The 72,089-nt window shown below is 35.3% G+C and overlaps 4 protein-coding genes, 1 long non-coding RNA gene and 1 pseudogene across 7 annotated transcripts; 3 read left to right on the forward strand and 3 right to left on the reverse strand.

Moving 5' to 3' along the window:
• The first annotated feature begins 7,583 nt into the window (after nucleotides 1–7,583).
• Nucleotides 7,584–8,539, forward strand: LOC105955857 (uncharacterized). Its single transcript, XM_012979657.2, has one exon. It carries the CDS (start codon nucleotides 7,689–7,691, stop codon nucleotides 8,382–8,384), a length of 696 nt encoding a protein of 231 aa, XP_012835111.1. The 5' UTR covers nucleotides 7,584–7,688; the 3' UTR covers nucleotides 8,385–8,539.
• An 18,698-nt stretch (nucleotides 8,540–27,237) lies between these two features.
• LOC105955868 (receptor-like cytosolic serine/threonine-protein kinase RBK1) lies at nucleotides 27,238–32,365 on the forward strand. The gene is made up of 8 exons (XM_012979666.2): nucleotides 27,238–27,760; nucleotides 28,291–28,842; nucleotides 29,539–29,796; nucleotides 30,527–30,681; nucleotides 30,770–30,849; nucleotides 30,938–31,073; nucleotides 31,532–31,681; nucleotides 31,822–32,365. The coding sequence occupies exons 1-8, from the start codon at nucleotides 27,754–27,756 to the stop codon at nucleotides 31,978–31,980; spliced, it is 1,497 nt and encodes a 498-aa protein (XP_012835120.1). The 5' UTR covers nucleotides 27,238–27,753; the 3' UTR covers nucleotides 31,981–32,365.
• Nucleotides 32,366–34,548: 2,183 nt separating this feature from the next.
• On the reverse strand, nucleotides 34,549–36,617 carry LOC105955845 (uncharacterized). Of its 2 annotated transcripts, XM_088825377.1 has the most exons (4): nucleotides 36,547–36,617; nucleotides 35,420–35,966; nucleotides 35,010–35,319; nucleotides 34,549–34,935 (listed from the first exon to the last, which is right to left on the reverse strand). In XM_088825377.1, exons 2-4 carry the CDS (start codon nucleotides 35,906–35,908, stop codon nucleotides 34,706–34,708), a joined length of 1,029 nt encoding a protein of 342 aa, XP_088681503.1. In that variant the 5' UTR covers nucleotides 35,909–35,966; nucleotides 36,547–36,617; the 3' UTR covers nucleotides 34,549–34,705. The 2 variants fall into 2 exon arrangements, with proteins under 2 accessions (XP_088681503.1, XP_088681504.1); XM_088825378.1 differs by lacking the exon at nucleotides 36,547–36,617 and having other exon boundaries at nucleotides 35,420–36,011.
• An 82-nt stretch (nucleotides 36,618–36,699) lies between these two features.
• On the reverse strand, nucleotides 36,700–37,854 carry LOC148767110 (uncharacterized). The gene is made up of 4 exons (XR_016034517.1): nucleotides 37,817–37,854; nucleotides 37,703–37,737; nucleotides 36,881–36,946; nucleotides 36,700–36,800 (listed from the first exon to the last, which is right to left on the reverse strand). It is a non-coding gene; the product is annotated as an uncharacterized LOC148767110 (long non-coding RNA).
• Nucleotides 37,855–38,886: 1,032 nt separating this feature from the next.
• On the forward strand, nucleotides 38,887–39,936 carry LOC105955858 (hypothetical protein). The gene has a single exon (XM_088825624.1). The coding sequence runs from the start codon at nucleotides 39,100–39,102 to the stop codon at nucleotides 39,733–39,735; it is 636 nt and encodes a 211-aa protein (XP_088681750.1). The 5' UTR covers nucleotides 38,887–39,099; the 3' UTR covers nucleotides 39,736–39,936.
• Nucleotides 39,937–48,168: 8,232 nt separating this feature from the next.
• LOC105955859 (AP2-like ethylene-responsive transcription factor AIL6) lies at nucleotides 48,169–50,567 on the reverse strand (annotated as a pseudogene). Its single transcript, XR_016034577.1, has 6 exons — nucleotides 50,505–50,567; nucleotides 49,407–49,523; nucleotides 49,240–49,313; nucleotides 49,069–49,119; nucleotides 48,882–48,958; nucleotides 48,169–48,509 (listed from the first exon to the last, which is right to left on the reverse strand). The product of XR_016034577.1 is annotated as an AP2-like ethylene-responsive transcription factor AIL6 (transcript).
• Nucleotides 50,568–72,089: the final 21,522 nt, after the last annotated feature.

Here is a 72,089-nt window from a genome sequence, read left to right on the forward strand (position 1 = left end):
TGTCTCATGTGTGTAAGTTTTAGTTGTGACTTCAGAGCAAAATCTATAAGATATAAATATGGTTTGTTAGTATTTCTTCGGTAGAGAAGGATCATATAATATTACCGTATTAATTAATTTTATTTTATTGTTTTGGCCAGCAATATTGCTGTCTTTGACCGCAATATTACTGTTTACGATCATAATATTACTTGTATTAATTAATTTTATCGTCTTGGCTACGATATTGCTGTCTTTGACCGTAATATTACTGTCTACGATCATAATATTACTTTCTCATGCAATGCTTAATATTACTGTTTGAGACAGTAATATTAGTAAAATTGCTGTTCGGGAAAGTTATATTACTATTTGGGTCAGTATATTACGAATATTACTGTTTTGGCATTCATTATTACTATCTCAGACAATAAATTTGTTGTTAACACAAAAAGTTAAAAAAAAAAAAAAGTCAACCCTGGAGACCGGCGACTGCGGAAATAAATTTTAGAAAAAAAAAAGTTAGAAAAAAAGTCATGCCGGAGAACTGCGCGGCAACGCCGAAATCTGGCCGAAAAAAATAATTATTTTCTGAAAAAAAATTATGAAAATAGTTATTTTCTAAAAAAAAAAAAAAAAAGAATATTTAAAAAAAAATTATGAAAATAGGGGTTGATATATTTGATGAAGTTAGAGTATAATGGATGAAATTGATGAAATTATATTATGGAGAGTATTTTTAGACAAAAGACATGTGATGGGTTCATTTGGAAAACTGCTTTTTATACATACGTGCATTTAAGTCGCTTATCATGTGCCTATTTGCTATTTGCCTTTTTTTACACATAAATTACCCATTCTTTCTATACCCAAATTTTATTTTATAAAACAATTTTTTTTCTTTTTTTATTAATTTATTTTTAAACTTTCTCTTTTCATTCAATTATTTATATGTCATTTTCTATTTATGGAATATCATAAATAGGCCACTGAGTGAGAGATTGGGACATTTGACAATAGAATATTGAAGGGAGATGAACCTGTTAAGCTGGACAAGTTTGATGGTTGGTGTAGTGTGTATCTCGAGTCTTTCTACAAAGCTCATTTCTAAGTTTCAATTTGCACGTGCATGCACAAACACTCGGTATTTTGACCCATTTAACCATTTAAGACAAATTTTCACGTGAATTTTGACAGATTCTGACACTCGGTATTTTGACCCATTTAACCATTTAAGACAAATTTTCACGTGAATTTTGACAAATTCTGGTGCAAGCGCGATGCACGTGACTTGGTACGGTTTTTTTTTTTTTTTTTTTGTCTTTTCATCTGAAGATATCATATGAAGTGAAATTAAAAGTTCTATGAACTTAATCAAACTTAATTTAAAACTAGCCCAAATTCAAAATTAATAGATAAAAAACTTGAAAGCTTCCATTTAGGCCTTTTCACTTGAAAATATCGTATGTTTTTTTTTTTTTTTCGTTTTTTCATCTTATATTATTTGTTGCCACATGAACCAAAAAGTTTAAACTTTAAACTGTTTATAGTGAGATGAACCATACTTATATGTCCAGCATGGCCCCTCAAGTACAAGATAGTGATTTATATTTGAAGTCTTGCACTTAGATTTTTATTAAATGAGTTGTGGTGCGGTTCAAACACTTAATCTTAGGTGAGATTTGATTCTGATATCATATTGAATGACCACCTCAATCAAAATTTAAGTTGTTAGTGCGGTGAATCATTCAGTATTTTTATGTCCAACATTATTAGATAAATTTCTACCGTCACTAAATTTCTACGTTCGTTGGACCAAAGAAGTTCTTACTCGAACAAGAAAACTAGACCAATAGACAAAAGTATACCACTAATAGATAAATACTTCTAGATATACATATATAGGAACTTGTCACTAAATTCTAAAAAATTATAAAAATTCCGGATAACTGATTATAAATCTCTGCAGTTGCCTTCTAGAATTTTCACGAAATGATCTATAGTATCACTCTTAGCCGTAGGACTAATCAAATCATATAAAAAATAGGGATGTAAAGTAATATAAATAGCCTTGGCATTTTTTTTAAACTAACAAAGCTAAGCAAACTTTTAAACAATTAAAGTTTACAAAAAGTCTATAAAATAGGATTATTTTTCGAACTATATATGCTTGGGGCTGCAAAATTTTAGCACCCGTCCTGTCGATCTCACTTGTGTTTTGGAGATATTGTAAAGAACTTGTCAATTTCAGTTAAAAATCACCACAAAATATTAGCCGCAACTCTTGCTCAAATATATTTCATTTGCGCGTTTGCTTTTAACTACAAGGCTTCGTAAACAACATGTTAAAAATCTAATCGAATTTCTTCCACGCGAAATCTAATCCTCCGTAATAAATACACTTTTCTATATCACTCATCAAAACCCTTATGTTTCCATAATTTCTTTCGATAATCAAAACCCTAATCCCATACACGATCAGTGCACCGTCCATCTGAAAGCGGTCTGTCTTCACCATAATGAATTGCACAAGTCAGCTTCTCACTGAGAGGGCAATAGTTGGAGGTGCATAATTTAGTATACGTCTATCAATTAAATTAGTAGTTTGTTCTATTTATACATTTGGGATTAAATCATTTCCAAATTTCCAATATACAACAAATATTGGGCCATAATTGTAAATCGGGCCCAATAACTTTTGTTTCTTACCTATTTTTGACCCCAATTCCAAATATTTTTTAGAAAATTAGAAAATGTTTGGATGAAATTATATTTTTAGTTTTATATAGATGTAAAACTGAGAATATTTGGTTGTAGTAAATTTTTATTAGCAAAAGTAGAATATATGAATGTATATGATGATGATAATGATGGTTATATTATAGTATATTATAGTATATTATTATTATTATTATTATTATTATTATTATTATTATTATTATTAGTATTATTATTATTATTATTATTATTATTATTATTATTATTATTATTATTATTATTATTATTATTATTATTATTATTATTATTATTATTATTATTATTATTATTATTATTATTATTATTATTATTATTATTATTATTATTATTATTATTATTATTATTATTATTATTATTATTATTATTATTATTATTATTATTATTATTATTATTATTATTATTATTATTATTATTATTATTATTATTATTATTATTATTATTATTATTATTATTATTATTATTATTATTATTATTATTATTATTATTATTATTATTATTATTATTATTATTATTATTATTATTATTATTATTATTATTATTATTATTATTATTATTATTATTATTATTATTATTATTATTATTATTATTATTATTATTATTATTATTATTATTATTATTATTATTATTATTATTATTATTATTATTATTATTATTATTATTATTATTATTATTATTATTATTATTATTATTATTATTATTATTATTATTATTATTATTATTATTATTATTATTATTATTATTATTATTATTATTATTATTATTATTATTATTATTATTATTATTATTATTATTATTATTATTATTATTATTATTATTATTATTATTATTATTATTATTATTATTATTATTATTATTATTATTATTATTATTATTATTATTATTATTATTATTATTATTATTATTATTATTATTATTATTATTATTATTATTATTATTATTATTATTATTAATTCATTATTATTATTATTATTATTATTAATAATAATATTATTATTACTACTACTACTACTACTATTTTATTTTTTAATTCTTTTAATTTTCTTCTTATCAAATTTCTTGAAATATTTTTTTTTCCTTTATGATAAATCTTAACTTAGTTGCAAATAAAATTAAATTATACATCAATTCAGATTAATATTAAAATTAAAAATAAAGTTAGAAATCAAATTCAATATGTTTAAATTATCAGATAAAATTTAATTATGTGCTAATTCCACAAGGTGATTCCATTTTATTTAAAATAATAGTTGGAAAATGACAAAAAAAAAAAAAAATCAATATAAGCATGACCAATAACAATAGTTAAATCAAATTTAATTGAAGAAAAGAATATAAAATTAAAATTAAGGGTAAATTACAAACACCCCCTGAGGTATGGCCAAATTACAGAAACACCCCTCTTGTTTGGATAATTACAACCACCCCCTCAACTCATCAAATTTAGTGGAATCTTCGAGATTATATGAAATATTATCACTTTTGTACCCGTTTTATCCCATTCAAACTCTACATTATGAAACAAGATGACCATAATATGTGATTTTTAGCTTGTATATATCAGTTTGTGGTGCATCGGAAACTGTAATTTTTACACTAAAAGAGTACGAACTAGAGCACATTTCACGGAATCTAGATGACTATGTTGAATTTGGCACCATAAAGGTGGAGGTCTAAGAAAAAATCATAGTTGAGGGGCGTAGATGTAATTATCCAAACAAGAGGGGGGTTTTTGTACTTTGACCATACCTCGGGGGGGTGTTTGTAATTTACCCTAAAATTAAAGAAATTAAAGAACACCGTAAAATCAAACGCACTCCTATTCTCCCTCCCCACTAGGCCACTACTCTAACGTTCAACGTAGAGTATTAATCAATTCCTATTTTAAAGGAGGGTTACCATAATTATAGCATAAATAATAATTAACACGTGTCTTTTAACAAATCAAATCCGATTTCTTCATTATAACGGATCATCCGTTTATAATCACACTCAGAAAATATGGAGAAAAAAAAAAAAACCAAAATTGAATACACGATGTGTATGAACTGCAACACACGATTTGTAATCTCTCAACAACTTCTCTCCTCAAACCTATATTTGCGTTGACCTCTGCAACAATAAAACAAAAACGGGATCTTCTTCTTTAACCTCTGCAACAATAAAACAATAAACTAATATTATTGCTGTGAGGTTTTTTATTATTTTTCTTTCAGAATAAAAGAAACGTGGGTTGTGCCGTGTTTTTGGCCACGTTTCATAAACAAAACGAGACTCCTTTTTCGATATCTACAGCCTTATATCTCATTCCAAGTTTCCTGTGTTTTTTGTTTGAATTTTTATTTTTTATTTTTTATCAACTGCTCAAGTTTATATGTTGGTTTTGAATTGTATCCATATAATCAGTGGCGTATCTAGTAGTGGGCAAGGGTGTGCAGCTGCACACCCTTGGTTTTCAGAAAAAAATATTTTTGTATACATATGATATATACCATTAACTGTGAAAATCTTACAAGATTGTTTTGGCAGTTCAAGTGGCAAGGTGTGTTTACTACATATTACTTGGTGCAGGGATAGATTTCTTTTTTTCTTTTTAATTTCCAAGAAATGCACATTTTTGTACCCTATAACTCTAATTTCTTTAATATTTTCATCAAAATTTTCTCTAAATATTTCTAAATTTTCCTAAAATTTGCAAATATTTTTTTTTTAATTTTAAATTTTTACATATTTCTATTGTTTTGAGCTTATACTATTAAAAAAAAAAAGTTCGGGGGCGCTGCCCTTGAACCCCCGGAATTTTTCCGTCCATCATATTTATTAAATATTATTTAATTTTTGTTATTATACTCACTTTCGAACACCCTTAGCGGAAATCCTGGATTCGCCACTGCATATAATGATTTCTCAAGGATTTAGTTTATGTTGGTTCATATCACTTAACTATTGTCTCTAATTTATATTTTGCTACCGTTGGCTTCTCTTTGTATAGTCTTCACTGTGATTTTTATTCTATTCCGTTCCACGCACATTTGTTCATGTTGAGAGTTATCGTGTGTATTCTGATATGGCTATGTTGACATTCATGCAGAATGGCTCCAAATGTTACGAATATAGTTGATACTTCATATTTGTATCATTAATTATAGTTTTATGTATTTTTTCAGGGTGGGATAGATAATACACGTTTCCATTAAAAACAATCATTATTCCACCACGCTTTAACCTGAAGCTTTTTGCCGATCAGAAGACCTATGAAAAGAATTGATGTTCTAACAAGACTTCAAGCCACGAAAGCTCATCAATTGGCAATGGAATCATCCACAATTATGTGGCCTGCAATTATTTATTTAGATTTATTTTACATCATATGTCTAAATTTCACATCACATAATAGTTGCTAACGATTTTGATTTTTTTGTACAACTCAGGCATAGTTTTTTTTCACAGTGACTCACCGTATGTCAGCCATAAGAAGAAGAACAAGGAGGAAGAAGAAGAACAAGGAGGAAGAAGAAGAAGAAGAATGAAAGGAAAGAAAGGCAGGAAGATGCATAAGAGAAAGACAAAGACGAGGAGGAGGACCAAGAGGAGGAGAAAGAAGACGATGATGACTAAGAGGAGGAGAAAGAAGAGGAAGAGAAAGAGGATGAAGACAAAGAAGCGGAAGATGGAGAAGAACAAGATGTGGAAGAATAGGAGGAAGAAGAGGAGGAGAAGAAGATGGAAGAAACATGAAGAAGAAGCGGGAAGAAGAGGCACGAAGAAGAAGAAGTAAAATAAAAAAACAAAAAAAAAATAAGAAGAAGAGGAAGAAGAAGAAGAAGAAAAAACTGGAGGAGGATGATGATGAGAAGAAGAAGAAGAAGAAGAAGAAGAAGAAGAAGAAGGAGGAGGAGCAGAAGAAGGAGAAGAAGGATGAGAAGGTGGAGGAGGTGGAGGAAGAGGAGTAAGAGGAGAAGGATGAGCAGGAGGAGGAGGAAGAGAAGTAGAAGAAGGGAGGAGAAGGATAATGAGGAGTAGGATGAGGAGCAGGAGAACCAGAAGGATAACCAGAAACAAAAGAAGGAGAAATATGAGGAGGAGAATGAGGAAAAGAAGAAGGAGAAAAATAAGAAGAATGAGGAGAAGGAGAAGGAGAAGCAGAAGGAGAGAAGGAGAAGAAGTAATGAGAAGAAGAAGAAGAAGAATAAGGAGAAGAAAGAGGAAAATGAGGAGAAGAAGAAGGAGAAAGAGAAGTAGAATGAGGAGGAGAAGAAGGAGAAGAAAGAGGAAAATGAGGAGAAGAAGAAGGAGAAGGAGAAGGAGAAGGAGAAGTACAAGGAGGAGGAGGAGGAGGAGGAGGAGGAGGAGAAAGAGAAGAAAAAGAAGGAGGGGGAGGAGAAACATGAGTGGGTGGGAGGTTTGTGAAGAAGAAACATAAATGTGTGAGGGGTTTGTGTGTGTGCTATTAAATAAAGAAAAATGAAGTTTTTTATATGTTTGTGTGATATCGATTTTCATTAAAAGTATAAATGTCATTACCTATTTATTATTTAGGCGGTATTTAAATGAGAAACATTTGATATTTGAAATAGCCATCCCCTTTGATAAATTTGTATTAATTATTATCTAACATATATTTTTATATATTGACACTTGGTATATATATATTTATTGCAGGATGAAAAATATATGCTACAATAAAATAAGGTAATAGCAAAGTAATTTGAATTTCACAAATATATTTTAATATTATTAGATACATTTTTTATTACAATTTGTTCTATCATGTTTTTAAATAATTATTTTTTTCCTTTGTGGAATTCGAACCCGTGCAACGCACGGGCACGACTACTAGTTGAGTATAAAAACTGGTAACGGTTTTAAAAACAAAACCTAACGTGACCTAATTCTCTCTCCCGCTCCCCACATTCCAGCCAAAGGCGTTTTTCAGTTTCTTCCGCGGAGCCAACATGGAAAGTTCTTCCGCCGCCACCACCACCACCGCCGCCGCCATGGAGGTCGATGCCACCGCGAATCCTTTGCGTCAGCCTTCAGTTCAATTCGCCCATAAACCAAACTTCTGCCCACTAAAACCGCACGAAATCTCCGGCGGCCAGATCCAATTCCGCAAAGTCTCCGTACCGCCGCACCGCTACACGCCGCTGAAGAAAGCCTGGCTAGAAATCTACACGCCGATCTACGAGGAGATGAAGATCGACATAAGGATGAACCTCAAAGCCCGGCGGGTCGAGCTGAAGACCCGGCCCGACACGCCGGAGGTCGGCAACCTCCAGAAGTGCGCCGACTTCGCCCACGCGTTCATGCTCGGCTTCGACGTGATCGACACCGTCGCCATGCTCAGAATGGACGAGCTCTACGTTGAATCCTTCGAGATTAAGGATGTCAAAACCCTAAAAGGGGAGCACTTGTCACGTGCCATTGGACGATTGAGCGGGAAAGGCGGAAGGACCAAATTCGCAATTGAAAACTCTACGAGGACCAGGATTGTAATTGATGACACGAATATTCATATACTCGGTTCGTTTGCGAATATTAAGGCTGCGAGGGATTCGCTCTGCAGCTTGATTTTGGGTTCCCCTGCTACTAAAGTTTACTCCAAGCTTAGAGCTGTCAGTGCTCGCCTTGAGGAAAGTTATGAATTTTGAAATTTTTAGTTTTTTAATTTTAATTTTCTGTTTTGAATTAATCAGTTTTTGCTATTTGTGATGTATAGTATAATGGGTATTCTGAGTTATCTGTTTGTTGTGGATGCTAAAATTTTGACCCGTTTAGTAATTCGAATTTTGATGCGTATTGGGAATTTATCGGTAGGTGTGTTCGTTTTCGTGCAATTTGTGAGCCCGGCTTTGCGTCTGTTAGTTTTATTTTGAATGTAATTATGAGTCTAATGGCTAATGTGTCTTTTAGTTTTTATCGGAATTGTTATGCTGTTTCTTTTTTTCGTTCGATTTCGCTGTTTGTGTCTATTAGTTCAACGAGTAATGACTAATTTGATGTTCGTTTTGTCGAGGTAAAATTGCTTTGATTTGTACTATGCCATTAGTTCTTGATAACTAAATGAATTGGACAAATAGAAGGGTATTAATTTAGGGTATTTCTTTGCAGTTTACTGAAAGATATCATATGAGGTGAAATTGAGAGTTCCAAGTACTCAAGGAAACTTAATTTAAAACTTGTCAAAATTCGAAATTAATAGAAAAATACTTGGGTTCTTCTACCATGGAGTTTCTCCCCCATCAATATATTGTGTGTAATGTAGAATAAATTGTTGCATATATCAATAATTTATTACAGTACTTAGAAGAAAAAAATGTAATTCCCTTATCGGTCTCCAAGATCGGCCTTGCAGATGTGGTTGCTTAGGGCACCAACCTAAAAGGACCCCTCAATATATTTTGATTTGTTCGACCCTACACCCAGTGAAAAACACTGGGTGGGTCTTCTGCTAGGGGTTTTAGAAAAATAAAAAAAAAGAACACATGGCAGCAGAAGACTCACCCGGTGTTATTCACCGGGTGTAGGGTTGAAGGAACCATATATTTTATAGTTTATACATATTTTCATACAATTCTAATAATTAAAATAACATTATTAATTTCAGAAATTCATCATAATCCAACTTCAATTTTGAGATACAAGAAGTCAGTTTTCAAAATTTCTTTTAATATACACACCAAATAGAATTGTCGTATATTGTAATTTCATTGAGGATTAAATCACATTTAATTATCTTTTAATAGTGTAATTGTTTATATTATTTGTTGCCACATGAACAAAAAAGTTTAAATGGATAGTTAGACGAATCATTTAATATTTATATGTCCAACATGGGCCCACAAGTAAAAGCTAGCGATTTATATTTGAAGCCTTGGACTTGGAATTTTTTTATACGAGTTGTGGTACGATTCGAAGACAGGATGTTACGTTGTATCTGTCTCTGATACTATATTGAATGACAATATCAACCAAAATTGAAGTTGTTGCGAGGCGAATCATTCAATATTATTGTCCAACACTATTAGATAAATTTCTATCGTCATCGATTTTTTTTTACAAAGCCCATTTTTTTATATGAATATTGTGTTTTGAAATACCGTTTTATTTTAATAAATTTAATAAAACGATGGTAAAAATAAAATATTTTGGATCAATGTTTACGTTCATTGCACCAAAGAAGTTCTTACTCGAACAAGAAAACTAGACCAATAGACAAAAGTATACCACTAATAGATACATACTTCTAGAAATACATGTATAGGAACTTACTTGTCACTAAATTGTAAAACAAGTAAAAATTTCGGATAAGTTGTCACTAAATTGCCTTCTAGAATTTTCACGAAATGATCTATAGTATCACTCTCAGCCGTAGGACCAATCAAATCATATAAAAAATAGGTATGTAAAGTAATATAAATAGGCTTAGGATTTTTTTTTTTAACTAACCAAGCTAAGCAAACTTGTAAACATTTAAAGTTTTCGAAGAGTCTATAAAATAGGATTATAGACTATTCAATTCCAATTTCCTTCGAAAAGCGGTATCTCGGATCGAATATCCGAGAGAACAAGGAGACACTCACATTTGGAGTGTCCGGTTATGATTGAAATCGCAGTTTTCGAATCTGATTGGATTTCGACTTAATTCAATTCCAATTTCCTTGCGAGCTCGAGTCCATCTCGAATGGCCACCATCTCTATCATCAAAACTGAGATCACATAATTGTTTGAATGCTCCATCTGAAAGTGTTTTGCCTTCGCGGTGACAAATTGCCCACGACAATTTCTAACCACTAAACCTTATCCGACGGTAACATTGGATGCTCGAAAAGAGCCGTCGCAGCTAACAACGTTGTATCCTGAAAAGTCTGAATATTTCCATTGTAAAAGCTTTGATTGCCGTCGTTGGTTGTCGTCCAAGAATATCCTCTTATAATCACAAATTGGCGATGCGTTCGCCATATCTCAAGAACTAAAAAATCTTGAAGAAGGTGCAAGTATTGAATGTATAGGAAGAAAATTGAATAGATTCGGTGAGTTCAACTATGGAGTTGGTCTACACATAGGGTTGATCTTAAGCTTTAAACCGTTTGTTTGTGGGACAAGTATGTTCTCTAGATATAATTGTATAAGGAAAGTTTGTGGGACAAGTATGTTCAACTACGTAATTCCATGTATACATTTTGCATGTAACAAGTATTTTGGAGTACGTAATTTCTATATATATACAAGTCTAGATTCAATTCTTGAATTTTTATTTCTTGTTTGGTGCAATTTATCTGTTCATTTTAATGATTTTGTTAACGAAGTGTGGTGTAATTTAGGTTTTATTTATTATTATTAGGGATTTTAATGAATAAGTTGCTGACGAACCATCTTCATTATCTCTTTCGTCAATAAGCCTATTCCTTTAATATGTATTATAAATAAAGAAAACACTAATGTATATGATAAAATTACTCCCAACCCTTTAAATTCATTTTCTAATTGTAACCCCAATTTAACTTCTATTTAATCATTTTTTACCATAAAAATTCCATTTTAACTTTTTCTTTTTTTGAATTTTTTTTCGCCGCTGGTTTCTCGCGTGGACTTTTTTATTTTTTGTTTTTTCCGTCGCCGGTCTCCGACGTCTTTTTCATTTTTTATTTTTTTCCCTAAAAAATTTTTTTTTTTAAGTCCGCCGGTGAACGTTGACCGTAGTTGTACTGTCACTAACAGTAATTATACTGTCGTTGACAGTACAATTGTTGCAACCATAACAATATTATTATTTTTTGGCATTTTTTTAATTTTGTTTGATTTGTTGATAAGTCAACGTAATTATATTACTGTCATAGACGGTAAAATTACTGTAACCACAATAAAATTACTGTCAACCACATCATTTTTTTTTTTGGCATTTTTGTCTTCGTTTGATTTGTTGACTGATTAATGTAATAATATTACTGTCTACTATTGTAATATTACTATAAACACAATAATATTACTGTGGTGGACGGTAATATTACTGTGGATGACAGTAATATTAATGTCAACCACATCAATATTTATTCTTTTGGTTTTTTATGATGTTTGTCTTTGTTGAACGGTTAACATATTAATATTACTCTAATACCCTGTTAATATTTCTTTTTGTTGTGTTAATATTACTGTGCTAGCGAGTAATATAACAATATTACTATGTTAACTGTAGTATAATTAATATTACTCTGTTAAACAGTAGTATAGTTAATATGACGATCAACCACAACAATATTACTGTTTAAACGGGCAAAAAGACAACGTCAGAAACTGGCGGAAAAAAAAATAAAAAAAAGTCAACACCGGCAACGGGCGAAATTGTACTCAAAATTGAGTTTTAAGTCAAAATTGAATAATTTGTAAAATTTGGGATCAAATTAAGGTTAAATTAAATTAAATGATGAAAGCATATTAAAATAGAGTAAAAAGCAGTTTACCCCCTAAATTAAAGCCCATTTTGCACTTTGCCCCCCAAACAAAAAAAATTTGCACGTTTTTACCTGAACTCGTTAATTCGTTGCACGATGCCACCTGAACTCAATTTTCCGGCAATTTTGACCGGAAAGTTAAAACATGTGGCTTGCACGTGACATTTGCAGGGGTATATTCGTCCATTCACTTACATGCTATATATTAAATATAAATTAATCTTTAAAAAACAAAAAAAAAAAAAAGGGAAAAACAAAACAAAATTACCAAAACCACAATCAGACGTCACATTCGAGGATATGACCTCAAGCTTCAAAGTCTCACCGGAATCTCGCCTGCGACAAGCAACGAAAGACGCTGGTGGAATCGCCGGCCTCAACGTCCTCCGTATCATCAACGAACCCACCGCCGCCGAACATCCTCGGCCTGGACAAGAAAAGCTCCGGATCCGGCGAGCAGAACATCCTCGTCTTCGATTTAGGCGGCGGCACTTTCGACGTTTCATTACTCACCATAGAAGAAGGCATATAATTCGAAGTGAAAGCCACCGCCGGCGACACTCACCTCGGCGGCGAAGACTTTGACAACCGCCTGGTCAACCACTTCGTCTCCGAATTCCGGCGAAAGAACAAAAGGGACATAAGCGGGAACGCCAGAGCTCTAAGGAGACTCAGAACCGCCTGCGAAAGAGCGAAAAGAACCCTCTCCTCCACCACGCAAACGACAGTCGAAGTCGATTCGTTATTCGAAGGGATTGATTTCTAAGCCACCATTACTAGAGCGAGATTCGAAGAACTATGTATGGACATGTTCGTGAGGTGTATGGAGCCCGTCGAAAAGTGCTTATGGGATAAGAAAATCCATAAATCTACGGTGCACGAGGTGGTTCTCGTCGGCGGCTCCACCCGAATCCCGAAAGTCCAGCAGCTGCTGCAAGACTGCTTCAATGGTGGTGCCATGGTGGTCTACGGGATGAGTGGATGACAACTCATTTTTGTTCTTTTTCCTTTTTATTTATTTATTATTATTATTATTTTGTTTTAAATATTAAAATATATAATGTAAGGGAAGTGACCAATTTGCCCCTGCAAATCTCATGTGCAATATACGTGTAGTCATATTTCCGTCAAAATTGCCGGAATATTCCTTTTAGGAGGCACCGTGCAATGAATTAACGAGTTTAGGTAAGAACGTGCAAATTTTTTTTGTTTGGGAGGCAAAGTGCAAAACGGGCTTTAATTTAGGGGGTAAACTGCTTTTTACTCATTAAAATATGAATGGATATTTTAGTTATTTACACTCATCTGAATAATGTCTGAACTTTTTTGTAAAATAATTTTTTGTATGAACCCCTTTATGAAAAAGTCTCCATGGGCTTATTTATAGTGTGCCTTATTTATTATTTTTAAGTTTCTAAAAGTTAGTTATTTCTTTTTTGGTGGAATTTACGTTTGGGGTTCTTTGAATATTATAACCTATTATTAATTTTTTAGAATTTACTCAAAAAAATACATAACTGATAAGTGTTCATTTTGCATGATTTTCACTTATCAATTCTTCGAGTTTTGGTCTCGTTTGTCCGAGTTTTCGGCTTTATTTGTATATATTATGTTGTTTTTGTTTTATTTATATTTTAGGTAAAGAGAAGCTATTTTTGCCGATTCGAAACGATTTTGGAAGCGAAGCCGAGAACCAAACCAAACACGTGCAAAAGTGCATTCTCGCGGATTGTGGCAGTGTTTGGTATTTCAAGCATAACTTTTGCATACGACCTCCGATTGGGCTGATTCAAGTGGATTTAGAAAGCTAACTTCAAGGGCTACAACTTTTGTGAAATGCACAATTGTCGAATTCGGGCTGAAAAAGGGTGAAAAAAGTGTTTGAAGTTGACGCAGAGGCCAGATCGCGATCCATAATCACCGGATCGCGATCTGGTGGCAAATTCCAGTAGCAGCGAAAAGTTGGGGCAGATCGCGATCCGCACTTCCTGGATCGCGATCTGGGAAGGCGGTGGGCAGTTTTCGAGGTTGCCAGATCGCGATCCAAGAGGCCCAGATCGCGATCTGGGCACAGAAATCGAGACTAGATATTTTTCTTTGATTTTTCACTATAAATATAAGGTCTCTTTTTCATTTTTAACACTCTCGATCAAAAACTTGATACGCGTAAAACCTACGTATGAAAAACCGCAAGTGTACAGTATCGCGTTTTGTAGAATAGTGAATTCCAGATATCGATCCACAGGGAATTAAGTTCCTAAATCTACCAAGTACCGTAATTATACTATCCTAAACTCTATCTAGACGAAGGAAATAATGGGGGATGAAATGAAGCAAAAAGGAAACAAAAATAAAAACAACGGTCCGCCAGTATAATCGAGGAATTCCGACGTGTGATGGCTTCTAGGGTAAAATCCACCAGTGTACTATCGATAAAGATCTACAAATCCGAATCTAATGTCAATTCTATGTTCGCTAACCCAGACACTAAAATACCCTAACCCCCGTCTCCAGTGTAGTTAGAGTCTACCCACAGGTCCGACGTCTCCGTTCAGAACCTGATATTAAGAGAGCATTTAGGTCAAGTCCTTAAGGGCTACCCGAGGTGCATCACGTCTCCGTTTCCACAACCCGAGCTATGTTTTCCTAAAATCAAACGAGAAATCCTCTCTCGAGTTCATTCCCATTTAGAATCAATTCAACTGTTGGCCAAACAATCGAAAGCATTTAATACAGGAAAACATAAACAGAATCAAAGAACGACAAATAGATCACAGATCTGGAAATCAAAATCAATATATACAAGGTTTCATTTCCCTAGAAGAAAATGCTCAGTTCATTACAAACATAGCATTAAAATGAAGAACACGAGAAGTTATAAACTAAACGTAAAGAAAAGCTTATGAAAAACCCGAGTCGAAACCCTCGTCGAAGCTTCCCGCGAAGAACTGGCGAGAACCGAAGAGAAAACCGAAGAAGAAGTCGAGAGATAATCGAGAGATTATCGAGAGTGTTAAAAATGAAAAAGAGACCTTATATTTATAGTGAAAAATCAAAGAAAAATATCTAGTCTCGATTTCTGTGCCCAGATCGCGATCTGGGCCTCTTGGATCGCGATCTGGCAACCTCGAAAACTGCCCACCGCCTTCCCAGATCGCGATCCAGGAAGTGCGGATCGCGATCTGCCCCAACTTTTCGCTGCTACTGGAATTTGCCACCAGATCGCGATCCGGTGATTATGGATCGCGATCTGGCCTCTGCGTCAACTTCAAACACTTTTTTCACCCTTTTTCAGCCCGAATTCGACAATTGTGCATTTCACAAAAGTTGTAGCCCTTGAAGTTAGCTTTCTAAATCCACTTGAATCAGCCCAATCGGAGGTCGTATGCAAAAGTTATGCTTGAAATACCAAACACTGCCACAATCCGCGAGAATGCACTTTTGCACGTGTTTGGTTTGGTTCTCGGCTTCGCTTCCAAAATCGTTTCGAATCGGCAAAAATAGCTTCTCTTTACCTAAAATATAAATAAAACAAAAACAACATAATATATACAAATAAAGCCGAAAACTCGGACAAACGAGACCAAAACTCGAAGAATTGATAAGTGAAAATCATGCAAAATGAACACTTATCACACCCTCAAACTTAGATCTTTACTCGTCCCGAGTAAATCAAAACAAAACTACGACACCAAAACAAAAACGACAAACGAAAGAAAAAACTAAACCTAGGCCACTAACGTAGGGAATCACGATTGCATTTAGCGTATGCAACAAACCGTTGAACCCCTGGGTACCCCCAAAGGACGAGTTGTGTCTCGTGAGGGTTTTCAGACAACACACCCACAAAGTTGCCGGATTGGTCAAAGCATTGCAATTAATTCCAAAGATGAAACGAGCTAGATAACCTAAAATCTTAGAATGGCATACGGCTCAAGGTATTCGACTTTCTTACCGACGCAATTAGTTGTTTCTACACCAAAATGAAAGATAGACTCAAGAATCCGTAATTTAAACAATAAACACAATTATCGAGGGTTTTGAGTAGAAATGTGGGTGAAAAGTAAGTTTTGATTCAGAAATTCAAAAACTCGAGTTGGGCATAAGTAGGTCTATTTATTCGAATAAAATAAATGACAACTACAATATTTTTGGTGATTTTCATCACAACTTTTTCCTTTTTTCATTTTTTTTTTGAAACGGGCATAATCGTGACTCGTGCAAGGCTCGACACCACTGTGTTATCTCCCTGACCCATTTATCGAACTTTAGTCCAAGAAACCCCCAAGCTCGACAGCTCGAGAGACTTAGGCGACGAGGTGCACCCAACGGGTTAAGCTCGAGTCAGAAAGGCGGGGAAATCAGAGCGTGAATCACAACAATACCACAAATTATTATTTTTCTCTTTTTTTTTTTTTTAACATCGAACATAAAATAAAAACGTAAAGACCATTGATAGAACTTTTAGCCAACAACTGGAAATCGTGAAAACATAATTCAATTCTAACTCGCCCCCCAAACCTCAGACTATTATACCCCTCAGAAAAGTGCGCTCCAGCTTAATCGGAAAGGATTCGAAAGGCTATCCACACAAGTTGCAAAAACGCAGTCGGAAGATACATCTATAATTAGCCGGTTATCCATAATTTCAATTTTAAAATCAACTAGCCCATCTACTAATTCATTAATTGCTTTGCTTCAATAGAATCCGGAAATGCAACTTACACTCGATCCTAAATGAGATGCATGTGACAAACATAACACAATTACGGAAATTGAAATACATAAATGAAACTAAATTATATGATATGCATGAAAAAGACCAAATCAATATAAGCTAAACTCACCCCCAAACTTAAATCATGCATTGCCCTCAATGCGAAAAATAAAAGAAAGGAGAAAGAAATACGCCCTGAACAGTCGTGCCGCAGATTGATCAGTGTTCTACGGTTGCGAAAGTGTTATTTGGTTGCACGGGGTGCCATGAATTTTGGCACCGAGGGCGAATTGCCGAAATTGTCTAGACTTCCCGACTTCTTACTCTTCTTTCCTTGGGGACGAGATACCGGCAAAAATCAAGAAAAATGGGTGAAATTTAGCTTTAAAATAAAAAAAAAATGCAAAAACGACAAAAATAAAGAAAATAAATGACGATAAATAAATAATGGGTTGCCTCCCATTCAGCGCCTGTTTTACTGTCGACGGCTCGACACAATTTGGACGGATTATGTCCAATCCAAAGCCTTGTAGATTGCGCATCCATCCATCAGTCTTGAAACATACTTTGCAATCATATCATGGACTAGATTGCAATCTTGTAATGACCATCCCAACCCATGGTACTTTTCGTTTGCTGTGGAAATCAGTCGGTAGGAGACTAGGATGGGTTGCTTGCCTACCGATCTCTCAAACTCGTATACAAGATATTCGAGCTTTGGAGTAAGCTCTACCTCAAATTTGATACCCATCTCCTCTCCCACACTCAAATCCGGAGTTACGATGTGGAAAGGATTTTGTTCGTCAAGTTCCTCTACCATCATCTTCATCCCACTCTCATCACACGCTAAAGTATCTACAGAACTGGGATGAATAATTCCCTCAAGGTGCTCAACCTCATCGTTTATACGAAAATCTGTAAATACCTCGTTGTCTTCATAAAGGATGGTCGGATGTGGTTTGTGAATGTGACATCTCTTGAAATTTTCGAAAATATTTGCCAAAAAGTGGAGTTCTTCTTGTAGATAGCAGAAGTGCTCATTTGTTTGTGCAATTCCATTTTCTGGGTTCAACCTTCGATGTCTTTCAATATCCTCCAACTCATGTTGAATGTAATCAGCTCTGGATTGAATCTTGCAAAGAGAGAGATCATAAATCGAGGCCATCGATGTATATAAATCTGCAAAAACAAATGAAAAAAATTAAAAGAAAAAAAAAAAAAGAAAAAATGTCTAAAGTAAAGTAAGGATAGTTGGTAACGATATTAGTAAATTCAAGATTAACTAATTCCCCGGCAACGGCGCCAAAAACTTGATACGCGTAAAACCTACGTATGAAAAACCGCAAGTGTACAGTATCGCGTTTTGTAGAATAGTGAATTCCAGATATCGATCCACAGGGAATTAAGTTCCTAAATCTACCAAGTACCGTAATTATACTATCCTAAACTCTATCTAATTATTTTTCTCTTTTTTTTTTTTTTTTTTTTTTTTTTTTTTTTTTTTTTTTTTTTTATACGTAAAACCTACGTATAAATAACCGCAAGTGTACAGTATCGCGTTTTGTAGAATAGTGAATTCCAGATATCGATCCACAGTATAATCGAGGAATTCCGACGTGTGATGGCTTCTAGGGTAAAATCCACCAGTGTACTATCGATAAAGATCTACAAATCCGAATCTAATGTCAATTCTATGTTCGCTAACCCAGACACTAAAATACCCTAACCCCCGTCTCCAGTGTAGTTAGAGTCTACCCACAGGTCCGACGTCTCCGTTCAGAACCTGATATTAAGAGAGCATTTAGGTCAAGTCCTTAAGGGCTACCCGAGGTGCATCACGTCTCCGTTTCCACAACCCGAGCTATGTTTTCCTAAAATCAATAACCTATTATTATTATTATAGCCGCGACTAGTCGCAATATTAATTTCAATTAGTGTACTACAAAATTAAAAAGAAAATCCTAAAAGATTCTATTTTATTAAGATGAAATTACAAATATACTCATAAGTTAAATTTTCTTTTATTTGTTCGTACAAGACCAAATAACAAATAATAAATAAAAATGAAAAATAAAATTAACCCCCCCCCAAGAGCCCTTCCCCGTCGCCCACCTGCGTCGTCGGAACAATGCCGTTCAAGCACCGCCGTCGCGCCCGTGTCGCCTGACCGCCGCCGATCACAATACAACCATGAGTAGGGCTGAAAGTCGGAAGGATCGGATCGGAATTAGCCTTTTCGGAATATTTCCAAAAAATTTTGGAAGTACAAAATCAATTCCAATTCCAATTCCAAAATTTTCGGAATCTAAAAATTCATTCCAATTCCAAAAGGCCCGGAAATTTCGGAATTTCGGAAATTTTTCGGAAATGACATAAGTATTAAAATTTCAAAACTTCGCTGAAAATTTCATAATTTGTTAAAAATAAAAACATCCACGTCGATAAAAATAACTACTAAATTTCAATTCAAAAAATAAATAAAAATAAACCACATCATAATATCCAATAAAACTTCTAGCAAAAATTAAATAAACTCTTTGGCTATGCACAAGAAATAATAAACGTAAAACTAGAGTTTTACATAAAATAAACTAGGGCTTTTTTAGGTGACATGGCCTATAAAGAATAAATACAACTAAATAATGTAAAATAAGTATATATATATATATATATATATATATATATATATATATATTACTCAAAGATGTTTTTTTTGGAAAAAAAATCGGTTTTTTTTCGGAAAAAAATCGGAATTTTTTCGGAATTAATTTCGGAAATAATCGGATCGGAAATCGGAAATTCCAATTTTTTTTTATATAATTCCAATTCCAATCCAAAAAAATCGGAAATCGGAATTTCGGAAATCGGAATGAAAAAAGTTGTTCCAAAATCGGAACTTTTCGGATCGGAACCGGCGGAAATCGGAATTTCCGTTCCAACTTGCACCCCTAACCATGAGCGACCCAAACCCGCCCAACAAAGACCTAATTAAGCCTAATCAATTGCTAATTCCTTATTTTGTTCAACCTTCCCAAAAAAGAGAGGGAACAAAAATTAAATTTGAAACTCGTTATAATTGACACTATGATGTCAAAATACTGTGCTTCAAATCGACATCTTAAGCGTTGAAAAAAATACTAGAAATCGACATCAAGGATATGTTGAATTTTGCTGACACAATTCGACATTACAATGTCGAATTTGTAGCACCAAATTTGACATATCCAAATGTCGAATTTTGTGCTACAATATCGACATCTCCGTATCGATTTTCACCAATAAAATTTGACCTGTACATGTCGACTGCGTATGCACAAGGTTTTTTTTATCTTCGAAGACGATATTCTAGCTAAAAAACACATAAATGCATATCTTCTTGGGTTCTTCCACCGTAAAATCTTTTATTTTGATGTCTTCTTACTCCATCTTTGTAAGGTTTGTTGAGTTTTGAGGGTTTTGATTGTTTAGTTTTTGTGGGTTTATGAATGAGAAAGGAGAAAGATTTTGGTGGGTTTTGGAAGATGGAAAAGATGAGAGTTTGGTCTTGTGGTTTTATGATAAAGTATTTGTGGTTTTTGGTATTGCATCATTTTGTGTTTCTATTTTTTTAATAAGTTAGGATATTATAGTATTTATACATTAATTTTTTTAATTTGATCTTTCACTTACTGAAATTAGGATTGCAAATAGCCGCGACCTATTATTATTTTTCTAAAACTCATTTATTTATTTTTTGGTGGAATTTACGTTCGGGATTCTCTAATATAACCACTTATTTAATTTTTTAACTCCCAATTTTAAATCCCTAGTTAGTGAGAGCATACTTCACTTGCATACTATAATTTATTGCTAGTTTTTTGTAACATATTGAGATTTGGTACATGTTTTCTACAATACAAGGCGAATTTATGCAAATTTATGTTATATATACCCAATTTTTTTAATTCCCTTGTATTCGTAATGAAAACTTCAACTTTCCATAACTTTTCTAAAACTCTAATGCGAATTTTTTTTCGAGCTAGATTTCGACACTGTGACAACATACCCGTAGTAGATTTTACGTTTCTACGTTGTTGTATCACATCGGTTTGCAACATGAACGAAGAATCTCAACTAATCTTTTTTCTCACATCATTCTCGGACTAATTAATTATCTACTCCAAAGCAAGATCAATGTGTCCATGGTTAATGTTATTGTAGTCATTTGCACCACATTAATTAGTACAAGAAGAAAATTGGGCATCATTTTAATTAATTTTAATTGTTAAAAATAATTGTGTTATCAAGATTCGTAAATTCCTTTTTATCTATTATTTTTTTAGAATTGGAATAATTTCAAAGGGTAGTATAAAAGTTTAATTGATGATTGGGCAAATTGACCAACCCTCGTTAGAAGAGAGTTGACACCTGACATCTACTATTAGAGTAGAAGCCTAGGGTCCGAGTTCTGCTTTCCTCCCTACTTCCCCATTTTTTTTTACGGGATTTGAAATTTCAAAGAAAAAAAGATATTGGGCAAATTATGGCCATCTCCCTGAAGTATGCTTCAATTATGAAAACAACTCTTATGTTTTGGTGACTACAACCACCCATCAACTATGTATTATCTTACACGTCCCACGTCCAGCCTTACGCTGTCAATTTTACCTAGTGAAAGAGGGGGTCTTCTTAAACAACACATAGTTTAGAGTGTTGTTATAATTTTCCAAACAATTTTTTTTTTTTTAATTTAAACTCATCTCAGAGGTGGCCCTAATTTGCACTTAACAATTTGACATGAGGTAATGAAAGATGGACAGTCCAAACAACTAAACCAAGTCTCAATCCTTCCTTCCGAGGCAAACCTTTTAACCAACCCAAAATTAATATTTAAGGGCAAATTACTGCCACCTAGCCTCTTGACTTTAGGCCACTTGATTTTGTGATAGGCCAATTGCATATTTATATACAATAGTTACTCTCTCTTTTCCATTTTTTTTTTCTAGAATCGTTTTTATTTTAAAATAGTTGTCATTTTGGATTTTCAATGAAACATTTATTATATTTTCCTCATTTTGCCCTTATTATTCTTAATAAAATTAGGTGAAGCAATTAATTAAAGTAATTTTTTAGTCATTTTATTATAATTTTCCCAAAATTCATTTACATTTATTAGTTTTCTTATCACGTATACATCAGCTCAAAACGACAAATAAAATTGTAAGAAAGGAATATATTTTTAATCGACAACTTGGGGTTGGTGCCCCACTTTTTAATTTGGGGGTACCAAATCATTTTTTGGAATTTTCAGGCAATTCATAATCTTGCTTTTCTAAAACAATGTGGAGATTTTCGATTTAATGCTGCATTAAAAAGTCGTCGCCAGATAGTTTATTATTGTTTATAGGGTATATTACAAATAAGTTCATTAATGGGTACTTATTCATAAAGAGATTCAGACAAAAATCCCCATTACCAATAAGTTCACACATGGTCCAGATTTTTGTAAAGGACTAAAATAACCCCTCATACTTTAATATGCTCCAATTTCACCCTTAACTTAATTTAACTTCAATTTGACCCCAAATTTCACAAATTATTCAATTTTTACCCAAAACTTTTTTTTAAAAAAAAAAAAAATTTCAAAAACTTTTCTTCCCGGCGGATTCCGGCGTTGACTTTTCAACTTTTTTTTTCTTTCTTCCGGATTTATTCGCCGGATTCCGGCGTTGACTTTTTTGATTTTTTTTTTCTGTAACTTTTTTTTTCCGTTAAAACATCAATATTGCTGTGATTGACAGTAATATTAACTATATTACTGTTAAACACAGTAAAATTAACTAAAATATAGTTTAACACAATAGTATTGCTATATTAATCTCTACCACATTAATATTAACACAACAAAACTCATTATTATTGTGTAATAAAGTAATATTACTATGTTGACCGTTCAACAAATGTAAACATAATAAAAAAAAAAACCAAAAGAATTAATATATTGTGAGTGACAGTGATATTACTATAACAACAGTAATATTACCGTCAACCACAGTAATATTACAATAATAGACAGTAATATTATTACGTTACTCCGTGGATAACTCAAACAAACAAAAAATCCAAACAAAATAATAATATTGATGTGGTTGACAACAATATTACTATAACAACAGTAATATTACCGTCAACCACAGTAATATTATTGTGTTTACAGTAATATTATTACGTTACTCCGTGAATAACTCAAACAAAACAAAAACCCCAAAAAAATAATAATATTGATGTTGTTGACAGTAATATTATTGTGTTTACAGTTATTTTACTGTCAACGACAGTAATATAATTACGTTGACTTGTCAACAAATCAAACAAAATAAAAAAAATAATAAAAAATAAAAAATAATAATATTACATTAATTTAGTGTCAACGGCAGCACAATTACATAAATGTAATGTCAACGGCAGTACAATTACGTTAATTAACTATCACTGACAGTATAATTACGTTAATTTACTGTCAGTGACAGCACAATTACGGTCAACGTTTAGCGGCGGACGTAGAAAAACAAAAACAAAAAAAAACAAAAAAAAATTCAAAAAAACACTAAAAAAAAGTCAACGCCGGAAACCGGCGAAAAAATTCGGAAGAAAAGAAAAAAAAAAGTTACAGAAAGAAAGAAAGAAAGAAAGAAAAGAAAAGAAAAAGAATCGAAAAAGTCACCGCCGGAGACCGGCGAAAAAATCCGAAAGAAAAAAAAAAGTTTGAAAAGTCAACCCCGAAATCCGGCGGCAAAAAAAAAATTTTGAAAAAAAATTTTTTGGGTCAAAATTGAATAATTTGTGAAATTTGGGGTCAAATTGAGATTTGTTAATGATGAAATTGTAGCATATTAAATTATGGTCCAAAAAAAGTCAAAATCGAATTTTTGTGGTCAAAATTGGATTTTTGTGGACAAAATTGATAAATTGGGGTTACAATTAAGAATTGGATGTAAATAGTTGAGGGTAATATTGGGATATTCATTGAAAGAGATATAACTCCTAAACCTAGAATAATAAATATGTTTGGTTGTGGACTTATGCATAAAAACTCCTTCTTTATATTTCATACTACATGAGGTATATCATCGTTATTTACATATTCACATACATGTTGATGTGTATAAATAAACGATAGATTATTATTTGATATATTATACTTTTTTTTAGATACTTATTTATTTTATTTTACTTATTTATATTTTTAGAAATTCAAATTATGTAACAAATTAGTAAGTAGGGGACGAACATGATCCAAACCCTATATCTTAACTCTAATAGTAGAGGCTAAATACGACTCTTCTAATAAACGTTGGTTGATATATTATACTTCCAACATACTAATTCTTCAAGTCTATCACAAAATCAAGTGGCCTAATATGTATCCAATAACTAGTTAGAATAACTAAATAAAAATTCAAGTGAAGAAATATATTGTTATTACTTACACAAGCAAAATCGAGTGGATTAGAATTCTTGCTAGCAAATTCAATTTGCTATGAACGTCATTAGAAAAAAAAAAATGGCAAATAGGAGATAAAAAAATAGAAAAGAAAGAAATAAAAGAAAAACAAAATAAGAATTGGAATGGATTTGAATTTTGCTTGCGGATTTGGAAATCTGATTTGCGTGGGATAAATTCGTGTGATGGTAACAATCCGATTGAAAAATATAAGATTGAAAAAAAAACAATTAGAGTGGAATAGGATTTTGCTTGTGGATTTGCAAATTTGATTTGAGGATGGAAAATAGGAGATACAAAAATTAAAAGAACTAGTACTATACTTGTGCGATGCACGGTAAATACACAGCTTTACTTTTCTGTAGAGAAAAATATATATTTCTAATTGACAATCGAATAAAAACATGAACATATATATGCGTATAATATTTTAATATCAACAAACCAAAATCTGAAAAATTACGATGCCATAAGTGTTTTTTAGGTTGACCTAACGCTAATTATTTTTATATATAAGATTATATTCAATTGAACGTGACGCAATTAAGAGTAATATAAGAGTAAATTTCTTATTTCAAAAGAAATTTGTCACCATGGGACCCATTTCATAAAATTATTAACTGATTTTATTTTCCTTCAATTTCTATATATATAACTGAATTTGACATTGGTGAGGTTGGTGAATGAACCATTTTCTGGCAGCAGATATTTGGTTTATAATGTTGTTTTTTTTTTTAATAATTATTTCCTTAATAATATTTACTCGAACTGGTTCAGTTCACCAACTATACAATGCTAATTAGGAATTAGGATAATTAAAAATATAATTAGATACTAATTTAATAGTAATGTCACTATTAATCCTCATTGTCATTTGTTTACTTACATTTTGAATTGGTTGGACTTGAATGCACGCTTTGGAAGATTCAATAACAATATAACAAGTGGTACTTAAACCAATTGTATGATTATTCGGTTTTACAATTGGATTAGGGAAAGTTAAATATACAATTTCTTAATAAACCAAAGTGGAAATTGAACTAATCAAACATTTAAAAAAAAAAATTCAACTATACTTCAGTTAATTAAAGCCTTGATAGATGATATCAACTAATCAAGGAGCAGTCGTTTATCGAAAACTCTAATGGTTCAATCGTTTTCGTCTCAACAAACTTTCACCTTTGCATGTAGGGGCGGACCCAAGGGAGTTTTCTTGGCGGCTGAAATATCGGGGTGATTTAAGATAAGATTTTTTTTTTGTCGACTAAAATGTACAAAATTAAAAAGTTTGGGGAGCGAAAGTGCATTAACTAATTCATAAATAACAAAAAAATATTTATGCATTTTCTTTAATTTTGAAAATATTGTTCCATGAAATCACGAATTCTATTACTACTAATGTCGTAACGAGATGTTAGACAATCACAAATCTCATGGGGATAATTATAATTTCTCAAACCAAATGGATTTCTTTTATAATTAGATCAAACCTTAGGGTGGTAATCGTAATTTATCATTTTTAAACGTTAGAAAATCTTGACGGTCTCAATCAATATGGAAGTTAGATTGAAATTATGGTGAAATTTATTAGTTTATAAAACTACTATGATGAATTTGAGTTAAGATTTAATGAGACGAAACATGAATAATATTTTAATTATTTAAAAAAATATCCTTTGCTTTCCAAGGAACCTAATTTACATCATTGCACGGCAAATATGCACGCACGTGAGAAGAAAGAGAGATACTTTTCATTTAATTGTGGCTCAAAAAGATTGAAATATCTCTCACGTGAGATTCATGGTTTGATGTGGCAATCTTCGAATAAGATAATAGACATATAGTTTGTGATATTTATATTTTGTTCTTACAAATTTGACCATAAAATTATTTATATGAATACGATGATAACCAATCCTCTCTTAGTTGTTCTTTGTTCGGTTACAACTACTAGATTCTACCGACTAAATAATAGGAGTTAGTAAGATGTTCAGTTGACAAGATTCGTATTTTATTCAAAAACTCGCTATTAAAGTTGAAGCCTACAATTAAATATTACTATTTCATTAAATTAGTAGCAAACAACACCACATGGGACCCCTCCTCCGATTAATTTTGCACGGGGAGACTAAATAGGAAAAAAAGAGAGACAAATTTATCCTTTAAATCACGTCTTATTATTGTAAATTAAGTGACTTTGTACACAATTTATATGCAATACTGAATTTAACAAATTTAATAATATCTAATATAAGAAACCGAACATGCTACTAACCGAATAATTAATTATTCAGTACATAACTAATTCAGTCTCATCTAATTCAACATATATAACAAAACGAAACGTAAGAGTAAAATTTAGGGGAGTTAAATACTACACATGATTATTACTTCGAATGAATTTTAACCATAAATCTGATTAAATAACACCACTAATCACATATACACATAAATGTGGGACTGTATGTAGAATTACAGCTGAAATCACTCAATATAGATAACCAACCGTAGCATCTAATTACGGCTCCCTCGATCCTACACCCGGTGAAAAACACCGGGTGGGTCTTCTGCTGCCACGTGTCTTTTTTTTATTTTTCTAAAATCCCTAAAGGTAAACCCTAGCTGGGAATATATTATAAAATACAAAAAAAAGACACGTGGCAGCAGAAGACCCACCCGGTGTTTTTCACCGGGTGTAGGGTCGAACAAATCTCTAATTACCATATAATTTGCAAACGATCAACGATTTGTGCACTTACAAAAGAACAATTCTGTAAAAAGTGGGAAGTAAAAAATAATCATAATTTACTAAAATACCCTTGAAAAAAAAAAAGCACTTTGCCCCACAAAAGTATAACCAAAACTCTCATCCATCAGTTGGGTTAGTTATACCTCACGGTACAAGCGGCAGTTGCGCCAAGAATCACGAACCAAATTCATTCACGCCCAACATTTTCATTACCAATATTTGGGCAATACCACTTTCTTTATTAACACTAAATTGTTGTGCCATAATAACACTCTTTCACATCCTGTAATAATTACACTAATTACACATTAATTAATACTAATCGAAATTATTAGATAAATCAAAAGGGTGGTGTATAAATATAGCATTTATTCCCTTTATTTCACCACAAATTAAGCTACGTACGTGCTCCCTTTAAATTTTCCCTCTTCTCTCTTCAAAGAATATCAACCTTCACAAGATATACCACTTCTTCATCTCTCTCTCTCTAGATCTCTCTCTCTCCTCTGTTCTTGCAGGACAGGAGAGAGATCGAAATGGAATTTGCTCAAAAATAAACTCTTCAAATACTTTCCTTTCAGAATTTCTCGTAATCGTTTTTTGATTCTCCGCTGCAATCATGCAAGGTAACTCTCTCTCTCTCTCTCTCTCTCTCTCTCTCTCTCTCTCTCTCTCTCTCTCTCTCTCTCTCTCTCTCTCTCTCTCTCTCTCACACACACACACACACACACACACACAAAAAACACCCATACATATGTCTATAGTTTTAAGGATTCCTGCTATATTTTTTAAGACATTTTAACACCTCCAACACACACACACACACACACATATTTATATATGTTTATGTTTTCGTCCCTCAAGTTTGCACTGATTACACATTTAGTCCATCATGTTCACTAAAAAAACATTTAATCCCTCGTGTTTCAAAAATTCACATTTTTAGTCAATTTTCCATTAAAATTAAAGGGAATAAAGCCTGTTCTCGTCATACAGAAATGACAAAAAATGTTAGATTATTGAAACAATAAAGACCAAATGTGTGTTTTGATAAAAATGGGGACCAAATGTGAAATATGTGCAAACTTGAGCAGTTGGAAACTGCAATTATCCCTATAAAAGAATTGCTGCTAACTATAAGAAATTTTGGAAACAGAAATCCAGAGTAACAAAGAGAAACATCTCAAAGAAGATGCTGCAAAAGAGAATCATCAACAAACCACAGAAGATTCCTTAATCCGAAACAAATACGAGGAATCTTCCGACACGAACGAGACGAAAAATCAAGAAACCGACGATGAATCCTCTCCCAGGGGCGTTCTGGAGATACCCATTACGGGTTCGGGCTCGGGCTCGGATTCGGATCAGGGCAGCAGTGCTATTGACCGGAGCGGAAGTTTCGGGAGCGAGAAATCGACGGCGGCTGAGAGTGGGGTTGCGATGGCATGGGATATGAGCTACGGCACGGCGCTGCAATGGAAGAAAATGTTCGGCCAGATGAAGAAAAAGACTCCCATGAAATTCTCGACTATTCCTTTGCTCGCAGGATACGGTTACGATCTGTCCAAGAAGGCTTTCCGGCGGCCGCTTGGCCGGAATCACAGCGCCGCCGACGCTATCGATTGTGGGGAGTTTGTTGTGCCTAAGCCTTCTTGGAGGAACTTCACTTATGAGGAGCTTAAGCAAGCTACTGACGATTTTAGCCCTGGTAATTCATTTATATTATTGAATTTTATTTAAATTACTATTTTAGCCCCTGTGACAAAAATAATATGGTAAATTACGGCCATCCTATGAGATAAGGTCAAATTACGAGAAAAAAAACTTATAATGTTTGGATGATTGCAGCAACTTTTCAACTATGAAATTTTCTTATGATACAATTCCTCTAGAGGTAAATTTAAGGGTGTTCATTTAGTAAAATTGTACCGAAATTTTTGGTGCGTCAACATTTCGTGCCGTTTATCGAACCGAATTATACGATTTGGTTCGATAAATGACCGAGGTGTAGATATTTTACTAAAATATTTAACAGGAGGGGTGGTTGTAATTACCCAAACATAAGGGTTTTTTTTCGTAATTTGACCTTATATCAGGGGTGGCCGTAATTTGCCCAAAATAATAATATATGAGTAACAACAATTAAATTAAATTACTCGAGCTCAATTTGTGTTCGGTTCGATTAAAGTTCGTTAGACCTTGACTCGATTGACAATCGAATCGAGGTCAAATTGAAATTTTCAAAATTGAATTAAAATCAAAACAAACTTGAAGAATCATGAGTTCGATAAAATTGACCATGTTTGTAACAACAAGAACAAACATTTCAAGTTTTCTTCTTTTATGAGTTGTAGGCCAACTGTTTGATAAAATGCCTGAATCAATATTTTTGTTTTTGAAACAGAGAAGTTAATTGGGAAAGGGGGGCATGCTGAAGTGTACAAAGGGCTCTTACCAGACGGCCAAGTTGTAGCCGTGAAGAAAATAATCAAACAACAAAAGAACGACGAAGATAAAGTTGGCGACTTCTTGTCCGAACTTGGAATCATAGCTCACATCGACCATCCAAATACTGCCAAATTAATCGGCTTTAGTGCCGATCGTGGTTTGCACCTTGTTCTCAAGTTCTCTCCACACGGAAGCCTCGCCACCGTATTACATGGTGATATTTTCGCAAATTTTTGCTAAATTTTATCTGCGAATTTATAAATATTCGTTCTGATTGAAGGGTTTGAAATGAATGGCTTTAAAATGATTTTAAACGGGAAGGATTTCAAATGACTCTAGATAAAATGCGAATAGGGAGTTAAATTTTCGGTTTATTGCATTTAGTATCCTTTGTTATACCAAATTTCTAAAAAACTCTTCGTGTTATAAATATTTGAAAAAAATACCCGTGATTTCAATTTTATTAGCAAACTACCCCCTACAAATGCTCACCATTTAGGGTGTCCCATAAAATGCGTCGTAGGTTTTTTTTTTGGTAAACGACCGAATTCACCAATGTTTTTCAAATATATTTTGGGTTTATTTTCATTTAGTACCCATGTGTTACATCGAACTGCTGAAAAACTTCATGTGTTATAAATATTAACAAAACAAAATCCTATGATTCAGTTTTATTAGCAAACTACCCCCTAACAAAATGCACCATTTAGGGGTTGTGTGCTAAAACAATTGCATTATAGGGGTTTTTTATGCTAATATTTATAACATGAGGAGTTTTTCAGCAATTCAGTATAACATAGGGGGTACTAAATGCAATAAACTTAATAAATTTTGCCATCGAGGGAAATTGGACAAAAAAAAATGGAAAATAATATAATGAAACTACTCCGTTTCGAATAATGTGGTTTCTCTTAGCTAACATAATAATACGTTCGATATTTCAGGTTCCGACGAGAATTTGGAATGGAAAATAAGGTATAAGGTGGCTATAGGTATTGCCGAAGGGTTGCAATATCTGCATTGCGACTGCCAAAGACGTATAATACATAGAGATATAACGGCCTCGAATATATTACTCTGCGAAGATTATCAACCTCAGGTTCTTTTAATTTTTTCATATTATCTTAACTAGAATAAAACGTTGTCTCGTTTATTTTATATTGAATTTTTTTTTATATGTTGTGCAGATATCCGATTTCGGACTAGCAAAATGGCTACCGGAGAAATGGTTGCACCATGTCGTTTCTCCAATTGAAGGCACTTTTGGGTAATAATATCGTCTTTTTGTAGTTTCGTGTTGCCTTCATCGTTTTTTTTTAATTTTAATTTTACGTTTTTTTTTAATCGAAAAATAGGTACATGGCTCCGGAATATTTCATGCACGGTGTAGTTCACGAGAAGACCGACGTGTTTGCCTTTGGAGTTCTCTTGCTTGAGCTTATAACGGGTCGTCGAGCAGTTGATTCTAGCCGACAAAGCCTTGTGATGTGGGTATGATTTTTTCGCTCGTAATTCTTTAATGTTTTTTTTTCATTCGTATACAAATTAAAAGGTCGGTTACAGTTATTTAATCTTGACCGTTGATCTTCAACTGTCACGAGATCATGGATAGTTAGAAAACCGAAAAAAACCAAAATGAATTGGGTAAAATCCAACTCATAATCGGCTTGACTACCCGTCGGCCGATTAAGCGTCCGGATCAATACAACATTCTATATTTTCGCCTCACATATATATCTTGTGTTTATTGCATTTAGCACCCATGTATTTATTTTACAAAAAAGTCCCCGTGTTATAAATATTAGCCAAGCCACCCCTATAATTCAATTTTATTAGCAAACAACCCCCTAAAAATTCACCATTTGAGGTTTTTTTTCCTACTATTTATAACACGGGGACCTTTATATATATGGAGTTCTAACATATAATTTTTGACCCGTGATTCATAGGCAAAACCACTTCTGGAGAAGAACAACGTCAAAGAAATAGCGGATCCTAAGTTAGGAGAAGATTACGAAGTTATAGAAATGAAACGTGCAATGTTTGCAGCTTCGATATGCATACACCACTTACCCAACATGCGGCCGAACATGACTCGAGTACTAAACGAATACCCCCTTTATATATTATATATAATCTTCATAATATTCAATGCAAAAAAATAAAAATAAAAAAACAAAAAATAATAATAGTAATATATACATGATTTATTTTAAATTTTAATTTTTTGCGTGTGCAGGTTGTTCAGGTGTTAAGAGGTGAGCATGAAGCAGTAGACATGAAGCAAAAGTCGATGGGAATGAGAGCGTTGCTTTGGGACTCGTGTGACTTGGAGGACTACACTTCTACCACGTACCTTAAGGACTTAAGTCGACATATGGAACTAGTTATGGAGTAATCCGTAATTATCTATAAAAAAAAATCGGGGATATTTTTTTCCTCGTGAAAAAGATCGATGGATTGAACTTCTAATTACTCTGATCTAGTAAAAGGGTATTATGGAAAGTGTATTTAGTTTTTATGCAATTGTTTTTTTAATTTTTTGGTTTTTTTGTTTTTGTTTTTCTTATTATTAATCTTCAAGTGTTGTTGCTTGCCTACTATGTAGTAGCTGAGAAGAAAAGTGGTGCTAAAAATATTTATAAATAGAGTATATATATCAAAGAGTAGTAGTAATTTTAAATGTCTACCTTCTTTTTTGCTGTTTGTTTTTTTGCTGGTTCATTATGGACTATTGTAGTTTGGACCAGAGTGTCAATCAATTAAAGATATTTATATATAAATATTTTTTCTTTTATATAGATTAAATGATTTTGAAGTTAGATATATAGCTATCATGTGAGCAACTATTGGAACGTGTAGATTAATAGCGCAAAATTACATAGTGTATTTTACCAGGTATATGTTTTACAAAATCGTCAGCAATTATTGGAACGTCTACTTTGCCAATGTGGCGAAGAAATTATTTTGGAGGGCGATTGTTTACAAATTGACTGAAACTACCTTCACAAAGTGAAGTGGCGGTGGTGTATGCAAAAGTTTTGAAAATAAATTATGATTTCTTTCGGCTCATAATTTATATCCGACATTTGCAAATGCAACGCGTGTTTTCGTTTTTCTTGAAATAAGTTGTTTATCTTATAATTTTACAAATACATAGCCAACAATAGTTTTTGTTTAAAATCACTTTAATAATTAGGAAAAATTAGTGAAAACACTCCGTTTTGAAATTCCACTGAGGTAGGTTCACTCTTTGTACGTAATTAGTGATAACTCACTCAATTATGTTTTTTCGCGAAATTCTAGATTACCTTATGTTTTTTTTTTTTGCAAAATTATGGATTAAATTGGATGTAAAGCGACTACGTTGTTTGGATATTTGATTTATCAATCGAATATATTTGATTAAAATATTAAAGTGTATATTAGCCTAAAAATCATAAATCAATTATAAAGAAACATGGTTGATTTATTAATCGAGACTATAAGTCGATTAAGTAAATTGTCACATAACAATATTAAAATCGACGACAGAAAAACTGGAGTGTATCGGACGGGATGGAAGAAACTCAACCACGAGATATGTTGGTCGGGGACATAGAGGATGAAGTTGCCGGTTTATGAGAGAAGGGTTATTTCAATACCAACAGTGTAGGTGTTTGATGTCCAGACGATGGTGCATCGACGGTGATGGAGGTGTTTGTTGGACTCCTCGACGGCGATAGAGGTTTTTTATATCCAGAGCAGTGGAGTTATTTAATGTCCAGATGATGGTGCAGCGGCGGCAGTCGTTAGTGAGAAAAAAAATAATTGTTGGCATCTAGGATGAAGATAAATATTGTATTAGAACCACTCAAAGTGTGTAACTTTTCTCAAATGAGAAAAATGAGGTTGAACATTTTTTATTAGTGTAATGGTTGGGCATATATCGAAAATCCGGGCAATTTTTTTTTTACAATATTTCGGTTTTTTTTTTTGAGAATTGGGGTGATTTTGTAATTATTTACAAAAATACAATAAAGCGTCGTTTAAAACGACGCGCTTTAACGGCCGTTGGATTGAGCTGAGATTGACGGCCGGATCTCCTATCTTGTCCTCCTAATCTGACGGCCAGAGATTAATCTGGGCAATCGGACGGCCGTTAAAAGGCGTCATTCAAAACGACGCCCTTTGACCCGCCACACTGGATTACAGCGTCATTTAATATGACGCCTTTTACCAGCCGTTGGATTGTGTTTATATCAACGGCTGGATTTGAGCTAAGGTTTTTTAAATTTACTTAATTCTTTTTATTGTTAAATTGGAATACTTAATTGAATTTTAATTTTAAATTAATTATATATTGTATTTTAAAAATTTTCCTTCATTTATTTATGCAATTTATTTTATAATTCACTATAAAATAATACGAATTTGGAACATTTTTTTTCATTCCAATTTCCGATATTCCGATTTCCGATTTTTCCGATTATTTTTGGAACGGAATTGGAATTACATATAAAATTATTGGAAATTCCGATTTCCGATCCGATTGTATTTCTGAAATAATCATGTTTGAATTATGTTGGAAATATATATATATATATATATATATATTGTATTTTTGAATTATTTTTCTATTGATGTTTTGCAAGAATTATAGTTGCTTTGATAAATCAATTATGTTGTTTTTACACGTGTTTAAATTTTATTTGATTGAACTTTGCTTTGGATTCTTGCCTTTAGCCGGAAAATTATGAAAATATTAAAAAACAATACTAAAAATTACCATTATTTCCGATTTTGGAACAAAACATTAAGAATTAATGTAATTTCCGAAAATTCCGAAATTCCGTCGATTCCGAGGTATTCCGAAATTGGAATGGATTTTGAAATTCCGATTTTTTTGGAACGTAAATTGGAACCTATTTTTAACTTCCGAAAAAATTGGAAAATTTCCAAAAAAAGCATTTCCGATCCATTCCGTCCGATTTCCATATTTTATTAAATAAAAATAAAATGCCTAATTATTGGGAAATATTTTTTGTCTCTAAATCCTTTAGTCTATTTAATTTGTTTTTTATTGAATAACTAAAATACTAAAAAGTTTTAATAAATAACCAACATAAACTACAATAATAATATCACCAATGACGGTGACCTCCGGTGCCACATCTCGGGGGCCTTCTAGTCCTGTGCCCTCTACCAACTTGTTCATCCTCATCACTCGAAGAATTTGCGGATTGAGAATAAGGAATAGGTGTGATCTGATGATCTACCGGTCGCGAAGACGAAAACTGATGCGTAGACCCCAAATGAACTGGGTCTTCCGAATTCATATTCGGATTAAAGTAGGGGTATGGGGTGTCCGGATCTGCATCAACGAGATTATATTATACTCACAGTTATAGATAGTATTAAAAATAAAATCAAAGGTACTAAACATACCAGATGGATGCCCGTGTGATCTAGGATCTGTATAATTATCGAATGCCGGATAATATGCACGAGAAGAAGTTCCTGCCTCGCCAGCGTACATCTGAGTCTGTGACTGAGGCATTTGAGACTGTGGTATCTGAGTCTGAGTCTGAGGGTGAGTCTGAGTATAAGGCATCTCAGATTGAGGCCTATCTGAAGGTCCGTGTCGAGACTCTAAGACATTAAGACATGTTCTGAGAGTCGGTAAATACGAACGATAGCCATCCCGGGGCATGTCTCCGCCATCAACAGAAACAATCAACGATCGAAGATGCTGAATCTGAAATAAGTAATAAGAAATATTTTATTTTTAGAAGACATACATTAATAAAAATTATATAATACACAAAATTTTATAATAAATAAATTTGAATACGTACCACTGTATCCATTGAAATCTGACCTCCAACCTGAAATCCTGTACGATCAGATGGGGTAATCGGTGATATGAAACGACGTGTGTGCAGTTCATACCACTCAAAATAACCATCTTCTGTAGTCTGACTGTCACTGGCATATGGATAATCAATAATATAATTGAGCATATTATCCCAAGCGGTAACATGCGAAACATGTGTAAGACTCCAGTCTCGGTTGGTAGCACCTGTACGGTTAGCATTGACGTGCATCCGGAAATCCGTCTCAGTATTTTCAGGAGGTTCGGGTATGAGTTGTACCATCCCGAACTGACGTACTACTCTGTCTGGTCGATGCATCTCCACAATTGCGTAGCATATCAGGGGGACTCTCGATACCCATATACCTGAACATATGATATCTGAATCACCACCTACAGCCTGATACTCCGGATCATCCATATCATATGGCATCCATATAAACTGATCTGGGAGCATCTGATCCAACATCATCCTAAAAATACGAAGAACATGTGCACCAGTCTCAATGAAGCTGACATGGTTGGTCCACCTGTGATATATTATTATATATTAAACTAAAGATAATAATAAAGATAAGGTTTAAAATCATATTGTTGTTGAGAATTTGAACTGCCGGAAGACATTTAAGAAAAAAAAAAGAAATTCAAAATGACAAAAATAAAAGGTTTTATTTAGAAAATTTTAGAAAAAAATCTAAGTAATTAAATGTTTTGAAGAAAAACAATCTGGCCTCCTATGTACACGAAAACTTTGACAGTATTCCTACCCGGAGTCGCCATTGAAACCCAATATTTTGATATTTTGAGATTATTATTTTTATTTCGAAATATTTAATATTTTCTATTTTTTTTTATAGCTACAAACACTTATGTTATATTATAAATCAGTTAAAACAAACAATTAATATTTGAAAATTTCTAATTCTTTTTATAATTTGATAGTTCCAAAACTATTAATTTGTATATTATAAATCCTAAACACATTGTGTAACTCGTAATTTTTCGACATATTCATATAACACTAACCAGTTAAAAACAAACAATTTGTATAAATTAGCAAACTTATCATTCAAGTAAGACTTAAATTAACCAATAAAATATTTAATTTACCTCAAAGATAATTGTAGATTTGCTAGCACCCACAATCACTACTCAATCCATCACAAGTTGAACTTCCACCTATTTATAATAATAAAAAGACCATCAAAATAAAAATTTCAGCAATTATTTAAAAATGGGGAAAAAAAAAAAACAGCTCCAAGTTGTACTACATTTGTACAATATAACAAATAATTACCTTCAAAATATTATTATTTGCTAGCTACAAAAATCCCTTCTCAAAACACCACAAATTAAGCTTCCACCTAGTTATAACAATAAAAAACAAAATTAAAATTTCAGCAATTAAAAATAATAATATTTGTCCAATATAACAAATAAATACCTCCAAATAATTATTATTTGCTAGCAGCGTAAATCCCTTCTCAATCAACCACAAATTACATTTCACCTAATTATAACAATCAAAACACACCAAAATTTAAATTTCAGACATTATTTAAAAAAAAAAAGATAGATAAAAATATGTTAAATTATTAAAACATAGGATCAAAAGTGAAACTGATGTAAACTTGAGGGGCTAAAGTGTAATTTTACAATTTTCATAAATTGAAAAGAAAAAAAAATAAGAATTTTGAAGTCATTGATTTTGAATTTTGACCAAACATCCATAAATTCGAACGGTTTGAAATCATGAATTTGAAATCTAAATCCTAATTATGGTAAAAAAGACGATTTATGGTCAAAATTAATGGCACTAAGAAATTAATGGTAAAAAAGACGATTTATGGTCTTGTTGAGGTAATACCTATTCTAATGTCATGACTAATTCTACCAATTTATCCACTAACTCACTAATAATTAATTAATTTATCCTACTAATTATTCTACTCGTATCATATTTAAACCATTACAAAAAATTTAAATTTCAGAAATTATTTAAACACAATCAAACATTCCTTCTTAAATCCACCATAAGTTAAAGTTTAACCTAAAAATAACAACGAAAAACAACAATAAAAATTTGAATTTCATAATAAATTATATATATTTTAACAATACAGGAAATAATTTATCTCCAAATTAATTGATAATTTACTAGATCAAAATTTCATTAATCCACCATTAATAAAAAATTAACAAAATTATATTAATAGTTAAAATTCTATTTAACTATAATAATAATTGAAAGAGTGAAAAAAATTACCTCAATAAGTACCCTGCTGAAATTAATTAAATTACCTACATTAGTTAATATATATAAATTAAACAATAATAAATAATAATTAACAAATAAAAAAGGGAGAGAAAGAAAACTTACGGTGGTGTTGGGAAGAAGGGAGCAAGGCAGCAGCAAATGTGGAATGGTGGGATAAATATATATATATATATATATATATATATATATATATATATATATATATATATATATATATATATATATATATATATATATATATATATATATATATATATATTCGGCCGAAATCACGACCGTTAGATCGATAAGAATCGGACGGCCGCTAAAAACGCGTAGTTTGAAATGACGCGTTTGACCATCTGACAGGTCAAAGCGCGTCATTCAAAATGACGCGTTTTAGCGACCGTCAGATCTTGCGATCTATCCCTGGCCGTCAGATTAGGAGGCAAGATAGGAGATCCGGCCGTCAATCTCAGCTCAATCCAACGGCCGTTAAAGCGCGTCGTTCAAAATGACGCGTTTTAGCGACCGTCAGATCTTGCGATCTATCCCTGGCCGTCAGATTAGGAGGCAAGATAGGAGATCCGGCCGTCAATCTCAGCTCAATCCAACGGCCGTTAAAGCGCGTCGTTTTAAACGACGCTTTATTGTATTTTTGTAAATAATTACAAAATCACCCCAATTCTCAAAAAAAAATCCAAAATATTGTAAAAAAAAAAATGCCCCTCGAAAATCCCCCAATAATTATGAAAACTCATATTTTTCTATTTCTTTTTTTCTTTTATCGATATGCAATGGTGTTTGTATGATATATATTTAAATTCACTTTATTAGAATAAAATAACAACTAAAGTTTATTAGTAAATATTATAACTTTTGAATTACTATTTGCCAAGACCTCTAGGCTCTAGTTAAAGGTGTAAACGGGCCGAATTTGACTGTTTAAGCGAGCTCGAGTTTGAGCCGTTTTGACATTTTTTTACTTTTACTAATATTGTTAGAAATTTATATTTATAACTTATAATAAAAAAAAAATCAAAATAAACAAAAGACCTGTAAAATTATTATTTTTTCTAAATTATTTATATCAATTTATTTTTTATTGTATATTAATTATATTTAAAGTAAATAAAAAAAACTCTCGAACCAACTCGTGAGCTCAGGAACATCTAAAAAACTCGTCTGAAGGCTCGAACTTTTCCAAAATACTTTCGCAATTCTCAAACACCGTCAACGTATTTGTATCCGAGAAAGAACGCAATTGAAAGACCAACCCTATATCCGTTAACGGGTCAAACCCGAATTAAGTATCCAATATTCTTCTCAAAGCTCAGACGATACTACAACGCTCATCGGAACCGCCGCCCTCCGCCGTGCATCCCGAAACTCCGAATCATCCGGCGATGGAGAGAGAGATCCTCCTCCAATTGGGGATCCTAATTTTCAGCCTAGGCATCTTCTACGTTCTCCACAGCCTCCCGAAGCGGGTCTTCACCAAGCTCCGATCCAAAACCCGACCCAACAACCAGGCCCACCGCCACTTCATCCTCGGAGCCCAGCTCCTATCCCGAGCCCGATCCACCAAGACCAAATCCACCGCCTTCAACCTGGCCAAATCCGCCGCCGACGAGGCCGACAAGGCCTTAGCCCTCGAGCCCAGAGATCCCGCCGCCCACATACTCAAGGCCATGGCCCAGGGGCTGATGGGCCACAAGACCGCCGCCGTGAAGTCGCTGGATACGGCGCTTTCGCCGCCGGCGGTGAAGATGCTGTCCGGGACGGAAAAGGGAGACGCTCTGTTTAAAAGGGCCGAGTTGCAGTTCGAGATGAACCGGAAGAGGCGGGTCGACTCGGCGATTTCGGACCTGGTCGAAGCGGTCGGGCTTAACCCGGATAATTGTAAAGCGTTTTGCTTGTTGGGCCGGTGTTATGAAATTAAGGGGCTGAAAGAAGACGCAATGAATGCTTTTGCGGCGGCGCTGAAAATTGAACCCGGTTTTGTGGAGGCCCGTGACGGTTTGGGCCGAGTCGGCCCATAATTTGTGTTTTTTATTTTTTTATTTTTTTATTTTTATTTTTCTTTTTTTTCTTTTTTTGAGTTATCACCTCTACCTTGGAATAACTTTTGTAACTTTTGAAATTTATGATTTTTCTTTTTAGTGTTTAGAGTTTTGTAGTCGCTACACCCGGTTACATACACTGATGATTTTAAACTATAAATTTACACATTATTACAAACATACACTGGATGATCTTAAATCATGAATTTACGCATAATAACAAATATACAGTTTGTGTTTAATTGGTAATTATTTGTACATATCTACGTTTTAAAATCACCATGTGTATATCATCGGGTGTAATATCCATGACCTTTTATCTATCACAATTCAAAAGTTTATACAAAATTTCCCATAAATAAAATATTACACTCAACTTATAATTACCCAGAATAAATCTAAAACACTAAAAGCAGTAAGAGCTTGCTTATTACGGTTATTTCTATGCTACACCCGGTGAAGATTACATTAGATGATTTTTTACTGTTGATCTACACACACCAATATGGGTGCGAGTGTATAAATGGTAAAAATCTATCCAATATAGCATAAAATATAGACAGTTAAATACATAGTGCAATGCCTAAAAATAGAGTTTTATCCCACCATAAATGACCAATCCCATTTTTCCTTTTCACAAACTTTCCACAAAACAAGTCAAGCTTCTTGAAAATGACCATCAAATGATTGAAAAAAAAGTAAAAAGAAATAAAAAGAAAGGCCACACCCCTAAGATGACATCAATTTACAAAAAAACCCTTCATTTAGTAGATAATTTGACAAAGTAAAGATGGAAACAATATACAGTTGAGATGATGGTTGTAATTTGCAGGAAAAAAAAAAAGGGAGAGCCACTCAAACAAGTATGGATTAATAATAAGTATGGAGTTTATGTATGTCAATTCAACAAAATTGATCTATACTTCACAAAGGCTGCACCCTTATATGGCAATGGAAAACAGGTTGAAAATTAATCCATACCAAAGAAGCGCCGCCTCCTATCATACATTCGACATTACATCTAAAATTAAATAAAAAAAACCTTAAAACCCTATAATCAAACTAAAACCGTAAATTTGTCGAGATATCGATCGCGAGCTACATGTTAAAAAAGACAATTAGTAGAATTAAGACCCTATTAATGTAGCTAACAAACTATAGAGAGCTTATGTCATGTCATTAATTATACGATTGGTGGGGCCAGATGAAAAACTCCTGGGGCGACTGCATCATCATGTGATTCATCGGTGGCGGCGTCGAGGCGGCTTCGGTGGGGCCCACGTGGTGGTGGTGGTTCATGTGCTGAAAAAAATTGTGCAAACTACCTAACACGCAAGTGCACGTATCACAAACAAGTAGTAAAAGTGAACTCATGAGAGTCGGATGTCGATCCCATAGAAAATACTCAAATTATCTAATCCTAAGTACCAAATTCTAACAATTATGGTTTTTATCCAGCCTACGCAAGGTTGTGAAATTTAATCAACTAAATAATTAAACTAATTATGAAAGCAAAACACGAGAAAATATCAAGTAAAAACGGATCTAGGATTTCATCTCCCCCCTATGCAAGAATTGCTCACCCAAAACCCCTCAATTATGAAATATATGATTCCTGATTATTAACCACAGACACTAATTTACTCATAACCCGCTGTCGCGTGTATTATGAGTCTATTATTCATAAACGGTTCACTATATGCCTATGCAAACCAATTATGAATAAAGCTGTTGGGAATATGCTCGAAATATTGTAAATAACTCGTCGGATAGGCAAGGTGAGGCGCGGACTAGGTCGCTCTCTTAAGACGAATTTCACGATCCCTTCTCGTTGAGGTGTAGTAAGGTCGCAATCGTGTCGCCTATGGGATACAACAGCCCAGCCTATCTCGTTGCTGTAGCTTCACAAGAAACCGCACTATCAAGTGAAGCAAGAAGCTTGCACCCGACACTTATAAGAACTCAAAAGATAACAATTTAGTTGGTAAAGAGGAGAAGTTTTTGTTGGCATCGAAGTGGTTCGAAATGAAATCAGCATGGCAGCTTTTATATGAACAAAAATCAGGGCCGTTTTATTTGTGAAGTAAATGGTATAATTAAAATAAAATAATTGCCTTTGAATTTGAATTTTGAAATGCTGATTTGTAACTTGTAAAAAACGTTTGTAGCCTTTAAGTAGCCTTTAAATAATAATTTAATATTGGGTCAAAAACATTGAAGTCTGGAGACTTAAAAAATCATTTTTTGTAACTGACAAATCTTCACATTTGTCAGCCGAATATGATTTGAAAATTGCACATTTATTTATAAAATATTCCAACAATCCCCCACTTATTTTATAAATAAATTAAAAACAATTTAATGTTTTGAGTTCTTAAGAGAATATTATGCATAATGAAAGTGGGCAATGCCTTGAAACCTTCACTTAGTTCATTATATTTCCCGTACTAGAATCAAAGTAGACTTAGCCTTGAAACAGTGATCCTTGGGGTACGTAGAATTATAATGCACACATAATATTCGAGTGTCCCGAATAAGCTTCTTAAAGCCGGCACATTAGCGGCCTTGTGCCTTACCCCATTTTTAGTGAGTGCTCTAGAGAATAGCCTATAATTCTCATAGAAAGCGGCCCCACTTCCACACTCACATAGGTGAATTCTATCAAGGATGTTTACGTAACTCCAACACCCCACCCATTAGGACTATAGAATTCATTAAGAGATCAAAATCTCATCCTCACAATTCGTTACGAGCTTTATTTGTGCACACGCATCATTGGGTTGGATAATAAAAGTGTGCACTTTTATCACAATCAAGTTGCTTTCAGATTCGTTTTTCTTCGCCTAGTTCTTAGGATCTCTAGTCCCTAGGTGGTAGTATCCTCATCAACAACTTTTACAATTCTTTAGGCTTTAGTCCAATCCCCCTCGATGTTGTCAAAACTTTTTCTCTAGCTAGAGATTTTGTAAACGGATCCGCAAGATTATCGCACGATTTCACAAATTCAATGGTTACGGCACCATTGTTCACATATGACCTCACAGTGCTATGTTTTCTTCTAATGGTTCTTGATTTACCATTGTAGAATTTATTTTGCACTCGGCCAATCGCAGCTTTGCTATCACAATTTAGCAAAACAGGAGGCATTGGTTTCTCCCACATTGGAATTTCATATAGTAGATCTCGCAACCAACTTGCCTCTTCACTCGCTGAGGCTAGTGCAATCAACTCAGCCTCCATAGTGGATTTAGCTATAATATGTTGCTTTTTTGAGCGCCAACATATAGCTCCTCCACCTAATGTAAACACGTAGCCAGTTGTAGAAAATGAGTTATCAGACTCAGTATTCCAATCAGCATCACTGAAACACTCAACGGTAGCAGGATGTGATTTATAAAATATTCCGTAGTCCATGGTTCTCTTAAGATAACCCATGACTCTTCTCAAAGCTTCCCAATGTTCAGCATTAGGTCTATGTGTGAATTGACTCAACACACCAACAGCATAAGCAATATCGGGTCTTGTACAATCAGTTGCATATCTAAGGCTACCAATGATACTCGCATATAATTTTTGATCTACCACATCATTGTCACTTAAAGTAGGACGCAATTTAACAACATTATTAAAAGGGGTGCACATAGGATTGCAATCAAAATAATTATATTTTTTCAAGATTTTTTCAACATAGTGACATTGATCAAGACATATACCTTCCTTTACTCTAGTTATTTTCATGCCAAGTATCACATTTGCTTCACCCATATCTTTCATATCAAAATTATTTTTAAGTAAAGCCTTAGCAAAATTCACAATTTCTATATTAGATCCAAAGATTAGGAAATCATCAACATATAAACATATAATAACATGCAATTTTTCTCTACACATATAATAAATACATTTATCACTCTCATTGCATTTAAAGCCACTAGTGAGCATACAACGATCAAATTTCTCATGCCATTGTTTGGGAGCTTGTTTTAGACCATATAAAGATTTAATCAATTGGCATACTTTTTTTCTCATGACCAAGTTGAACAAACCCTTCATGTTGTTCCATATACAATTCTTCTTCTAAATCACCATATAAAAATGCAGTTTTCACATCCATTTGATGAATAATTAAATTATGAATAGATGCAACAGCAATCAACATTCTTATGGATGTAATTCTAGTCACAGGAGAAAAAGTATCAAAGAAATCTATATCATCTTTTTGTTTAAAACCCTTAGCAACTAATCTCGCTTTATATTTATCAATAGAACCGTCGGGATTAAGCTTCTTTTTAAGAATCCATTTACAACCTATCGCATTGCAACCGGGAGGTAAGTCAACTAATTTCCAAGTTCCATTAGAAATTAGAGTATCCATTTCATTATTAATGGCTTCTCTCCACAAATCAGAATCAGGGGATGATAGAGCTTCATTAATGGTTATAGGATCATTTTCTACGTTATAAATTAAATAATCAAGACCAAAGTCCCTCTCAATTCTAGGTCTCTTACTTCTTCTAGGTTCAATTTCAACACTAGGTTCGTCTATGTTCTCATTGGTGATAGTGATCCTAGATGAACTAGGTTCTTCTATAGATTTATTATTACCCCCACTATTTCTCAATTTATAGGGAAACTTATCTTCATGAAATATGGCATCTAAAGATTCAATTACAACATTATTTTCTAAGTCAAGAAATCTATACGCTTTACTAGAATCAGCATAACCAAGAAAAACACATTTATAAGCTTTAATTCCTAATTTAGGAATTTTAGGATCATAAATTCTCACATAAGCAAGACAACCCCAAATTTTAAAATAACTCACATTTGGTTTTCGATGTTGCCATAATTCAAAAGGAGTAATTAAATCATGTTTTCTAGGTACTCGATTTAAAACATAATTAGCAGTTAACACAGCTTCACCCCACAAATAATTAGGTGCATTTGAACTAGCGAGCATAGCATTAGTCAAATTAATCAAAGATCTATTTTTTTCTTTCAGCAACTCCATTTGATTGAGGAGAATAAGGAGCGGTGACTTGATGTACGATCCCTAAGGATTCAATATGAGATCTAAGGCCAAGTGAATCATATTCTTTACCTCTATCAGTTCGAAAAGACTTGATTTTTCTTTCAAAACGATTTTCCACTTCTTTAATAAAAATCACAAGTTTTTCAAAAGCATCACTTTTATTTTTCAAAAGATAAATATAACAATATCTTGAAAAATCATCAATAAAAGTAATAAAATATTTTTTGCCACCTCGAGTTAAAATACCTTCAAATTCACAAATATCAGAATGAATTAATTCTAAAAATTCAGTCGTTTTATCAACTTTAAAATGTGGTTGTTTAGTGATTTTAGTCATACTACAATATTCACATTTTTCAAAATTATTATGAAAATTAGGTATCATGCCCACTTTACTCATATTTTTCACATATTTACTATTAACATGACAAAGACGTGCATGCCACATATTAACACAAGAAGCGACATAAGCAGAAGTATCATTTATTTCAACATTAAGTTTAAACATGCCATCACAAGCATAGCCTTTACCAACAAAAGCACCACCCTTAGAAAGTACAAATTGATCTGCCTCTATGACTTGTTTGAAACCAGCCTTATTAAGCATAAAACCAGAAACTAAATTCTTTCTAATAGCAGGAACATGAAGAACATCCTTCAGAATAACCACACGGCCCGAAGTAAACTTCAAGTGGACGTTGCCCATGCCCATCACATTAACAGTGTGAGAATCACCAAGTAGCACCTTGTTATCCTCGGAAGAGGTATAAGTTTCGAACAAGGTTTTGTCGTGACTCACGTGCCTCGACGCACCAGTATCTAACCACCACCCATCATTATTTTCAAGCATGTTGATTTCGGTGACCATCGCCACTAATGGTTCTTCAACAGCTTGAGTTACATTCGCCTGTGGAGCACCGGTTTTTCGATGATTACAGTCTTTTGCCTTGTGACCCGGTTTTCCGCAGACAAAGCAAGCATTAAGCGCATATCCATTGTTTCTCGGTGGTGGCCGATTATAAGATGGAGCATGGTAACCTTTGTTTGGGCCAAAATGTGAATTCTGACTAGGATACTTGTTAGATGTAAATTTATTATTTCCATTTGACTTCATAAATTTACCCTTAGGTTTAAGGTGAGCATAATTCTTTTTAGGTCCATTATTTGCAGAAACTAAATGTACCTTTTCGCGATAACTTCCTTTGTCTTGTTTCCTTGCTTCTTCCTCGATTCGCAGCCGTGCCATGAGATTAACCAACTTCAACTCGCTTTGTTTGTGTAGGAGCGTCTTTTGGAATTCCTTCCACGATTCCGGTAGCTTGTCGATTATGGCGGCGACTTGCATTTGTTCGTCGATCTTGATGCCCTCCGTTTCGATGTCGTGGACAATCATTTGGAGGTCATGGATTTGATCGAGCACCGGTTTCTCTTCCACCATGCGAAAGTTGAAATATCGGCTACATGCGTACTTCTTAGTGCCAGCTTCTTCGGAGTCGTACTTGTCTTCCAAGGCTGCCCAATTTTTTCTCGCGGATGAGTAAGAGTTGGAGTAGAAATCATACAACTCGTCGGAAAGACAGTTGAGTATATAATTTCTACAGTCTTCTTCGTCGTTTGCCCATTTTTTGAGCAACGTGTCGTGATCTCGTTTTTGTTGTTCGTCAAACGCAGTGGCGTCTATGTGATTGGGATTGTCATCGGTAATAATACACGCCACCTTCATGAGTTTCAAGTAGAACAACACCTTTTTAGCCCATCGTCGAAAAAACTGCCCATTGAAGCGGAATGGTCGGTTGAGCTCGTTTGTTCCGGTAGAGGCAGCAGAAGTTGCAACAGCAGCAGGCCTCTCCATTGGGAATACGAAGAATTTCATCTTAAATTGTTGGGAATATGCTCGAAATATTGTAAATAACTCGTCGGATAGGCAAGGTGAGGCGCGGACTAGGTCGCTCTCTTTAGACGAATTTCACGATCCCTTCTCGTTGAGGTGCAGTAAGGTCGCAATCGTGTCGCCTATGGGATACAACAGCCCAGCCTATCTCGTTGTTGTAGCTTCACAAGAAACCGCACTATCAAGTGAAGCAAGAAGCTTGCACCCGACACTTATAAGAACTCAAAAGATAACAATTTAGTAGGTAAAGAGGAGAAGTTTTTGTTGGCATCGAAGTGGTTCGAAATGAAATCAGCATGGCAGCTTTTATATGAACAAAAATCAGGGCCGTTTTATTTGTGAAGTAAATGGTATAATTAAAATAAAATAATTGCCATTGAATTTAAATTTTGAATGCTGATTTGTAACTTGTAAAAAACGTATGTAGTCTTTAAGTAGCCTTTAAATAATAATTTAATATTGGGTCAAAAACATTGAAGTCTGGAGACTTAAAAAATCATTTTTTGTAACTGACAAATCTTCACATTTGTCAGCCGAATATGATTTGAAAATTGCACATTTATTTATAAAATATTCCAACATAAGCATTAACTAACAAGTCTCGTAAATGGCTACCTAAGGTGATATCTGTATGTCTACGACACCACATGCAATTGACACACTCATCCGGTGAAAACTACTCAAAGGCTCTTTTACTTACAGTCTTATTTTTCAAAATAGCTCTGTCGAGTCAATCCCAATAATCACAGATAAAGCACCTAAATTGATCAGGTTCATGCACTAACAATCATAACAAGTAGAAGAAATAATCAATAAATCATAATTGCATAATCTCAAGAAAACGAGTTCACCATCCCCACACAGGGTTCCAACAAAATGCTAGATTAAAAACTTAGCTACTCATGTTCTCTATGAACATATGATAAACATAATAAAAATATAAAAAGAAATAGATTAAGAAAAGATAGATGAAAGAAGAATTGTGATGAAGATTTGTCAATTCTCCGTCTTCGTTTCTCCGTTCTCTCGTTCCTCTTCCTCTAAAATTGTGTCCAAAAGTCCTCTAATTCGTGCTTGGTTTGGACTTAAATAGATGTCTCAACTTGGTAGAAGAATTCAGGTTTCCTTGTGTGATTAAAAGTCCAAAATTGTCTCCAGCGTGTTTTCAGACGGCCGCGCGAGAATCAGTACAATTCTCACACGGCTGCGCGAGAATCGCCGAAACCTTCTGCCCAAATTCTGCAGTTGGCGCAGCCGCGCCAAAAATAGGCTAAATTTGGCACGGCCGCGCATGCGACTTTTCAGCATATTTTTGTTTTCTTCCGTTTTTGCCCTTTTTTTTATCTTTTTCGGCTCATTTCAACCTTGGAATTCCCAAATCATCAAGTTGTACCTAAAATACAATAAACCACTCATTAAGCACCATTAAATCAATAAAAGTATACAAAAATCCTCCTAAGAAAATATACATTGAGTGTAAAATATACACTCAACAGTGGTGGTAGAACAGAGCCCCCGCCGCCGCCGTCGTGTCGAACGGCACTCCGTACGGGTAGAGGGAGGAGCCCGGGGGTTGCACGGTGGTGGAGAAACTAATATTGGTGGTGGTTTGAGTGGCGGCGGCGGTGTTTGAAGGATGGTTGAGATTGTCGTCCATGTCATTGGATTCGAGGGAGAGTTTCAAGCGCTTGGCGGCACCACCAACCGGAAGAGGGCTTTTGGCGATGGCTTCCATGTCGTAACGGTTCATCTCAAAATTCGTGACAGCATTTAGTCCCCTGAATTTTATGGCCGCTATGTCGTACGCTTCGGCCGCTTCCTCCTCCATCGCTGCATTTAAATTAAATTAAAATTAAAAACAAAATCAATAACTATAGGCGGTGCTCGACTAATGACTCTTGATAGCAATAAACTTCCTAGTGTTACTAAAATTAGCAACAAAAAAAAAACCTGATAATGCATTTTTTTTAGCATATCACCCCCTAAATAGCAAGTCTTTATGGTGTAGTATGCTTAAAAAAATAGAATCATAGGGGGTTGGTTTTGCAGTAAAATAACACGAGTAGTTTTTTTAGCAATTAAAGAAAACACATGGGTGTTGAATGCAATAAACCGTTAAATGTTTTTTTTTTCTTTTTCGAAAGCCAATTTATCGACTTGATTAAGTCGAATAAACGGAATTAATTAACTAAGCTTACGTACCAAATGTTCCAAGGTAGAGGTCTTTATTCCCCGCAACACGACCAATCCTTGCTTGCCATCGACCTTGTTGATGATGCCTGCATATTCACGACTTATATAAATTAAAACTTCGGAAAAAATAATTTTCAAGAAAACTAAGATCGCAATTGAATGCGTCGAAATTCACAAGTGCTTAATGTAATCAAACCTTGTAACACCCCTATATATCGATGCTCCCCTTGAAAAACCGCTACTATTCCTAAAGAAAACAAATAAAAATAATTTGTTAGACTCTTAATTGCTCGGTTTTTGTTTCCCCCTTTTGTAGTCATTTACGAGCTTATTTAACAACGGAGTGACGGAGAAAATCAAATCAAACCTTCTAAGCGAGGCTATGAATTCTTGTTTAGTCGCATGCTACATCTCCTCGAGTTCTTTGGCATAATTTAAAATCTAAAAGGGCGAATTGATTTATCTGGTTAATCGACGGATATAATATATTAATGTACACGCAGATTAAATGTAGTTACGAGATGTATTAATTACCGGGAAGTTCGTGGTGGCAGTGGCACCCCAGTACTTGAGAGCGGCTAAATCGTACGCTCTTGCCGCCTTGTCTTCCTTGTCATAACCACCTACACCACAGTTTTGAATATGAATAATCTTGATCGAAAATTTATTATTATATATACGTAAATACACGAATAGCAAAATATAGAGGTGCTAAAAGCATTAATTACTGTTGAATTTGAATGCCTATGGATATCCACTCATCTGTTGAGACAGACTACATGTTACGACATTAGGTGAGGTAACAGAATTGTTGTGTTGTCACAGTAATAAATCTACGAAAAGCAGAATAAAGAACACAACAATTTAATGTGGTTCGGATACAAATGTACCCTACATCCACGAGGACTTGCAAAACTAGTTCAGATTTAAGTGTACATTAATAGGACTTAATAAAACACTAAAGACTCCCTCTTTATGTGATACGCCGTTCTTGCACACGACTCGAACTTGTTGATAATCAAAGCAATTCCTCCTCCGCACTCTTGGACTTCCTCCAATGTTGAACTTCCTTCAAACGGCGGATCGACCTCTCCCGAGATCTTTTAAGCACTTCTCCCGAAACGCCGATCTTCTTTATGGCCTGGTAGAAGAAACCTGTTCTGTTGCCACACCTGTCGTGCAGACAGGGCTGCAGCACGGGCTGCACCCTTCAAAGCCTTTATGTTGGGATTTTTCTTATTAAAGCTCCATCGGACTCATATGAGGTTGAGGGCCTTATATAGGCACGAAATCCACCACCCTAAACCTAACTTGAGCCCTAAGAAATCGATTAACTAGGTAATAGAATCCTAGTCGATTTCTACTTCTATTCTAGATAAATACAAAAGATACCTAACTAGAATACAATACATGGAAATAAATCTAAGTCCTAATAACAATATTACAAAAATAGGACTCTAATTAATTCCAAAATAAACATGGAAAACAAATCTTTGCCAATCTTTAATTTCCACGTATGACGGATTTCTTCAATCTTCACTAACGGAAATTTGGAGCCAACAATCTCCCCCTTTGGCATAGATTGGTTAGAATCCATGTTTAACAAGAACTCCCCCTGCAGATGAGATTTACTCCCCCTGCAACAAAGATATCACTTTTCTTCACCCGTCTTGGTCTTCTATCAGAGTGTCCCATCACGAGGCACGTTACAACGCAGCGGAATTTGGTGAATGCCGTGACAGACTTCCGTCTCAACCTTCCTTGTGAACACACGTCATCCAATAAGCAAAGCAAACAAATCAAAATCCAAAATCAGACACTAAGTATATCTAGTGACCCGCTCTGATACCAATTGTTGAATTTGAATGCCTATGGATATCCACTCATCTGTTGAGACAGACTACATGTTACGACATTAGGTGACGTAACAGAATTGTTGTGTTGTCACAGTAATAAATCTACGAAAAGCAGAATAAAGAACACAACAATTTAATGTGGTTCGGATACAAATGTACCCTACATCCACGAGGACTTGCAAAACTAGTTCAGATTTAAGTGTACATTAATAGGACTTAATAAAACACTAAAGACTCCCTCTTTATGTGATACGCCGTTCTTGCACACGACTCGAACTTGTTGATAATCAAAGCAATTCCTCCTCCGCACTCTTGGACTTCCTCCAATGTTGAACTTCCTTCAAACGGCGGATCGACCTCTCCCGAGATCTTTTAAGCACTTCTCCCGAAACGCCGATCTTCTTTATGGCCTGGTAGAAGAAACCTGTTCTGTTGCCACACCTGTCGTGCAGACAGGGCTGCAGCACGGGCTGCACCATTCAAAGCCTTTATGTTGGGATTTTTCTTATTAAAGCTCCATCGGACTCATATGAGGTTGAGGGCCTTATATAGGCACGAAATCCACCACCCTAAACCTAACTTGAGCCCTAAGAAATCGATTAACTAGGTAATAGAATCCTAGTCGATTTCTACTTCTATTCTAGATAAATACAAAAGATACCTAACTAGAATACAATACATGGAAATAAATCTAAGTCCTAATAACAATATTACAAAAATAGGACTCTAATTAATTCCAAAATAAACATGGAAAACAAATCTTTGCCAATCTTTAATTTCCACGTATGACGGATTTCTTCAATCTTCACTAACGGAAATTTGGAGCCAACAATCTCCCCCTTTGGCATAGATTGGTTAGAATCCATGTTTAACAAGAACTCCCCCTGCAGATGAGATTTACTCCCCCTGCAACAAAGATATCACTTTTCTTCACCCGTCTTGGTCTTCTATCAGAGTGTCCCATCACGAGGCACGTTACAACGCAGCGGAATTTGGTGAATGCCGTGACAGACTTCCGTCTCAACCTTCCTTGTGAACACACGTCATCCAATAAGCAAAGCAAACAAATCAAAATCCAAAATCAGACACTAAGTATATCTAGTGACCCGCTCTGATACCAATTGTTGAATTTGAATGCCTATGGATATCCACTCATCTGTTGAGACAGACTACATGTTACGACATTAGGTGAGGTAACAGAATTGTTGTGTTGTCACAGTAATAAATCTACGAAAAGCAGAATAAAGAACACAACAATTTAATGTGGTTCGGATACAAATGTACCCTACATCCACGAGGACTTGCAAAACTAGTTCAGATTTAAGTGTACATTAATAGGACTTAATAAAACACTAAAGACTCCCTCTTTATGTGATACGCCGTTCTTGCACACGACTCGAACTTGTTGATAATCAAAGCAATTCCTCCTCCGCACTCTTGGACTTCCTCCAATGTTGAACTTCCTTCAAACGGCGGATCGACCTCTCCCGAGATCTTTTAAGCACTTCTCCCGAAACGCCGATCTTCTTTATGGCCTGGTAGAAGAAACCTGTTCTGTTGCCACACCTGTCGTGCAGACAGGGCTGCAGCACGGGCTGCACCCTTCAAAGCCTTTATGTTGGGATTTTTCTTATTAAAGCTCCATCGGACTCATATGAGGTTGAGGGCCTTATATAGGCACGAAATCCACCACCCTAAACCTAACTTGAGCCCTAAGAAATCGATTAACTAGGTAATAGAATCCTAGTCGATTTCTACTTCTATTCTAGATAAATACAAAAGATACCTAACTAGAATACAATACATGGAAATAAATCTAAGTCCTAATAACAATATTACAAAAATAGGACTCTAATTAATTCCAAAATAAACATGGAAAACAAATCTTTGCCAATCTTTAATTTCCACGTATGACGGATTTCTTCAATCTTCACTAACGGAAATTTGGAGCCAACAATCTCCCCCTTTGGCATAGATTGGTTAGAATCCATGTTTAACAAGAACTCCCCCTGCAGATGAGATTTACTCCCCCTGCAACAAAGATATCACTTTTCTTCACCCGTCTTGGTCTTCTATCAGAGTGTCCCATCACGAGGCACGTTACAACGCAGCGGAATTTGGTGAATGCCGTGACAGACTTCCGTCTCAACCTTCCTTGTGAACACACGTCATCCAATAAGCAAAGCAAACAAATCAAAATCCAAAATCAGACACTAAGTATATCTAGTGACCCGCTCTGATACCAATTGTTGAATTTGAATGCCTATGGATATCCACTCATCTGTTGAGACAGACTACATGTTACGACATTAGGTGACGTAACAGAATTGTTGTGTTGTCACAGTAATAAATCTACGAAAAGCAGAATAAAGAACACAACAATTTAATGTGGTTCGGATACAAATGTACCCTACATCCACGAGGACTTGCAAAACTAGTTCAGATTTAAGTGTACATTAATAGGACTTAATAAAACACTAAAGACTCCCTCTTTATGTGATACGCCGTTCTTGCACACGACTCGAACTTGTTGATAATCAAAGCAATTCCTCCTCCGCACTCTTGGACTTCCTCCAATGTTGAACTTCCTTCAAACGGCGGATCGACCTCTCCCGAGATCTTTTAAGCACTTCTCCCGAAACGCCGATCTTCTTTATGGCCTGGTAGAAGAAACCTGTTCTGTTGCCACACCTGTCGTGCAGACAGGGCTGCAGCACGGGCTGCACCCTTCAAAGCCTTTATGTTGGGATTTTTCTTATTAAAGCTCCATCGGACTCATATGAGGTTGAGGGCCTTATATAGGCACGAAATCCACCACCCTAAACCTAACTTGAGCCCTAAGAAATCGATTAACTAGGTAATAGAATCCTAGTCGATTTCTACTTCTATTCTAGATAAATACAAAAGATACCTAACTAGAATACAATACATGGAAATAAATCTAAGTCCTAATAACAATATTACAAAAATAGGACTCTAATTAATTCCAAAATAAACATGGAAAACAAATCTTTGCCAATCTTTAATTTCCACGTATGACGGATTTCTTCAATCTTCACTAACGGAAATTTGGAGCCAACAATTACGAATACACAAATGTCCAGCAGCGTCGAGTAAGATGATCCCAGTTCATGCAAAGACGGTCAATAAGCTCGTTAGAAACTTACCCGAATTAAAAAAAAAAAAAAAAAAAGTTGACCAAAAACAACGAACCGGGACAAAAAAATCTATTACATATGGAGCTAATAGCACAGACCCCCCTGTGTTATATCTAATTGGCGAAAAAACCATTGTATTAAAAAAATTAGCCAAGACCCCCTTATGTTTTGGTTTACGAAGCACACCCACCCTTATTTCAATTTTCGTTGTTGATTTACCCAAAATGACTAAATTATCCCTAATGAATTAATATTATTATAAACAAACAAAATGGAATAGTTATAAATTAAATATTAAAAAAAAAAAGCCATATCTAATTGCCATCACCGACCCCCAATTCGGCGATTCCCCACTCCCCCAACCCCAAACCTTTCATACAACTTCAACCACCGCCGCACCACCACATCCGTGGCCGCATCACCACTTGAAAACTGCCAATACCCAGAAATTTGATCAATTAGGTGAACGAATCTCATACATTAAATAAGAGAAATTGGGACTGTTCGGGGAGAATCACCTCGTCATAATCAAACAACTTCAGCAACAACAAATCAAAAAAAAAAAAATGAAGGGAATGGGTTTTACAAGTTCTGTTTCTTTTCTCCATCACGATTCACGCAGGGGGTCGGCGGCCCTTCGATTTGTCGACCCGGCTGCTCAGCGATAATTAAGAATAGCTCGACGACCTCGTTCTTCCATCTTCTCCAACGAATTAAGTATATTCGTGCGGCAGGTCGGTTTTTCCGCCCGGTTTTTGCTGGAAAAAGTCACAACAGAGAAGGTGGGGATGAGAAGATGGCTTTTTTGGAAATATGAAGGACTGAATTGAAAATTTTCAAACTTTACTTTGGTGCTGAAACTTTTGGGATGAATGTGCAATTTTCAAAATTTCTAATTTAAAGGGTATTTATGTATTTTTAGGTCAAAAAGCGCAATCCCACTTGCATACACGGCGAGTGCAGTGCACGATAAGCTGTATTGGACTTTTTTGGCTTTGACTAATTTTCATAAGGGGGTATTTGCTAATTTTTATAACACGAGTGTGCTTTCAGCAATTAGAGATTTCAGAGGAGTAGTTTTTGCAAAAAACCCATTACATATGTGATTTTATATGCATTCTTAATTAGTTCATAATCTTCTAGTTGGATAGAATTACATACAGTAGCTAGCTAGTTTCCAGATAAGATCAAGAACTCTTGGAAAAAAAATTCCATGTATTAAAATCGTGAAGAGAATCCAAAGAACAATTAATATTTTTTTTTGTGATCAAATGACGAAAAAACCATTCATTCGAGCTCAACGACCTCAACTATGAATTTTTTTATATGTCCACCTTTGCTGGTCAAATTTAGTGGAATCTTCTAAATTATGTGGAATATTCTTCGATTTGTACCCGTTTTTTACTCCATTCGAGCTCCACATTTTGAAAGGATCATTATAAAATGTGTATCAGAAACTGCGTTTTTACATTTTTGTTACAGGAAATCAAGAAAATTCTGTTGAATTTTACGCCATGAGAATGGACGTGTAAGAAAATTTATAGTTGATGGGTTGATTGTAATCACCCAAAAGAATTTTTTTTCACATCTACGGCCCATAATTAATTTTTTTTTTCCTTTTTGAAAGATGAATAAAAATGGCGGCCCATCTCATCAAATCAGTGACAGATTAGAACGAAATATCAAGTACTACAGGTTTCTGTATTGTCATTTCCAGTCAATCAATCATCAATATAAAATCCCAATTTACTAATTAAAAAAAAATGATTTTTATTTATTTTTTGCAGTAAAGGTACAACTTCAATTTGCAGAGAAAGAAAAAAAATGAATGAAAGTTGTACCATATATGCGCTTCATATCTTCCCGTCCATCTAGGGGTGAGTTCGGGACGGGATTTCGGGAATTCGGGATTTTTGGGATCGGGATTTCGGAATTCGGGATAGAAATTTTAAATCCCAATCCCGTCCCAAACTATTAAATCCCGGTTATATCGGTATCCCTAAATATTTCGGGAATCGGGATTGGGATCGGGAAATCCCATATTTTGCCTAAAAACTAAGAAATATTGCATCTTTTTTCCATTAGTATTATTTTATATACTAAACCAACTTGAATATATTATATACATACTATTGTTCTTGCCTTATTTATTTTTACCACAAAACTTGGAACAAATAAAATTTAAAAATTTAAAAATAAGTTGAAACAATATATTTTATATTGTATTTCTCATCTCCTTGACACTATATATATATATATATATATATGTGTGTGTGTGTGTGTGTGTGTGTGTGTGTGTATTTTATTAGTTTTTTTTCTTTTTTTCCTAATTCGGGATTAAAATATCCCGATCGGGATTGAACCAATTCCCTAATACCGATCCCGTATTTGTTCCTAATCCCAATCCCGAATCCCGTAATCCCGAATTCCCGAAGTTTTAGTCCCAAATAGTAAAATCTTAATCGGGACGGGACGGGATCCCGAATCCCGATCCCAAATGCCCAGCCCTACGTCCATCTATGCCTGCAATTTATATTTCAACAATTAATAGTTTACCAGAAAAATTGGTTTGTATAATTATTTAAAATGAATTAAAAAATAAATAATATATAAATAATCATAAATTTGTTTGATAATTGTTTTTTATACTTGTAGTTGTAGTTCACTAGTTGTATAGAGATATCAGAGTATAATCATGGTTATCAAATGAGTATTTGATAACAATGGGTTGAAGTTGCTCTAATATATAACAATCTCATCTCAATTAAAAAAAAATCAAAAAAAAAAAAAAAAAAACAAAAAAAAAGAAAGAAAAGAAAATACATAACAATCTAACGTTACAACTGAAATGGTAAATACAAGACGATTTTTTGTAAATGCATATTATTTTTCTAATTTAACTTTAATTTTTAATCCCATTGAACACATTTATCGTTTGTTTAACTTTATTATTCTAAATAAAATTCATAGATTTCACTCTTATGTTTCAATTTATTATCTTTAGTGTTGTTGAACACAAAAAAAAAATGGTGGAACAATCCGATCTAACAAAGCTTCACAAATCTAGAAAAACGAGCGTATGCAGTAGGCAGTAGTATGAATTATGAACAAAGTTTGATAATCATAAACTCGTGTTTTGACGATTAATATTATGGCAAAATAAAAGTTAAACAAGACCACATCCTTAAATAATTAAATGAGAGTTTTTAAGAATAATTTTTGGAATTATTGACAAATATTTGGCAATGTTGAGCAAAATAATTGTCACTATAGAGAAATATTTTTATTTTATATTACCTGTCACTTTAGAATTTTAATAATCCACTAAGTATAATATTATTTTTCATGTTTTATCCATATTTATTCAACTCTAATATTAATTCTCTCTATCACATCTTTAAATGATCAAGGTTATTGGGATAATTAATGTGTTTTTTGAAATGATATTTGAAATCTTAAACGATACTTCGAAATCTGAATACGTATGCTGAAATCCTTAACGATACTTAATTTGAAAACGAGATAGTAGAAAGGAATAATCGAAAGACGAGGACCCAAAATTATGAACCCATATCTAAATCTAAAACGACTTGTGATTTTGGTGTTTGGCTTTTTTCACCAACTAAAAAAGTTGCACCTGAATTAATCTTGATTATGGGGTAATAATATTCAATAATTATAAATCCTATCTTTTATTTCATTTCGAACAAGTCTATGTTTCCAATTCATCACCTACTACGTACCACAACATGCATGAATAAATAATTGAATATTAAGTGGAACTAAATTGCTGCACCGAAAAAGCACTACATCTAATGTCAACAATCAAGTAATCAACAACATAATACTAAGTTAAAAAAAAAAAAAATTAAGTAAAATAAATTTAATATTATAGTTTTTGAATTGAGTTAGCAGACGGTATATGTAACGCCCCGAGCTTTTGTTAATTCAGTCCGTTAGCCAACCTACTGGCTCATTAAGCATTGGAGCAACAACGGGTCTACCACAAGTCCCACCCTAAATAAAGTTCATGAAATGTATTAGTGTCCAATAATAGTAATCTCCATTGGCAGGGCCGTAATAATGAATATTCGAGTTGGGTAACCGCTGTCCCGAGTCGGCTCCGATACATTTGTAGCGCCCGGACCTTTCGTTAACCCGGTCCGTCAGCTAGGGCCGTTCATGAGATTTGGAGGGCCCTAGGCGAGATTTGAATACAACTAGAAAATGGGGCCCTTCTACAATCTACAATAAAATTCATTTTTTTTCAAAAAAGGTGATAATCTCCATGTTAACTCGATTTTGTTAGGTATATAGCCAGTTACAAGGCTAGAAATTTGTGAAATTTGTGCTGCGGCCCCGATTTTTTTTAAGGATAAATTGCATGAAGTAGCACTAAAACAAGTGAATATATATAAAAATAAATAACTAATTCAAATAAAATAAGTGAACATATATAAAAATAAATAAATAAATTCAATAATTAGGGGCTCCTGATCAGAGGAATTATAGAAACAAGTAAAAATCGTTGATTTATATGTATTTATGAATTAAGATTCTCAATAATTATATATATATATATAATATAATTTTTTTTTCAATAAATGTTCATATATAATTTATAAAGGGTATAAAATATTTGAGAGGCCTACCGAGGGGCCTAGGCGACCGCCTACTTCGCATCTCTTCAGAATCGGCCCTACTGTTAGCCAACCTTACTGGCCCCACTAGGCACCGGTGCAACAACGGGTGGCCGTTCAACTTCACTTCTAATTTCAATTATTTGTTAAATATGACACGTGTATCCTAATTAGTAGAATCCGATTTTTTTTATTAATAGACCGACCGTCCTCAATGCGCTCCCTTATAGCGAGAAAAAAAAAAAAAAATAAACAAAAAAACTAAAAACCCTAAAGAAACACAAAACATGTGTTATTCCACGCCAAACAAACACAATCAATCACGGCCCTTCGGTTTAAATTATCATCCAATGAAAAGGGTATTTTAAAATCAAAGTGTAAAACGCAAATCTCATGACCTAGTGCCGTCGTTGTACAATTTGAAAAAGAGAAAAAAAAATGAAGAGTAAGTTGCTAAAATTCTGTGAGAGGATGAACAGGGAGTTGCCGGAGTACACCACCGTCGAAGCAGCCGCCAAAGTTGCTTGTCAAGTGTTGTCACTGAATGTGATTCGAGAGGTTACCATTTCAAATAATTTCAAATCTATTGCTATTGTAATTTTTTGCTGTTTTAAGAATATACAATGAATTTGAAATGCCCATAGGCTGTACGTTTCCACAAAAACCTCCTACAAGATTTTGCTCGAACAAAGGGTCTTCTAAGTCCTTCATATGAAACGACCAGCTCGGGTATGTCACATATGCCTTAATTTGCGTCTATCGTGGAGGTAGGAAGTAATACATTGAGAGGAGCTGAAGCCAAAACCAAGAAGCAGGCGGAGATGAATGCAGCTAAAGTTGCTTATTGCACTCTTACACAAAGTAAGAAACTAATAAATAGACACGGCCACGGGCCGGTTCGGGCCGGTTCCGGGCCGGTTCATACCGGTTCACGGTTCACTTTTTTCGGAACCGGAACCGGCCAGTAATATACACGGTTTGGCGGGCCGGGTCGGCCCGGAAAATTTGAATTTTTTTTTTTAAATATTTGATGAATAAGTAAATTATAGGAAAAATTGGGGTGCGAGGGTATTTATAGGAAAAATTGAGAGGGAAAAAATTCAAAAAAAAAACAAATAACGGCCGGTTCGGGCGCCGTTATTTGTTTTTTTTTTTTGAATTTTTTTGATTTTTTTTATTATTTTTAAAAATCCGGGTGAACCATTTCATAGAACCGGGCCCGTCCCAGGGACGACGGGCCGGTTCACGGGTCCCGGGCCGGTTCACCGGTCAACGGGTTGGGCCGGGTTGTCAACGGGTCGGTTCAGGCCGGTTCCGGGCCCAAAACCGGCCCATGGTCGTGTCAACTAACAAATACTCTATAATAGAGTATTGTGGTTGGGGTTTGTTGTGGCTTTACTTTATTTATTTTTTTATTGTTGGTGTTTGGGCCCAGATGGTTAATATAAAACCAGCCCAGGCCCACTTCCGATGGCAGCCTACTCTAAAAAAGGAATCAGCCCACCACCACTTTGAGTACAGGTTTTATTATGATCGTTAGATTATCAAATCTAATCTCAGCCACACATTCCATCATATAAAACCCTCTCCTCTCTCCCATTCAGCAAAACCTAAAAATATCTCATCTTTCTCCGCCGCTTCTTCTCTCGGTGTTTTCTTCTGATCCGTCTTTCATGGCGAATCTGATCTTTTATGCGATTTATTCGCTCTTTGTTGCTCGTTTGAGGGTCTATTTATTCTTCTGGCCCCAAAAGGTGAGTGATACGAAAAACCAATTATTTGCTTTCCTTCTTCCCAAAATTCTGTTGTGTTTGAGAAGCTTTGGGCTTTATGTGTAGAGTCGGATCGTGGGTTTTTCTGCTGATACTAATCTTTGTGAGTATATGTTCGGGTATTTGGGTTTTCTGAGTGAGTGTTCGAGTGAGAACGGGTTTTGACAGAAGGTGGTTGTTCGTGGTGGTGTGGCTCGATTCTTGGAGTGCTAGAGGCATCTGGCCAGGGACTTGGACGAGAACAACTTTGAGGACTGAGCCGGAAAGAATCGTCATCTTCACTGATTCGCAAGTCAAATCAGTAGGGTTAGCATAAATATTAATTATAATTTATTGTAATTTCTATTTGTGTTTATTATTCTATTTCGTAGAAATATTTGTACTCCCTAACCCCGTTTCTCATAGGTGTTTAATTTTTCTATTGAATGATAATTATTCGGTCTGTAATAATTTTAGAGTTCAACGGGTACCCAACAGTGGCACCAGAGCAATAACTGGCGTACAAAACCCTACCATGGATTTTGCTCAGGTATTGTATTCTAAACCCCCTATGGTTGGTTTTAGTTTTCTTGTTTATTTGTTGGTTGCTTTTCTGGATTTGTGTGTCCACTTTTATTAATCGTTGGATCTGTGTGTCCATTAATTGTTGGATCTGTGTGTCCATTAAGTGCTGGATTTGTGTGTCCATTTATGTTAATTTAGCTGAATCTGTGATTCAATCTGTGTGTGCTAAATTCTCGTTTATTTATTCCACTGCTTATTTGAATTGTTTTAACGATACCAAATATAGATTTATTTTTCGATTTGGTTTAACATCCCTCTCTACACAAAAACCTAGCTTGCGAGAACCGCTAGTGCTTCCTGACCATGTTGGGGTAGTTGAGGGAGGACTGTCAGGTCTTCGTTACTTGCTTTACTTTAATTTTGGTATTGTTTACTTGCGCAATCGTAATTTTTTATACTGCTGTGTGTTCTGGATAATGGCTTCTATGACTGCTTATTATGTGCCTCCTTTTGATGGAAAAGGTGATTTTTCAATCTGGCAACAAAAAATAAAAAGTATTTTAATTCAACAAAAATGCTTTAAAGCTATTTCTTTAGAAGATGTTTTTATGGCTAATGTCAGACGTGAAGAATTTGATGAACTTGCTTATGCCTTTATTATTCTGAATTTGAGTGATTCTGTGATTAGAAAAGTAGGAAAGCATGATTCTGCTAGAAGTCTATGGGATAAGTTGGAGGAACTCTATACTGAAACTTCCTTGCCCTCAAAATTGTTTTTGCTCGAAAAAAATTTCAGATTTAAACTTGACTTGAACAAAGAGATTGATGTCAACATCGATCAGTTTACAAAACTTGTTCAAGATATTAAACTGGCTGAAGATAAAAATATTGATGATTATACTCCAATTGTTCTTTTAAATGCCATACCAGAGTCTTACAATGATTTAAAATCTGCCATTAAATATGGAAGGAATTCTGTGAATCTTGATGTTGTTATAAATGCTTTGAAAAGTAAGGAGTTGGATTCAAAAGTGAACAAGAGCAACAAATCTTTTGGTGAGGTGAACTTTGTGAAAGGGAAGCAACAAAATCGTTTTCAAAACAAAAACCCGGCTTTCAATCAAAATGGTCAAAGTTCTTCAAATTTTCAAAACAAGAAAAAGGGCAAGTGCAATGGAAAGTATAATGTGAAACCAAATACTCCTAGGAAGTGCTATAATTGTGGTGATCCAAACCATTTTTCTAATGTGTGCCCTAAACCTAGGAGAGATCAGAAAATTGCTAATATCAATCAAGTTTCTGATAATATTGGTAATGTTTTTATGCTAAGTGGTATGCATGCCTCTGTGAATTATGTGTTAGCGTCTCTTAGTGAGAATGAATGGCTTCTTGATTCTGCATGTTCATATCATATGACTTCACGTAGGGAAGTTTTTTCTGACTATGTGCAAATGAAAAACTGTGGTGTTACTTTAGCTGATGGCACTAGGATAATTGTGAATGATCTCATATGCGTTTTCCTCACGTATAAATTACCGCAAGTATGCAGTATCGCATTTTGCAGAACAGTGGTTCCGGATATCGATCCACAGGGACCTTGTAGATTCACATGCTGAGTAGTGTAATTATATTATCGTTATATTATCTAGCCGATCGTAAATATTTGGAAAGGTGAGAAACCCTAATTTAAAAGCATGCAAGATCGTAAACATGCAAATATAGAATGTACGTAAATAAAGTAACGACAACTCAACGCGGGGGGACTTCAATTTAAAGAGGACTTCTAGGGCCAAATCCACCTATGTATAATCAACAACGATCTACAAATCCGCTATCTAAAATCACATTCCTATTCATTAACCCAGACGCTAATGTACTCTAACCCCCGTCTCCAGTGTAGTTAGAGTCTACCCACAGGTCCGACGTCTCTGTTCAGAACCTGCTATTAAGAGAGCATTTAGGCCAAGTCCTTAAGGGCTACCCGAAGTGCATCACGTCTCCGTTTCCACACTCCGAGCTATGTTTTCCTAACTTCAAACAAGAAATCCTCTCTCGAGTTCATTCCTATTTAATATCAATTCGAAAGCTGATCAAACAATCAGAAGCATTTAATACAGGAAAACATAAACGAAATCAAAACACGACAAATAGATAACAGAAATGACGATCGAAATCAATATATACAAGGCTTCATTACCCTAGAAGAAAATGTTTTTAGTTCATAACAAACATAATGTCAAAAGAATGCACAAAGGAAATGAAGAACAAAACGTAAAGAAATTGCGTACGAAAAACCCAAGTCGGAACCCCCGTTAATGATTCCCGCGAAAAACTGTCGAAAACCGTAAAAAGTCGAAGAAGGAATGAAGAATGAAAGGGCCTTTCTATTTATAGTGAAATGCAAAGCTTCCTCAAGAAGCTTTGCAAAACAAAATATCTTCATCAAAAGGCGTGCCCAGATCGCGATCTGGGTTGTTTGGATCGCGATCTGGCAGCCTCGGGGAACTGCCCACCGCTATGCCAGATCGCGATCCAGGAATGTGTATCGCGATCTGGATCTTGACCCATTTCAGCATTGTAAGACACCCCCCCCCCCCCCCCCCCCAAGATCGCGATCCGACTTGCTGGATCGCGATCTAGATCTTGATCAATTTTCTCTCTATGACAACCCCCAGATCGCAATCCAGAGATGTTAGATCGCGATCTGGGTCTTCTTGGCCCCAAAATTGGCTTGAAAATTAGGTTTCGCTTTCAAATGGGTTCAACTCGGCAAAAATACCTAATAAAACCCTAAAATAGAAATAAAACAAGAAACGCAATAATATATACAAATAAAGCCGAAACTCGGACGAACGAAGACCAAAACTCGAAGATTTGATAAGCAAAAATCGTTCAAAACGAACACTTATCACACCCTCAAACTTAGATCTTTACTCGTCCCGAGTAAATCAAAACGAAACAATAACAAAAAGGAAATAAAAACAACAAACTAAACTAGGCCACTAACGTAGGGAATCACGATTGCATTTAGCGTATGCAACAAGCCTTTGAACCCCTGGGTACCCCCAAAGGACGAGTTGTGTCTCGCGAGGGTTTTCAGACAACACACCCACAAAGTTGCCGGATTGGTCAAAGCATTGCAATTAATTCCAAAGATAAAACGAGCTAGATAACTTAAAATCTTAGAATGACATACGGCTTAAGGTATTCGACTTTCCTACCGACGCAATTAGTTGTTTCTACACCAAAATGAAAGATAGACTCAAGAATCCGTAATTAAACAATAAACACAATCATCGAGGGTTTTGAGTAGAAATGTGGGTGAAAAGCAAGTTTTGATTCTGAAATTCAAAAACTCGAGTTGGGCATAAGTAGATCTATTTATTCAATAGAAATGATAACAACAATATTTTTGGTGATTTTCATCACAATCTTTTTTCTTTTTTTTCATTTTTTTTTTGAAATGGGAATAATTGTGACTCGTGCAAGGCTCGACACCACTGTGTTATCTCCCTGACCCATGTATCGAACTTTAGTCCAAGAAACCCCCAAGCTCGACAGCTCGAGAGACTTAGGCGACGAGGTGCACCCAATGGGTTAAGCTCGAGTCAGAAAGGCGGGGAAATCAGAGCGTGAATCACAACAATACCACAAATTATTATTTTTCTCTTTTTTTTTTCTTTTTTCTTTTTTTTTTTTTAACAATATAACACAAAAAAACGTAAAGACCATAAATAGAACTTTTAGCCAACAACTGGAAATCGTGAACACATAATTCAATTCTAACTCGCCCCCCACACCTCAGACTATTATACCCCTCAGAAAAGTGCGCTCAAGCTTAATCCGAAAGGATTCGAAAGGCTATCCACACAAGTTGCAAAAACGCAGTCGGAAGGTTCATCTATAATTAGCCGGTTATCCATAATTTTAATTTTAAAATCAACTAGCCCATCTACTAATTCATTAATTGCTTTGCTTCAATAAAACCTGGAAATGCAAATTACACTCGATCCTAAATGAAATGCATGTGACAAACATAACACAATTACGGAAATCGAAATACATAAACGAAACTAAATTATATGATATGCATGCAAAAGACCAAATCAAAATAAGATAAATAAAATAAAATAAAAACAAAGTCTAGCAAAGATACATCGTAAACGAAATATCAATCCAACGACTTATCCCAAAACAAACGAACTAAAAACAAAAACAAAAACAAAAACAAAGAGGTTCAACAAACACCACCCTCAAACTCAAACTCTAGCATAGTCCATATGCTCAAAAGCAGAATAAAAAATAAAAGGGATAGAAAACACAACGTCCCTAGAAGTCATGGTCTTCCTCGATAGCTCGGTCCTCGTCCTCTCGAAGTCCACGCTCGTGCTCCTCCCAGATGGGCCTCACCAGTGTGGTGGCTGCCGCTCGTGCAACTTCTTCTGCAGCTGCGGTGGAGGTAGATGCTCCGTCAAAATGAGGCCGTGGTGGGAATGGTCGTGGATCGACGACGTCGTCCGTCCTGCACTGGAGTGCTGCTGCCATCACCTTGATCATCTTCTTGAACCAGCCCACGTTCTCCTCCATAGCATCCATCCACTCGGTTATATACTCCGGAAGTGGCGGAGCTGCTACTGCTGATGTCTGCTGTCTTTTTCCGCCTCGTGGTGCGGCTCGGGCTGGTCGGGAATCCTCGAATGGTGGCGCGTCTGGCTCAGGGCCATCGCCCTCGCCCTGTGGACCGGAAGCTGGCTGGAGCTTGTCGAACGGGAAGATTGGCTTCGGAGCCCTTGTGACCTTGTCGTCGGCAAACATCGCCACGTTGGCATTTTTGCATAAGGCGGTGATGATGGAGGGGAACATCGGGCCCAAAGAGGTGTCGCCCATGCACCGTCGAATCTCTGAGTGGATAATGGCACCCACGTTCAGAGGGGTGCCCTTCATGATTGTGTATACTAACGTGAGGCGAGTGGCATAGGGCCGGGCCGTTGCAACCGTCGGCATGAGTCGGGAGCAGACTAAATACATCCAAATCTTTGCCTCCCTCGAGAGCTCGGCTCGATAGAACCATTATCTCCTGATGCCCAATACGATCCTCGGGGGCACAGGTCCTGAATGAGGTCCTTGTACGTCGTCTCCATCTTCAGTGCCTGGAATGGCTCGGTCGGGATGTCCGGAACACGGGGGGGATAAGCTTGTAGACTCGGTTGATGGCTTCTGCGTCATAACGAACTTCGATGCCCCGGATGAAAACCAACGAGCCTTTGTACTGACCGGCATTGGCGTAGAAGAGCCGGACCAAGTTCTCGTTGTAGGTACCCGGTTTGTCGACGAGTACTCTCCAACACCTTTCTTGGATGTTTGTTGTTGACGACCGAGGGGCATCCAATCGTACGGACACACAACTCACGCTATGGGACGATCGAACGAGGGAGGCGGTCGATAAATTCGCTCTTGGCTTCGACATTCACATAGATGTCTTCATCGTGTTCGTCGAAGGTAACGTCGCTCACGAGCGTGCGTTGATTGGCTCGGGCGCCTGTGTTGAGTGGCACGTCACCGGTTCTTGGCATGGTTTGCTCGGTTGGTCCCTCCGAATGTGAAGGCGAGTGTGAAGAGCCTTCTCCCCCCTTTTTGCCTTGAGCCTTGCCCTTCTGCTTTTCCGGTGCTTTTCCTTTGCCCTTCGGTTAGGCTTTCTTGGAATTCTCACCCGTCTTTTGGAGTTTGTTTGCCGTTGAATTCATGGTGTGAATGAGGGTGAAAAATGAAACTTGAAATTGGCTCGGACAATTCGTCGAACACTTGACGTGCGCAAGTTCTTTGAAACTCCTTGAAAGTTAGTTCCTTTCGAAAACTAACCCTCCTACATCAATCAACACGACAACAACAATTAATAACGATCAATGAGCAAAAATTAGCATAGTATGACTCGACCCATTCAAAAATTCACAAGAAATTCGAAATTAAGCATAATAGGGAAATTCCTATATCTAAACATTGTTTCAACCAATTAAACAAGTCTTTAAATCCCAAAATCAAGTACCTAATTACGTACTAGCAATAAGAATTGAAGAACCAAGGGACAAAACAAGAAAATTGGAAGAAATTCGAATTTTCAAGCAAAACTAAAAAAATTGGGTCAAGAACATACCTTGTTGAAGATTCGTCCACAATTCTCAATATAAACAAGCAATAATCGTTAATAGTTGATGAAAATCTAAGAATATGCAAGTTTGAAGAGGAAATTTGAAAGAGAATTGAAGTTCTAGGGTTTTGGGGGAAAGGGGTTGTTCGATTTTTGAAAATAAGGAAGTGAGAAAAAGAGATGGTTTTTTCGTACAAGTACAGTTTTTGCCCCCAGATCGCGATCTAGAAGGGTCGGATCGCGATCTGGGTCCGCAACTTGTTACCTCTGTAAGACCCCCCAGATCGCGATCCGACTTCCTGGATCGCGATCTGGATTTGACCCCAATTTGCTCTCTGTAAGACCACCCAGATCGCGATCTGGATTTACCTCTATTTGCTCTCTGTATAACATCCCATATCGCGATCCGGGTGTGTGGATCGCGATCTGGTTTCGCTCCAATTTCACCACTGTAAGACCCCCCAGATCGCGATACGAGGTGCTGGATCGCGATCTGGGTCCTGTAATCTGCACAACATTTGAAATTTAAACGGGTGAGATAGAGATATTGAACCCGAAAAAATATAAAAATGCAAGAAAAGACTAAAAACGAAAACGAAAGCAAGAACAAAATAAAAATGACAGAGAATGAGCAATAATGGGGTGCCTCCCATTCATCGCATGTTTTACAGTCGACGGCTCGACTTCTTTTGGATTTATTGGGAGAAAATTAGTGCGACACGCTCCACTTCCTCGGGAGCACCATTCGGATAATAATGCTTAACTCGTTGCCCATTCACATTGAACGACGGACCGTCTTGTCCTCGTATTTCGATAACTCCTTGTGGGGTTGCACTCAGGACTACGAATGGTCCTGACCAACGGGACTTGAGCTTTCCCGGAAATAGTCGTAGCCGAGAATTGAATAGCAGGACTTGGTCACCTGTCCGGAACTCTCGCTTTGTAATCCTTTTGTCATGCCACTTTTTCGTCTTTTCTTTGTAAATCTTGGCATTCTCGTAAGCATCGTTTCTAAACTCCTCCATTTCGTTGAGTTGAAACAATCGACGATCGTCGGTGGCTGTTTGATCGAAATTGAGCTTTTTGACTGCCCAATAAGCTCGGTGCTCCAATTCCACTGGCAGGTGGCACGCTTTCCCAAACACGAGTTTTGAATGCGGTTCGATAGGCCCAAAGTGCATCATCGAGCTTCAACGCCCAATCTTTTCGGTTCGTGCTCACGGTCTTCTCCAGAATCTGTTTGATTTCTCGGTTTGACAACTCAGCAAGGCCATTTGTTTGCGGGTGATAAGCTAACGCAATTTTGTGTCGGATCCCCAACTTGTTCGTGAGATTAGTGAGCAGTTTGTTGCAGAAGTGAGATCCTTCATCGCTAATGATCGCCCTAGGTGTCCCAAACCTTGAGAATATGTTCTTGTGGAAGAATTTGAGGACTGTACGAGCATCGTTGGTAGTGGTGGCAATTGCTTCGACCCATTTGGACACGTAGTCCACGGCAAGCAGAATGTATAATTTCCCGTTCGAAGACGGGAATGGTCCCATGAAGTCTATGCCCCAAACATCGAAAAGCTCCACCTCTTGCATGTTGTTCAAAGGCATTTGGCTTTTGTTGGACAGGTTCCCTGTTCGTTGGCATCGATCACAACGTTTCACGAACTCGTAACTATAACGGAATAGGGTTGGCCAAAAGAAGCCTGACTGCAGAACCTTGGCGGCTGTGCGAGATTCCCCGTAATGCCCGCCACAAGGTGAAGAGTGGCAGTGCGTGAGAATCTCATGTACTTCTGTTTCCGGAACACATCTTCGGATGACACGATCGGGGCCGGTTCTGAAAAGCAACGGTTCGTCCCAAAGATAGAAACGACTGTCGTGAAGGAATTTTTTCTTTTGGTGATAAGATAGATTGTCAGGAATGTTTCCACTGGCCAAGAAGTTGGCCACATCAGCATACCACGGAGTGAGAGTACTAATGGCGAGCAATTGCTCGCCTGGGAATGATTCATGAATATTTCCTTCGGCTGGAACTTCTTCTAGTATGAGTCTAGAAAGATGATCTACTACCACATTCTCGCTCCCCTTTTTGTCTCTGATTTCCAAGTTGAACTTCTGGAGTAGGAGTACCCATCTGATTAGTCTGGGCTTGGCGTCCTTGCATTCTTAATTATTTCATAATCTTCTAGTAGGCTAGTATTAGTTTACAGACAAGATCAAGAGCCCGTGGACAAAAGTTTCCATGTACGAAAATCGTGAAGGGAATCCAAAGAACAATTAATTTTTTTTTTTTTAGAATTACAGCCGCCTAAGGTCAAATTACGAAAAAATCATCATTCAAGTTCAAGTATAAATCTTCTTACACGTCCACCCCGCCACCCTTACGGTGTCAAATTTAATGAAAACTTCTAGATTATGTGGAATATTCTCCGGATCGTACCTGTTTTTTACTCGAGCTCGACATTTTGAAACTATCAGAAGTGTGTATCAGAAACTGCATTTTTGTTCCACCGAATCTAGAAAATTATGTTGAATTTGACACCATGAGGGTGGACGTGTAAGAAAATTTGCAGTTGATGGGCCGATTGTAATCACCCAAACTGGATGGGGTTTTTTCGTAATTTGATTTTACCTCGCCGTAATTACTTTTTTTTTTTTTTTTTTTTGGAATTACTGTTGCTGATGGAAAGATAAGAAGGCATCCAGATACAACAGAAGAATGTACTATCACCAAAATCCCATATTCTTTAGCGTTATGTGGTTTGAGTAGTATTGTTAATAAGAAGACTGATCTAGAGTAGCTGAAAGAAATTGAAAGAAGATGCATCTAGTAATTTTTAGTTTTATTTAATGCATGCTTTTCATTTAAATAGAATGCATGTGCCGTAGATTCTTAATGCATGGTAAGTCACAGGTATATTTGTTCCAAGTGAAATCTCATTTTCTTTATCAGAGTTGTTCTGAATATTGTAGTCCTATGCATCTCAGTCGTATAAATTGTATTGAGCTATTCTCCTTCCTGCTATGTCAGATATTGACAACTCCGATGATTGCTCTGCTACTATAACATTCCACCGACTTTTTGTGTGGTGTGCATGTGTGTTTTTGCTACTCCAACTTGATAATATATATTTTTTTCGATTCAAATTTTAGTTACTTTTAAGAATTATTTTCTGATTAATAAAATTTGATTATATACTCAAGAAACTCGCGCACAAGCAAAACGAGCCAAGTCGTCACCAGAAAAAAAGAATGCGAACACTCATCTTCAAGATCCGTCACAGCATAGTAACTTGCCATCATCAAGTGGTGCAAACATGGTTTATTCTTTAAATTACCGTGGTAACATTTTCCTCATTTTAGTATGGATATTGGTGCTCGTTTCGAATATTTAAGCCTTTTTCTCTTTACTGCATAAGAAAATATTTTGTTTTTTAATGTATCGATGTAATAATGAAAGTAGGTATGTTGACAGTTTTTCATATCTAGCCTATTGGTGTTTTGACATGTTAACGAAGGTGTATTATAAGACTGAGAGCTCTTTAACACATTGATTTTGGTCGATTATTCATGTATGATGTTGTCCTTCTATAATTACATTTAGAAAATTGAATTGAAAGAGAACAAAACTTGTATCTAGGGATCAAAACTTGTGTACATCCATGACATATGCCTATTAAGTTGATGTTAATTCCAAAGACTGTAAGTTGGTTATTATTCTTGACATGTTTTTCTACTTCTCCATATTTTGGTTTTACAACTGCGCTTTTGTTAAGATTTTTGTTATAGTATATGCCAAGTTGACAACTTCCTGCAATTGGCATGTTTTGACTCACTTAGGATTTTATTAATGAGAAGAGTTGAACAATGTAGTTGCCTCAGTTCATAATTGATGCGGAACCCCTTCCATTTATGACTTCTACGTTGGTCTTTCTTAAATCCTTCCTTCATCCCATAACCTGATTCATAAATCTTACAAAATTTCTTTAGATTATTAATTTCAAGATGCTTTGATCAATTATCCCTACTGTTTGATGACATTTTTTTCCCCATGGTACTGTTTCATCCATTCTCTCTTTTCTATCACAGAAGATGCGACGAGCATGTATAAGAACCAGCTACAACAGCACCAACAGCACCACCAACAGCAACAACAGCAACAACAACAGCAACAGCAGCAACAACAACAACAACAACAACAACAACAACAACAACCACAACAACAACAACAACAACAACAACAACAACAACAACAACAACAACAGCAGCAGCAACAACCACAACAACAACAACCACAACCACAACAACAACAACAACAACAACAACAACAACAACAACAACGCAACAACAGCAGCAACAGCAGCAGCAGCAGCAACAGCAGCAACAACAGCAGCAGCAACAACAACAACAACAGCAACAACAACAACAGTTCGTCGCGGACCTGCAAAAGGGACCGGGAGTGGTGCTCCCGGCGTTAGCACTCCGACGCCCAAGTTAGAACACCTCAAAGATTCGGAAAGAAATATGTTTGAGAGAAAATGATGTCTCAAGATCAAGAATACTTACCTTGAGAGTGATGAACCCTCTATTTATAGGAGAGAATTTCCGGATGTCACTCCTATTATCCAATTCGATTAATAGAGTCGTTTGATGTCCATGGCACTTTATGAGTCTTAGTGGTTAAGTTATGAAGATATTTCATATTCCTTAGTGTTTAAGTCATGAGCTGGCACCTTCACCTCGGCGTTCATCACTCAGCGCTCGGTACTCGGCGGCTCGCCACTCGACACGTCAGCTACTTTCCACTCGGCACTCGACACTCGACACTCGATGTTAGGCACTCATCAACTACTATCCGCTCGGCACTCGTCACTCGTCACTCGGCGCTTGGCACTTGTCAGCTAGTCAGAGGTCTCCTAGCTCGTCGGAGAGCTCTCCGGTCTCTTGCTCGTCAGAGGTCTCCTAACTTGTCATCCGCTGACAACGTCTATTCTTTGGGCCTTACCCTTGCGGGCCCACCAATGTTTTGGGCCATTTATCGAAGTCCGGTGAAGTGGGTAAGTAAGCCCGGATCCTATATGGTCCTATCTCCTCCTTCGGGCGTGGGCCAACTCTATTGGGCCTTGCCTTATTGGGCCCTGTAAATCTGGC

Source organism: Erythranthe guttata, chromosome 11 (assembly GCF_056151865.1).
Source record: "Erythranthe guttata isolate IM_541 chromosome 11, IM_541, whole genome shotgun sequence".
NCBI classification, from domain to species: domain Eukaryota; kingdom Viridiplantae; phylum Streptophyta; class Magnoliopsida; order Lamiales; family Phrymaceae; genus Erythranthe; species Erythranthe guttata.

Coding starts and splice junctions, on each gene's coding strand:
- LOC105955857 (XM_012979657.2), top strand. CDS start 7,689: ATGGAAAGTTCTTCCGCCGCCACCACCACCACCGCCGCCGCCATGGAG.
- LOC105955868 (XM_012979666.2), top strand. Junction 31,074..31,531: donor GACAAAGCCTTGTGATGTGG/GTATGATTTTTT, acceptor CGTGATTCATAG/GCAAAACCACTTCTGGAGAA. Junction 31,682..31,821: donor TGCGGCCGAACATGACTCGA/GTACTAAACGAA, acceptor TTGCGTGTGCAG/GTTGTTCAGGTGTTAAGAGG.
- LOC105955845 (XM_088825377.1), bottom strand. CDS start 35,908: ATGATGTTGGATCAGATGCTCCCAGATCAGTTTATATGGATGCCATAT. Junction 35,320..35,419: donor AGATTTCAATGGATACAGTG/GTACGTATTCAA, acceptor TACTTATTTCAG/ATTCAGCATCTTCGATCGTT. Junction 34,936..35,009: donor ATCACACGGGCATCCATCTG/GTATGTTTAGTA, acceptor TCGTTGATGCAG/ATCCGGACACCCCATACCCC.
- LOC105955858 (XM_088825624.1), top strand. CDS start 39,100: ATGGAGAGAGAGATCCTCCTCCAATTGGGGATCCTAATTTTCAGCCTA.